The sequence below is a fragment of the Oncorhynchus keta genome, chromosome 9, assembly GCF_023373465.1.
Source record: "Oncorhynchus keta strain PuntledgeMale-10-30-2019 chromosome 9, Oket_V2, whole genome shotgun sequence".
NCBI lineage: Eukaryota > Metazoa > Chordata > Actinopteri > Salmoniformes > Salmonidae > Oncorhynchus > Oncorhynchus keta.
Genome location: NC_068429.1, coordinates 35,650,724 through 35,714,832, shown reverse-complemented (window position 1 = coordinate 35,714,832; position 64,109 = coordinate 35,650,724). Strand labels below are relative to the sequence as shown.

At 42.8% G+C, this 64,109-nt stretch overlaps 2 protein-coding genes and 1 long non-coding RNA gene across 3 annotated transcripts; 2 read left to right on the top strand and 1 right to left on the bottom strand.

Moving 5' to 3' along the window:
* The first annotated feature begins 9,681 nt into the window (after positions 1-9,681).
* Positions 9,682-26,926, top strand: LOC118387648 (TBC1 domain family member 10A-like). Its single transcript, XM_035776226.2, has 9 exons — positions 9,682-10,468; positions 22,473-22,572; positions 22,885-22,992; positions 23,081-23,187; positions 23,270-23,384; positions 23,507-23,572; positions 24,164-24,353; positions 24,684-24,838; positions 25,118-26,926. The coding sequence occupies exons 1-9, from the start codon at positions 10,266-10,268 to the stop codon at positions 25,520-25,522; spliced, it is 1,449 nt and encodes a 482-aa protein (XP_035632119.1). The 5' UTR covers positions 9,682-10,265; the 3' UTR covers positions 25,523-26,926.
* Positions 26,927-46,074: 19,148 nt separating this feature from the next.
* LOC127931844 (uncharacterized) lies at positions 46,075-47,847 on the bottom strand. The gene is made up of 3 exons (XR_008143245.1): positions 46,875-47,847; positions 46,642-46,722; positions 46,075-46,432 (listed from the first exon to the last, which is right to left on the bottom strand). It is a non-coding gene; the product is annotated as an uncharacterized LOC127931844 (long non-coding RNA).
* Positions 47,848-47,959: 112 nt separating this feature from the next.
* Positions 47,960-50,441, top strand: LOC118387647 (apelin receptor B-like). Its single transcript, XM_035776225.2, has one exon. It carries the CDS (start codon positions 48,031-48,033, stop codon positions 49,267-49,269), a length of 1,239 nt encoding a protein of 412 aa, XP_035632118.1. The 5' UTR covers positions 47,960-48,030; the 3' UTR covers positions 49,270-50,441.
* Positions 50,442-64,109: the final 13,668 nt, after the last annotated feature.

The window sequence follows — 64,109 nt, the reverse complement described above, 5'->3', positions numbered from 1 at the left end:
CCCTCACGTGGAAGACGGCTTATCAAACAAAACCCAAAGCCACTGGTCAGGATTATAGTCACCATTTTATTTTTGTTTCATGTTTGTTTTTTTTGCAATTATGCGCCCAACCAATGAACCCACAGTTTGAGTGAGAGGATTAAGGCAGGGAAAAACCCTCAGAATTACTGCAAATAAGGCTGACCTCATTTCCCCGCAGGTCTTAAGAAGCTTTCCCCTTCTTTGCGAATCCACCAGATTTCTAGAGTTCTGAATGAAACGGATTGGACCCTGTTGTTACAAAAGACAATACAATTCCTGTGTATTTCCCATGTACAGTTAACTCTGTGCAAATACATTAATGAGCGTTGGCATTGTGTCTGAGTGTGCGTGAGGCAAAGCTTGTGATTTTTTAGTTGTGTGCTCCTGCAACAGCATGTGACTGAACATGAGGGTGAGAATGAGATGGAAGGATGCTGAAGGGAAGGGACTGAAATCTGCCCCGTGGGTGAATGTATAACACTAAATAATTCTCTAGAGCAGCGGTTCCCAAACTTTTTATAGTCCCGTATGCCTTCAAACATTCAACCTCCAGCTGCGTACCCCCTCTAGCACCAGGGTCAGCGTACTCTAAAATGTTGTTTTTTGCTGTCATTGTAAGCCTGCCACACACACACTATACAATACATTTATTAAACATAATGAGTTTGAGTTTTGAGTGTGAGTTTTTGTCACAACCAGGCTCGTGGGAAGTGACAAAGAGCTCTTATAGGACCAGGGGCACAAATAATAATATAATAATAATCAATCATTTGGTTTTATTTTGCCATCATTACATATAAAACCTTATTTGTTCATCAAAAATTGTAGATAACTCACCACAGGATAACGAGAAGGTTGTGCTTGAAAGGATGCACATGACTGCAATGTTGGGTTGTATTGGAGAGTCTCAGTCTTCAAATCATTTTCCACACACATGTAACCGATGTGAAATGGCTATCTAGTTAGCCGTGTACGCGATAATAGTGTTTCAATCGGTGACGTCACTTGCTCTGAGACCTTGAAGTAGTTGTTCCCCTTGGCTGTCGTCGATGTGTGCAGAGGGTCCCTGGTTCGAGCCCAGGTTGGGGCGAGGAGGGGGGAGGAAGCTATACTGTTACATTGATGCTGTTGACCCGGATCACTTGTTGCTGCAGAAAATGGGGAGATCAAAAGGGGGGTGAGTGTAACTGATTTGAAATGACTAGCTAGTTAGCGGGGTGTGCACTAATAGAATTTCAATTGTTGACGTCACTCGCTCTGAGACCTTGAAGTAGTTGTTCCCCTTGTTCTGTAGGGGCCACGGCTTTTGTGGAGCGATGGGTAAATATGCTTCGAGTGTGGCTGTCGTCGATGTGTTCAGAGGGTCCCTGGTTCAAGCCCAGGTAGGGGCGAGGAGAGGGACGGAAGCTATACTGTTACACACAGTCTATGCTTGAATTTTGTTAAAATGCTAGTGAGGGCCGAGAATCCACTCTCACATCTGTATGTGGTTGCAAAGGGCATCTGTGTCTTAACAGCGTGATTTGCCAAGGCAAGAAACTCTGAGCGCAGCCCTATCCAGAAATCTGGTAGTGGCTTCTGATTACATTTTCACAGAACCGCTTGTTGCAATTTCGATGAGGCTCTCTTGTTCAGATATCGGTAAGTGGACTGGAGGCAGGGCATGAAAGGGATAACGAATCCAATTGTTTGTGTCGTCTATTCCGGGAAAGTACCTGCGTAATTACGCACCCAGCTCACTCAGGTGCTTTGCTGTATCATATTTGACATTGTCTGTAAGCTTGAGTTCATTTGCACACAAAAAGTCATACAATGATGGAAAGACCTGTGTGTTGTCCTTGTTAATGCAGACAGAAAAGAGCTCCAACTTCTTAATCGTAGCCTCAATTTTGTCCCGTGCGTTGAATATAGTTGCGGAAAGTCCCTGTAATCCTAGATTCAGATCATTCAGGCGAGAAAAAACATCACCCATATATAGGCCAGTCGTGTGAGAAACTCTTCGTTATGCAAGCGGTCAGACAAGTGGAAAGTATGGTCATTAAAGAAAACTTAGCTTGTTTCTCAATTGAAAAAAAGTGTCAATACTTTGCCCCTTGATAACCAGCGCACTTCTGTATGTTGTAAAAAGCATTACAAGGTTGCTGCCCATATCATTGCATAATGCAGAAAATACACTAGAGTTCAAGGGTCTTGTTTTAACAAAGTTAACCATTTTCACTGTAGTGTCCAAAACATCTTTCAAGCTGTCAGGCATTCCCTTGGCAGCAAGAGCCTCTCGTGGATGCTGCAGTGTACAGAAATGGCATTGGGAGCAACTACTTGCATACGCATTACCACTCCACTATGTCTCCCTGTCATGGCTTTTGCGCCATCAGTACAGATACCAACACATCTTGACCACCAAAGTCCATTTGATGTCACAAAGCTGTCTAGTACTTTAAAAGTATCCCCTCATGTTGTCCTGGTTCCAGAAAAGGATGTCTTCCTTAATTGACCCCCCATAAACATAACAGACACATACCAGGAGCTGTGCCAACCCGCCACGCCTGTTGACTCATCCAGCTGTAAGGCATATAATTCACTGGCTTGTATGCAAAGCAGTAATTGTTTCAAAACATCTCCTGCCATGTCACTGATACATCGTGAAACAGTGTTGTTTGATGAAGACATTGTCTGTATGTGTTTTTGGGCCTTTTCCCCCAGCATTGTCCCAGCCATATCCATGGCAGCAGAAAGAATTAAGTCCTCCACAATAGAATGGTGCTTGCCTGTCCTAGCCATTTGTTAGCTCACCATATAAGAGCTTCTAGCCCCTTCATATTAATGGTATCTGTTTATTTTATACATGTCTTACTACTCGAAAGTTGTCTTTATTCTCGCTCAAAAACTCCTGTAGCTTATTTTCAAATAGTCATGTTTTGTTTCTAAATGTCTGTGCAAGAGTGAAGGTTTCCCGCGAGAAAGTAACAGTTAATGTGATTGGATGTTAATTATTTGACTAGGCTACCTGTATTTTACATTGTCTTGTTATTTCGCTGAACACTAGATGGTTTAATTTGATTTTAGGCAGTGAAACGAAGCTACTCAGGCGATTTTTTAAAAACTCACCCAAATGTATAGCCCCGTTGGAAAATATAAATGTACTGTTTGAAAATGTAAAAAATAAAAATAAAATAAAAAGTTCATCACATTTTTATTTGGCGTACCCCCGACGGCATTGCACGTACCCCAGTTTTGGAATACCTGCTCTAGAGTCCTCTCTTTCTGTCTACCCCTCTCTCCCAATCATTGTCTTGCACATCTCTTGTTATATTTCATTCAGTCTTTAATATCTTTCTCAGTTCATCGTTCTATCTTCTCTATTTTCCCACACGTTTCAGACAATATGGCATATGAGCCTTTGTGACCTTGAACAAACTCACACGCCATTGTGTCACCACCCTAACAGCTCCCTATCTGCAGGCTATGTATTGAATACAAATGCCAAACCAATTTCCATATCCACCCACATGGTGAACAATGCTAAATGTGATGTGTGTTGTGATCTGAGCTCTTCACAGACCAGTGGAGGCAGAGTGTGAAAGGACTGCCCTGAAACCACGAGACATACATGTGCTAGCCGACCTATTGTATTTGTGCCAGTGCCAGGGTACCACACACTGGGGTCAACTCAGGGGTTTTCAGTCCTCCACACATAGGCCCACTTATACTACCAAATATAGACTGACATCTCAAATTAGAGGCAACTCAAAAGTGAGTTGTGTGTAATCATAACTAGGACAGTGTCCAGGATGATTAGTGGTGTTTCCAGCCAAACAGCCTTGAGCATTAAAAGTGATGTATTTTTAGCTATTATTATTTGGCTATTTATAAGTAGGTTTATTTATGAATAAAATGCATTTTCATTATATTCTTCTATTCCTATCAGGCATTATCCAAGACAATTGTTCAAACATTAACCTTAAAGGTGTCTCCCATATTTGCGCCAGAGGATCTTGATATGAATAAGGTTAGCTATTTGCACTTGCACAGAAGAGGTTTAATATGGTCCTCCCCAAACCCACACATTCTCTGAGGCGGTTGTGGCCCTCATGGTAGGACAACATCAAGAGGGTTAACAGCAAACAAAGTCTGTTGACAGTTTGACGGTATCCCCTACCACCTGCACCTGTCATTTTGGAAGGTTTGAGGCCAGACCCCCATTTTGAGAATCATCCATTGCGTTAAAGTGTTATCATTCCATTTCTGTGGAATCAAAACCTCATTGCCCTCAAAATTCATTAGAGACACTGAAAAAGAGACATTCACTTTCATCTCATGGAGCAGTAATTTAGGACATGTTAGCTAAATGCATCGATAGGTGGCGACAAATATCAACTAACACTATTTGCTGACAACAGCCATAGACATTAAAACCAAACACCCGAGATGTATGGGCACGTTCCAGGTTATCTTTGTTGTAGTTGCGCTGCGCAGATGATCTCACGAGCCCTGGACAAGTGTTTGGCTGGTCTGGAACCACATTCATATGATATGGCTGTCATTGTAAATAAGAATTTGTTCTTAACTGACTTGCCTAGTTAAATAAAGGTTCAATAAAATGAAATAAAAATATGAACACATGCAAAATATGTCTATACCATATTGATGTTGTTTCCGAGAACTAAACGTATCCAATCTTTGCCATGTACATATATATGTATATATTGAAAAAAATATAAGCGCATCATGCAACAATTTGAGTTACAGTTACAATCAGTAAATTGAAATAAATTCCTCTTGCAGTAATCTATGGATTTCACATGACTGGGAATACTGATATGCATCTGTTGGTCACAGATAACTTTAGTAAGTAAGTAAGTTAGGGGTGTGGATCAGAAAACCAGTCAGTATCTGGTGTGATCACCATTTTCCTCATGCAGCGCAACACTCATTTGCATAAAGTTGATCAGGCTGTTGATTGTGGACTGTGGAATGTTGTCTCACTCCTCTTCAATGGCTGTGTGAAGTTGCTGGACATTGTCGGCAACTGGAACATGCTGTCGTACACGTCAATTTAGAGCATTCCAAACATGCTCAATGTGTGACATGTCTGGTGAGTATGCAGGCCATGGAAGAACTGGGACATTTTCAGCTTCCAGGAGTTGTGTACAGATCCTTGCTACATGGGGTCATGCATTGCCATCAATAAAATGCAGTTGTGTTCGTTGTCCGTAACTTATGCCTGCCCATACCATAAGCTCACCTCCCCCATAGGGGCACTCTGTTTACAACGTTGACTTCAGCAAACTGCTCGCCCACACGACACCATACACGTGGTCTGTGGTCAGCTATTGTCGTTCTTTTAACGCAACGTAACGTAATCAACACTGCTAGCTAGCCAGCTAGCCCCCAAATAGCAGCACTGTAGAAACTATTACACTCAACGGAACGACTTGATTAGTGTAGTGTCAACAACGCAGCCACTGCCAGCTAGTCTACAAAGTCAACAACGCAGCCACTGCCAGCTAGCCTACTTCAGCAGTACTGTATCATTTTAATCATTTTAGTCAATAAGATTCTTGCTACGTAAGCTTAACTTTCTGAACATTCGAGACGTGTAGTCCACTTGTCATTCCAATCTCCTTGCATTAGCGTAGCCTCTTCTGTAGCCTGTCAACTATGTGTCTGTCTATCCCTGTTATCTCCTCTCTGCACAGACCATACAAACGCTCCACACCGCGTGGCCGCGGCCACCCTAATCTGGTGGTCCCAGCGCGCACGACCCACGTGGAGTTCCAGGTCTCCGGTAGCCTCTGGAACTGCCGATCTGCGGCCAACAAGGCAGAGTTCATCTCAGCCTATGCCTCCCTCCAGTCCCTCGACTTCTTGGCACTGACGGAAACATGGATTACCACAGATAACACTGCTACTCCTACTGCTCTCTCTTCGTCCGCCCACGTGTTCTCGCACACCCCGAGAGCTTCTGGTCAGCGGGGTGGTGGCACCGGGATCCTCATCTCTCCCAAGTGGTCATTCTCTCTTTCTCCCCTTACCCATCTGTCTATCGCCTCCTTTGAATTTCATGCTGTCACAGTTACCAGCCCTTTCAAGCTTAACATCCTTATCATTTATCGCCCTCCAGGTCCCCTCGAAGAGTTCATCAATGAGCTTGATGTCTTGATAAGCTCCTTTCCTGAGGACGGCTCACCTCTCACAGTTCTGGGCGACTTTAACCTCCCCATGTCTACCTTTGACTCATTCCTCTCTGCCTCCTTCTTTCCCTCCTTTCCTCTTTTGACCTCACCCTCTCACCTTCCCCCTACTCACAAGGCAGGCAATACGCTCGACCTCATCTTTACTAGATGCTGTTCTTCCACTAACCTCATTGCAACTCCCCTCCAAGTCTCCGACCACTACCTTGTATCCTTTTCCCTCTCGCTCTCATCCAACACTTCCCACACTGCCCCTACTCGGATGGTATCGCGCCGTCCCAACCTTCGCTCTCTCTCCCCCGCTACTCTCTCCTCTTCCATCCTATCATCTCTTCCCTCTGCTCAAACCTTCTCCAACCTATCTCCTGATTCTGCCTCCTCAACCCTCCTCTCCTCCCTTTCTGCATCATTTGACTCTCTATGTCCCCTATCTTCCAGGCCGGCTCGGTCCTCCCCTCCCCGCTCCGTGGCTCGACGACTCATTGCGAGCTCACAGAACAGGGCTCCGGGCAGCCGAGCGGAAATGGAGGAAAACTCGCCTCCTGCGGACCTGGCATCCTTTCGCTCCCTCCTCTCTACATTTTCCTCCTCTGTCTCTGCTGCTAAAGCCACTTTCTACCACTCTAAATTCCAAGCATCTGCCTCTAACCCTAGGAAGCTCTTTGCCACCTTCTCCTCCCTCCTGAATCCTCCTCCCCCCTCCTCCCTCTCTGCAGATGACTTCGTCAACCATTTTGAAAAGAAGGTCGACGACATCCGATCCTCGTTTGCTAAGTCAAACGACACCGCTGGTTCTGCTCACACTGCCCTACCCGGTGCTCTGACCTCTTTCTCCCCTCTCTCTCCAGATGAAATCTCGCGTCTTGTGACGGCCGGCCGCCCAACAACCTGCCCGCTCGACCCTATCCCCTCCTCTCTTCTCCAGACTATTTCCGGAGACCTTCTCCCTTACCTCACCTCGCTCATCAACTCATCCCTGACCGCTGGCTACGTCCCTTCCGTCTTCAAGAGAGCGAGAGTTGCACCCCTTCTGAAAAAACATACACTCGATCCCTCCGATGTCAACAACTACAGACCAGTATCCCTTCTTTCTTTTCTCTCCAAAACTCTTGAACGTGCCGTCCTTGGCCAGCTCTCCCGCTATCTCTCTCAGAATGACCTTCTTGATCCAAATCAGTCAGGTTTCAAGACTAGTCATTCAACTGAGACTGCTCTTCTCTGTATCACGGAGGCGCTCCGCACTGCTAAAGCTAACTCTCTCTCCTCTGCTCTCATCCTTCTAGACCTATCGGCTGCCTTCGATACTGTGAACCATCAGATCCTCCTCTCCACCCTCTCCGAGTTGGGCATCTCCCGGCGCGGCCCACGCTTGATTGCGTCCTACCTGACAGGTCGCTCCTACCAGGTGGCGTGGCGAGAATCTGTCTCCTCACCACGCGCTCTCACCACTGGTGTCCCCCAGGGCTCTGTTCTAGGCCCTCTCCTATTCTCGCTATACACCAAGTCACTTGGCTCTGTCATAACCTCACATGGTCTCTCCTATCATTGCTATGCAGACGACACACAATTAATCTTCTCCTTTCCTCCTTCTGATGACCAGGTGGTGAATCGCATCTCTGCATGTCTGGCAGACATATCAGTGTGGATGACGGATCACCACCTCAAGCTGAACCTCGGCAAGACGGAGCTGCTCTTCCTCCCGGGAAGGACTGCCCGTTCCATGATCTCGCCATCACGGTTGACAACTCCATTGTGTCCTCCTCCCAGAGCGCTAAGAACCTTGGCGTGATCCTGGACAACACCCTGTCGTTCTCAACTAACATCAAGGCGGTGGCCCGTTCCTGTAGGTTCATGCTCTACAACATCCGCAGAGTACGACCCTGCCTCACACAGGAAGCGGCGCAGGTCCTAATCCAGGCACTTGTCATCTCCCGTCTGGATTACTGCAACTCGCTGTTGGCTGGGCTCCCTGACTGTGCCATTAAACCCTACAACTCATCCAGAACGCCGCAGCCCGTCTGGTGTTCAACCTTGCCAAGTTCTCTCACGTCACCCCGCTCCTCCGCTCTCTCCACTGGCTTCCAGTTGAAGCTCGCATCCGCTACAAGACCATGGTGCTTGCCTACGGAGCTGTGAGGGGAACGGCACCTCAGTACCTCCAGGCTCTGATTAGGCCCTACACCCAAACAAGGGCACTGCGTTCATCCACCTCTGGCCTGCTCGCCTCCCTACCACTGAGGAAGTACAGTTCCCGCTCAGCCCAGTCAAAACTGTTCGCTGCTCTGGCTCCCCAATGGTGGAACACACTCCCTCACGACGCCAGGACAGCGGAGTCAATCACCACCTTCCGGAGACACCTGAAACCCCACCTCTTTAAGGAATACCTAGGATAGGATAAAGTAATCCTTCTCACCCCCCTTAAAATATTCAGATGCACTATTGTAAAGTGGCTGTTTCACTGGATGTCATAAGGTGAATGCACCAATTTGTAAGTCGCTCTGGATAAGAGCGTCTGCTAAATGACTTAAATGTAAATGTAAATGTAATGGTTGAGACCAGTTGGACATACTGCCAAATACTCTTAAACAACGTTGGTTGGTGGCTTATGGTAGAGAAATTAACATTCAATTCTCTGACAACAGCTCTGGTGGACAGTCCTGCAGTCAGCATTCCAATTTCACGCTCCTTCAAAACTTGAGACATCTATGGCATTGTGTTGTGTGACAAAACGGCACATTTTAGAGTGGCCTTCTATTGTCCTCAGCACAAGGTGCACCTGTGTAATGATAATGTTGTTTCATCAGCTTCTTGATATGCCACACCTGTCAAGTGGAGGAATTATCTTGGCAAGGTGGAGGAATTATCTTGGCAAGGGAGATATGCTCACTATAAGGAATGTAAACCAATTTGTGCACAACATTTTGAGATAAATAAGCTTTTTGTGCACATGGAACATTTCTGTGAACTTTTATTTCATATCATGAAACCAACACAATTCATTTTACCAGGCAAGTCAGTTAAGAACAAAGTCTTATTTTCAATGACGGCCTAGAAACAGTGGGTTAACTTGCCCGTTCAGGGGCAGAACGACAGATTTGTACCTTGTCAATTCTAGGTTTGAACTTGCAACTTTCCAGTTACTAGTCCAACACTCTAACCACTAGGCTACCCTGCCGCCACAATACATGTTGCGTTTATATTTTTGTTCAGTATATATGTATAAGCAATAACACCTGGGTGTGATATGTGGCCAATATACCAAGGCTAAGGGCTCTTCTTATCACAAAGCCCCAATGTGCCTTTTTGCTACTATAAACTGGTTACCAGCGTAATTAGAGCAGTAAAACATTTTTTTGTTGTCATAGTACACGGTCTGATATACCACGGCTGTCAGCCAATCAGCACCCAGGGCTCGAAAACCCAGTTATAAATAAACGACCTCGAACATGGCCTTTGCTGAACTGACTGTCAGCTGACGCTAGTAAGCAGTGTCTCGGTCTAATTAATCCGCGCTAGGCCTGTCAGAGTGAGTTATTGATGAGAGGTTGATGCATATTGGCTTTCAATGGTTTTATCTGGTTGACCAGTCGTTCAACAACACCATCTTGCTTGCTAGTAACGGTAGAATTAGACTGCTTTTTGTGTTGTTCTGATTTGTGTTGGTGTTGTTGACAAATAATGGCATGTTTCTCACTGCTAGCGGTTAGCTACCTTTAATGCTAACCTAGCCAGCTAGCCTCTTTAGCGGTCTATCCTGTTCATTGATTCTGACTTTCCATTTTATTTTTCGTTAACGTTAATTGTTTGGTTTGCTAACTGTAGCTAGTCGAGTGGTTTTTGATTCAGACTAGTTAGCTAACTATTTCGCTCTAATTTACCTCGACGATGCTATGCGGGTTACGATAGCTAAGGACATGTTGACGACCATAAACATTTTTTACTTCAGACAATAGCTAAGCTTTTCACTGAAATGTTTGACTTAGAATTAAATAACTGGAGGTTTACTTGACTAATGATATTAGAAGTTAAGCTAGAGAGAGGGTGGTTTAAATGGCAAGAATTAGAATTGAGCCAGGTAATGGACTTCAGTCAGCAGAGTCCATCACAAGTTTGGGGGGCACCAGAGAAAGCCTGGCACTGACAGATGAAGGCAACTCTTTCGGCTCGGACTCAGAACTAAATGGCTATACCAGCGAGAGACAGACGGATAAATATGGATTTATTGGGGGTGCACAACAATATTCAGAACAATCGTAAGTATGACCCGTCTGTTTATAATTTTCCACCAACAACGAAGTAGTCTAGATCTGTGGCTGACAAAATTGTCAAAGTGCATCTTCCTTCCAGATTAGACACTCTTTTCATCTGACTAAACGCACCACTTTATTGTTTGTAATTTTCTAATATTCACTTCACATTTGAATCAGTAGTAGCCTGTTATTTGCGTTATAACTCCAGTGGATGCTCTCCACCAAAGACAGAGAATAGTAGACGCTCTTATCCAGCGCTACTTACATTAGTGTGTACATATATTTTGGTACTTTTTCATAGTCTTCCACCGTGGGAATCGAACCCACAACCCTGGCGTTGCAAGCGCCATCTACCAACTAAACCCCACAGGAGGACTTGGAGGTCAACAGAAAGTTAGTCATCTCTTGTTCTGTGTTACTCAGAAGATGTAATTTGTCAAATGACCTGCCATATTCTGTCTAGTCCCTTACTAACCTTTAGTAACACCTGCCTTGTCCAGAATGACCCCCTACCCCACCCTTAGCAGGTTTAGTTTGCTGCTCTGTGAACCTCCTTGAGGAAGCTGTGTACAGAGTGTCTGGTCAGACAAGATGGATGAGAAAGCCTCTGTCATGTAAGTCTCTGCATCACTCAGAGTAACTGATAGAATGAGGGTTGATACACCCGGGGACCGTGGAAGAACTGCAGGTCCTTTTTCTATCTTTTCACCCTCTCAGCAGCGACTCTCTCTGGGGTCCAAACAGGCTTGAAACAGTTAATCACCACAACACAAGCACTTAAATCATAAATAAAACAATGTATCATATGATATTACTCTAATATTAAACATTTACAATATAGAATCCAGAATACCAGTGCATCAGGTTTTGTGTCTCCTCAGTCTGCATTGTGCCATGGTGGTGTTTTATCAGTTTCTTAAATTAGTTTTTAGTGCTCGCCTGAATTACTTGACATGGAAGAGTTCCATGTAGTCATGGCTGTATGTAGTACTGTGTGTTTACCAGAGTCTGTTCTGGACTTGGACTGTGAAGAGACCCCTGGTGGCATGTCTTGTTGGGTATGTATGGGTGTTTTGATCTGTGTTAGCTGTTTGGAAAGAGCTTTCAACACCAATACCCCTCAAAGACATAGTGATGCGGTCACTCTCCTCTACGTTGAGCCAGGAGAGATTGCCCACATTTACATGCGCACAGTATTCTGGATAGTAGCTCAAATCCTGCCTAAAGTCTTATTCGGAGTAAGCTGTTTACATGGACCTTTTGATATCACGCTCAGAATATCCCTGTAACCATGAATAAACAGAATACCCGACCTCTCTAATACTCTTGTGGATGAATGGAAGCAAGTCCCTGCATCAATATCAATATACCAACATCTATTGGAAAACCTTCCCAGAAGAGTGGAGGCTGTTTATAGAAGCAAAGGGGGGACCAATTCCATATTAATGCCCATGATTTAGGAATGAGATGTTCAACAAGCAGTTGTCCACCTACTTTTGGTCATGTAGTGTATCTTAAATATATGTGGGTATTTGGCAATGTTTCTTAAACTTAGATCAGACAGAACATTTTCTCAAACTAAATATGTTGATGTTAGTTGGCGGGGATCTTTACTTAAGCAGTATTGTTTTGATGCATTTCTAATACCTTAATACTCTTTCTAGTAGATGTTTTCAAATACCCCTTTTCCATCTGTTGCTTATTCAACATGTTTGGGATGGAAAGGGGTAGGAAATATATGCCTTCATTTCTCATACTTTTAGCTTTAATTTGACACTCAATTTGACATGCTCCTATGAACATTACATGTTGGTGCTCATGGGTCCTTTTACATGGAAATGCCCATTCATAAACACACAGGCTTTACTCAATGCTAGTGGTAGATCATTAGTAAAAATATACAAACGTAAGGGGCCAAGACGGCTACCACGAGGTATGCAAAACTCTTCCTGGTTTATGTTAGAGGCTTTAATTATAGAACACCCTGTTTTCCTTTAGATGGGTAAACGCTCGATCCACGGTGTTAGATGTAAAGTCATACTTTTTTTTTTTTAGCAGCAGCCTATGATCGATAATGTAAATAGCTGTACTGAAGTCTAACAAAACAGCTCCCACAATCTTATCAATTTCTTTCCGCCAATCATTTGTCTTCATGCCGTACATGTTGATTGACCTTCCCTGTAAGCGTGCTGAAAGTCAGTTGTTAATTTGTTTACTGTGAAAAAGCATTGCATCTGGTTAAACCATTTTTTTTCCCCCAAAAGTTTACTACGGGTTGGTAGCAGGCTGATTTGGTCGGCTGTTTGAACCAGTGAAGGGTGCTGCTTTGCTATTTTTGGTTAACGGTATGACTTTTTCTTCCCTCCAGGCCAGAGTGCTCATACTTTTCTGTAGGCTTAGATTGAAGAGATGGCAAATGGGAGTAGCAATATAGTCCACTACCATCCTCAAGCATTTTCCATCCAAGTTGTCATTACCAGTTTGTTTGTCATTATTGATGAACAATATTTTCACCTCTTCCACATTCACGTTAAGAGTTAAAAACGACAATGCTTGTCTTTCATAATCTGATCAGTAATGCATGGCTTTGAAGGTTGAGTTTGTTGGCACGTCATGCCTAAGTTTGCTAATCTTGCCAATGAAAGTCATTAAAGTATTTTGCAATATCAGAGGGTTTCGTGATGAATGAGTCATCTACCTCAATGAAGGATCGAGCGGACTTTGCCTTTTTGGCCAAAATGTCATTTTGACTCATCCATTATATAATTTCTCTTCAGAAGAAGAATTTTCATAAATGTGTGTAGTTTACAAAACACAATGCAGTTGAGGTGACCAGGGCATGTGTTTGCTTAAATGTTGTCGCAGGAAGAGAACCTCCTAGACTAACAAATTCAGGGTTCTATGGTGACATGTTGAAAAATGTAGAAGCGCACAAAAAAATGTAGGAGTGCAATGAAAAATATTTGCGGAAAGATGTGAATTGCCAGCAATTACAAATACAGGGTTTCGGCGCACCAGTTAAGATTGAGATATAAGCCTACATTGGGTGTATATTTATCCTAGCTACTTTTGAAGCTCAGCTCCTGAAGAAGCTCTTTATTTCTTTATCTGTGGCACCACGTTTGCTTGTTTTGTTTGGGGCACTGGTGCTCCCAAATAAAAATTCCAGGTAGCAAAATATTATTTTTGTGCTTACAAAATGGTAGCACTGTAGAGCCCTGAAATGGGAATAGGGACATCATAATCACAGGCAAACTCCTAGTAAGGAGTTAAAAAAAAAAAAAAAAAATTAGGCTACTACCAAACTTCCTTTTAATTGCTAATCGGGAGATTGGATTGTCATTTCCATGTAAAAGAGCCCAAGTGCACCAACGTGGAGTTCATAGGAGCATGTCAAATGAAAGCGAAGAGTATACAGTGGGGCAAAAAAGTATTTAGTCAGCCACCAATTGTGCATGTTCTCCCACTTAAAAAGATGAGAGGCCTGTTATTTTCATCATGGGTACACTTACACTATGACAGACAAAATGAGGGGGAAAAATCCAGAAAATCACATTGTAGGATTTTTAATGAATTTATTAGCAAATTATGGTGGAAAATAAGTATTTGTTCACCTACAAGCAAGATTTCTGGCTCTCACAGACCTGTAACTTCTTCTTTAAGAGGCTCCTCTGTCCTCCACTCATTACCTGTATTAATGTCACCTGTTTGAACTTGTTATCAGTATAAAAGACACCTGTCCACAACCTCAAACAGTCACACTCCAAACTCCACTATGGCCAAGACCAAAGAGCTGTCAAAAGACACCAGAAACAAAATTGTAGATCTGCACCAGGCTGGGAAGACTGAATCTGCAATAGGTAAGCAGCTTGGTTTGAAGAAATCAACTGTGGGGGCAATTATTAGGAAATGGAAGACATACAAGACCACTGATAATCTCCCTCGATCTGGGGCTCCACGCAAGATCTCACCCCGTGGGGTCAAAATTATCACAAGAACAGTGAGCAAAAATCCTAGAACCACACGGGGGGACCTAGTGAATGACCTGCAGAGAGCTGGGACCAAAGTAACAAGGCCCACCATCACTAGAATGTCATATGGTCAGCTGAAACCAAAATATAACTTTTTGGTAAAAACTCAACTCGTCGTGTTTGGAGGACAAAGAATGCTGAGTTTCATCCAAAGAACACCATACCTACTGTGAAGCATGGGGGTGGAAACATCATGCTTTGGGGCTGTTTTTCTGCAAAGGGACCAGGACGACTGATCCATGTGAAGGAAAGAATGAATGGGGCCATGTATCGTGAGATTTTGAGTGAAAACCTCCTTCCATCAGCAAGGGCATTGAAGATGAAACGTGGCTGGGTCTTTCAGCATGACAATGATCCCAAACACACCGCCCGGGCAATGGAGTGGCTTCGTAAGAAGCATTTCAAGGTCCTGGAGTGGCCTAGCCAGTCTCCAGATCTCAACCCCATAAGTCTTTGGAGGGAGTTGAAAGTCCATGTTGCCCAGCAACAGCCCCAAAACATCACTCTAGAGGAGATCTTGCCTGGAGGAATGGGCCAAAATACCAGCAACCGTGTGTGTGAACCTTGTGAAGACTTACAGAAAACGTTTGACCTCTGTCATTGCCAACAAAGGGTATATAAAAAAAGTATTGAGAAACTTTTGTTATAGACCAAATGCTTATTTTCCACCATAATTTGCAAATTCATTAAATCCTACAATGTGATTAATTTAAAAAAAAAATCATTTAAGTGGGATAACTTGCACAATTGGTGGCTGACTAAATACTTTTTTTGCCCCACTGTATTTTTGGGAAATAAAGGTGTAGATTTTTCAACAATTTTTGTATCTTTAAAATTAGGCATCAGTAATGGCTTTGATTTCTGGTCAAACAGATTGTGAAGGAGTCTTGGACAACATATTGCAGAAAAATATAATACAATACATCAAAACACAATGCTGAAGTAAAGACCCCTGCCAACTAATATGAACACATATTTATTTTTGGGAAAATGATTTGCCTTCTGTTTAAGAAGATTGCCTTGGGCCTTGTTATTCTGTTACCAAAACTCCATCTTTAAGATTTTCTAATGTCTCTCCCTCATCAGGAGGGAGGATAATGAAAGTTCACAGAACTAACAAGTAAAGGGATGTGATTTAAAAAATAAAACAATTTAGGCCACATCTTGATTCTTTCCAATTTATGGGCGCTTCACTATCTATATATACAGTACCAGTCAAAGGTTTGGACACCTACTCCAGGCTGTATCATAACCGGTGCCTATTGGTAAGTCCCATAGGGTGTCCTTTAGTGGTTTCTTTGCAGCCATTTGACCTGATTTATGCGGTCTCCTCTGAACAGTTGATGTGTCTGTTACTTGAACTCTGAAGCATTTATTTGGCCTACAATCTGAGGTGCAGTTAATTCTAATGAACTTATCTTCTGCAGCAGAGGTAATTCTGGGTCTTCCTTTCCTGTGTCGGTCCTCATGGGAACCAGTTTCATCATAGTGCTTGATGTTTTTTGCGACTGCACTTAACTTTAGTTCTTGAGATTTTCTGAATTGACTGACCTTCATGTCTTAAAGTAATGGACTGTCATTTCTCGTTTCTTATTTGAGCTGTTCTTGCCATAATATGGACTTGGCCTTTTACCAAATAGGCCTATCTTCTGTGTACCACCCCTACTTTGTTACAACACAACTCTTTTGAACTGCACTGTTTTGTGGCTTGTAAGTAAGCATTTCACGGTAAGGTCTACACTTGTTGTATTTGACGCATGTGACAAAGTTTGATTTGATTGGCTCAAACGCATTAAGAAGGAAAGTTCCACAAATTAACTTTTATGGCACACCTGTTAATTGACATTTATTCCAGGTGACTACCTCATGAAGCTGGTTGAATGCCAAGAGTGTGCAAAGCTGTCATCAATGCGAAGGGTGGCACCTTTGAAGAATCTCAAATATATTTATATAATATAATTAATTTTTTTCAAATATCTTCTCAATAATTGTTTTTAAATTCAAGGTCATACACTGCATTTCAAACGATCAGCAGTAATCTAATGAAATAAGGGCTTGGGAAGTTATAGCTAGGCTTAATCGAAGCCATCCACAACCATGGAACCCACTAATTTATTTTATGAAAATAGTTTTTTTTGTTGCAATAAACACTTTGGTCTTTCAAGTCTATGAAAATGCCCTTTTTTTGTTACACATTTGAACTAGTTCTATTCATAATGCACATTCAATAATATTGACAAACTTCTTGTAGCAGGCATTAGGCCAGGGTCCCCCAACTGGTGGTTTGAGGGTCGAATTTGGCCCACGTGGTTTTACTTAATTTTTTTTATACTGAACTAAAATATAAATGCAATTTCAATTGTTTTACTGATGTACATTTCAAATAAATTCATTATTCCCTAATCTATGAATTTCAAATGACTGGGCAGGGCACAGCCATGGGTGGGCCTGGTAGGGCATAGGCCCAAACACTTGGGAGCCAGGCCATCCAATCAGAATTATTTTAATTTATTTATTTTCCCACAAAAGGGCTTTATTACAGACACAAATTATCCTCAGTTTAATCAGCCGTCTGGGTGGCTGGTCTCAGACGATCCTGCAGATGAAGAAGCCGGATGTGGAGAGCCTGGCGTGGTACACATGGTCTGCGGTTGTGAGACTGGTTGGATGTACTGCCAAATTCTCTAAAACAATGTTTGAGGTGCCTTATGGTAGAGAAATTAACATCAAATTCTTTGGCAACTGCTCCAGTGGATGTTCCTGCTGACAGCATGCCATTTGCACCCTCCCTCAACTTGAGACGTAACATTGTTGTGTGACAACTGTACATGTTACTGTGGCCTTTTATTGTCCCTAGCACAAGGTCCACCTGTGTAATGATCATGCTGTTTAATCAGCTTCTTGATATGCCACACCTTTTAGGTGGATGGATTATTTTGACAAAGGCAAAATGCTCACGAACAGGGATGTAAACAAATTTGTGCACAATTATATTTTTTTTGCGTATGGAAAATATCAGGTCTTTTATTTTATCTTGTGAAACATGGGACTAACACTTTACATGTAGCGTTTATATTTTTGTTCAGTATAGAATTTTAATTGTTGGACATAAGACTGTAAAAATACCAAAATCAGCTCAGATTTTTGTTTTGGAAATCTGTTCCCAAGTATTCCCACGCATAAGAGGTGATCATATACAAATGTAAGCAAGGTTTAAGATTGTTCCGATTTTTGCGGTCAAATTGCAATCTTCAAATTGTTTGTAGTTATGTTCCAACCATCCGCTCAAGAAATCGGCCCGCAGCTGAATCTAGTTGATTATCCCTGCATTAGGCTATGGAAAATTAACATGGGTCTCATCAATAATCTCTCAAGCCCATGTGCTAGTGATTAGCCAGCTATTCTTTTATATGTCAAGTTTGGCCAACTTGGCTCTATTTGCTAGTTACGGTTGAGCAGTTAGAAGGGTGTGTTCATAACAATTTGTCTGTCTCCCAACTGTTTGAAAAGCATGTTGACCTCGCCACTTTGTTCAGATGTTGAAATCAAGTGGCCTACATTATTTCTCAATGAGAAATTCCTTTCTATAATTGTTTTATACTTATTGCACATTTATAAAACAGACTGAACAGCTAGTGTAACAGTCTTTGGCTAAAATGCTGCTAGCATTATGTGGTACCCTGACAAACTGAGCATTTTCCAGAATCAATGTTCATTGATACACTTGTTTTAGGTGTCTGCCCTGCTCGCAACTTGAGTAGTTGAGACATAAAAAGGGTATCGTTAGAACTTAAACTTCTCTATAGTCAATGTTTTGGTGTCCATGTGACCGATTCTGTTGCACCAAACACTGAGTTGAAACATCTTGTCAGAGGGGAAGATGTGACCTCTCAACTTTGTTGGTGTGAGAGGGGCTTGGTGTGTGTAGCGGAAGAGGTGACACGAGAGGTTTCACTCTCGCAAATTTGTTTCTCCAAAATGAAGCGTGTGTTTCTATAGGCTTACTTTGGTCCTAAGCTTGTCGCCTGCCTTCCTGCCTTTGGGGCAACGACTCTCATTGTTAGGACTGAGATATGAGCATCTTGTTATTATACACAAATCTCTGGTATAAATCGGAAGGTACACACTAGAGCGAAGAAGACCAGACCAAAAATACAGCATGAGAACAAGCGAACATAAGAGCTCAAAAAGAACAACCTTGATTCTTGCTATACAGGCATTTGGAATATCACGCAAAAACATTTTGAATTAATCAAATTTATCGCCACGCCCTAATTTATACATTGACTTAACTCATTCTGTTAAATCAGTAACCGAATTACAAAAAAAAATCAGTAAAGTAATTCCTGCAGTTGAATTTTCTACAATGGCATATCATAGTAGTCACAAACCACAGTTTAATCAACTGTTACTGTCCTCCCTTCCACTGGCATTCTGTTATGTTCAGCGCATAACTGTTTTATTTCTGTCCGTCTGGTGGTCTAAGTGTGAGTGTTAAAACAGTCTGGACAACCCCTCGCTCTCTCTGCGTCCCCGCTTAATGTTACCTCTCCCGGCTCTTACTGACACATACCCCTCTCTTACATTAACTGGAACCAGCATCTGAACCGACACTGGTGTCATTAGACCTTAAAGTAGTTGAAATTTGATCAGTCCACCCTAGCCTTGATTTCGACATACACAAACCAGAATTTCTGACCAGGCCAGGTCGGCCTTGATTTGAACGTCTATAGACTGTTTTGGTCTGGAACAAATCTTAACCCATCAGATGTCTGTTTGGACAGTACAGTGTGTAGAATAATACCCATATTTGCAAAGCAGGATATTGCATATTTCTACATTTGTGTACCTATTTATACATTGCCATAAAGAGTGACATTCAAATCCATAATTATGCATTTCTTTGTAGTACAGATCAGGGACCATGATGTAATTCTGTTACTGGGTGTAAATCCACTTGACTTTTTTTCCCAAGGTGTCATGTCATAGCTGACACCCCATTCTTTCTGCGGACCTCGTTGAATCTTAATTTGGAGCAGATATTTAGCGTTGAAGGTGAGATTATACTGAAATTTCGTTACCAAACTTTGTATCTTAGAATGGGGTAGTTTTTTATAGACTATAGTAGACCTGGGTGCTTTGGTTTAATTCATTGGCCTCTTCTGGTGATTGTCAGCCATTTTTACATTTTTTGTGACACTCTCAGCCAAGTCATTGTTGGCTGTACTGTTACAAATGCAGGAGTTTAGGACAGTCCAACAGTTTATTCTCAGTGGGCCCTTTGGCTGCATAAGTGGAGTCCATGAAGACTCTGGAAGTCCTGCAGTATCTTGAATAATCAGTTCCAGACATGTCATACCATGTAGGCTAATCTACAAAAGATGTAAATGTTTTCTCCATTGTAAAAAGCAAGATCACCATACAGACTCGTAGTTTATTGTTTTCTAGTTGTTTACTGCTGCCATGGTGACTTGACAACCTTTTTTGTGTATTATGGCATTGTTCTTCCCTCATTTTGCTTACCAGTGTGGTATGTTAGACTGGGTACTGCTGCCTTGCAAAACAGAATCCTGGCCTGATGGGTCACCTCTTGTTCTGAACAAATACCTTCAAACTCGTCTGCTTACAGCCTATTGTGATGTGCATTTCTCTCCAGTGTTTAGGCTCCCAGTGAGTGGTTGCTGAGCAAGAGTAGGAATGGCGAGGTAACAGAACTTCCCCTTACTTCTGTTAGAATTTCCTGTTTTTGTGTGCTTTGCGGGTCGTGGCAAGTGTCCCACTGTTTTGTCTGAGGATGGATTTCCTGTGAGGAGTAGGAAGAGATCAGCCGCTGCCCCGCCCCTTCCCCCATGAATGCCAGGATGTGATGAAGTATACCACATCCCAGCACAGTGCTTTGTATGGTGTTTTGTATTTGAGTGAGTGATCAGAATAGGGTTGGGCTGATATGATTTGATTGTGATTGACACATCTATCGTGATGTGCAAGACTATGCTCTATTTGAACTTTACACATCAAAACTATGCAGTTTAATCAGTTAGACTTCATTTTCAACATCTTGATAGAGCCTAAATTAACCAAGCCTTCTGTTTTTTTTTGCCACACAGTGAATATTTCATGATAATCTGACTAATATTGTAAATGAGCACAAAATGCAGTCTGGAATGATTTAGTCGTTAACGGCGCAAATTATTTTATCGGATATCGCAACATTTGGAGTAACATATCGCACAACCCTAGCTCAGAATGATCATCTTTGGACTACACCTGTCCCTGTTTACCTAGTCTCCATTTCTGAGATCAACCTTGACCCGGGATACCTGTAATATGATAGTCTTCACTAATCCAGCAAGGTTAATGCTAATCACTCTGCTTAGCCCTGTGCTAGCTGCTATTTCTCCACCTTGTAAAGCAATTGCTTGTGAGGCACTGCTGTGTACACAGCATGAGTGACCACTTCTGCTTTGTGGTTTTAGGTCTAGTATCTCATGTGATCTGATCTGGCCTGCTGGACGGAAAGAGAATGTAGGCCTAAGTGTTCAGCCCATTTGGTTGGATGTAGACTAATGACTGCAAGGCTGTCCCTAAAAGGAAATAAAACAAATGTAAACATAAAGCAGACTTGTCAGAGCCTTTTTAGGCTAAGAGCTTGTTAGTTTTAGCCTGTCCAATCTGTAATGTGTTATTGTTAAGTCTGCTACAGAACCCACAACAAAGAGGCTTATCTGGCTGTTCGGTCCTGCTCCATTGGAAGGGAAGGACATGTTGTCCTTCGCATAATGCTGCTACGGTTACCACAGTTGCCACTACCTTGACCGCAGTTGCTACCACTGACAGAACGTGTGTGTCTCAAATCAATTCCATTTAAGGGGCATTATTGGCATGGAAACGCATGTTTACATTGCCAAAGCAAGTGAAATAGATAAACAATAAATGAACAGTCCACATTACACACACAATGTCCAAAAGAATAAAGACATTTCAAATGTCATTATGTCTATGTACGATGTAATAATGTGCAAATATTTGAAGTACAAAAGGGAAAATAAATAAACCTATATATAGGTTGTATTTAAAATGGTGTTCACTGTTTGCCCTTTTCTTGTGGCAACAGGTCATACATCTTGCTGCTGAGATTGTACACTGTATTTCACCCAATAGGTATGGGAGTTTATCAAAATGTGACTCTTCACAAGGCTATGCTCACTGAGTCTGTACATAGTCAAAGATTTCCTTTAATTTGAGGTCAGTCAGTGGTCAGGTATTCTGCCACTATGTACTCTCTGTTTAGGGCCAAATAGCATTCTAGTTTGCAGTTTTGTCAATTATTTCCAATGTGTCAAGTAATGATCGTTTTGTCATGATTTGGTTGAGTCTAATTGTGTTGCTGTTCTGTCTCTCTCATATTCATGTAGCCCTACAACAGACAACCTAGTTTCATTCATTCCAGAGAAGTCTATGCTTAATTAATGAGTGCAAAAAAATCTCATGGTGGTTTTCACCCCTCTGCATCCACCTTGGTAATTTGACCACAGTTAGTCCAGTGTACTGGGTGTGTCAGTCAGCTGGTTACAATAAAGATGCTCTTCCTCTGAGCGACTCTGAAACACACACAGCCCCTTTGAACTACCCTCTCCTACCAAGGGAAGGAGCCCAAGCCCAGCAGTCCTCCAGAACCATGTCAGATTTCTCTTTTTTTTAATCTGGAGACTCAACAATGGCAGCTATTGTCCTTGTCTCATCTTTTTATATTCTGGTTTCAATGGACACTACGATCATATGGCTCCAGTTTTCTAGTCGAAAGAGAGCACGCTCCTCTGGCGAATGATTTTCGGAAGCTACAGGTAGCAGCTTCCTGTGAGGGATGGGTCTTCCTCCTTCCCTGACTCGCCTCATTTCGTTGGTGTCTGCAATGTGTTTTAGACACTGGTGTGTAGCTGTAGACTAACTCTCTATCGTTCCCCTGACTCCCACAGAGCTGAAGACATCCCTCCTGAAGTGCTGAGACAGAGAGAGGCCAAATGGCTGGACATGCTCAACAACTGGGACAAATGGATGGCCAAGAGACACAAGAAGGTCAGCAAGTCCAACATCTGCTGCTCAACACCGGCTGATAGGCTACCGAAAGCCCAATGCTGACCATAACCGGTTTCTTTATCGAAAGCATGTTAACCTTGCAAGCTGTCATGTGTCACCCCTTCTCTTATTGAGTAACTTATGCAGTAAGCACCAGAAAATATGTAAGGAAAGTAATTGAACACATACTTGAACAATCTACCCCCCTTGCCTGATATTGAATGTATTCCACTGAATGAATTCCTATGATTTTTAATCTCACTGTACATGATTGAGTGCTACTGTCACAGCCACTAAATCCCTGCCCCCCAGATGAAGCTGCGCTGTCAGAAGGGCATCCCCCCCTCGCTGCGAGGCCGGGCGTGGCTCTACCTGTCAGGAGGAAAGGTGAAGAGGGAGCAAAACAAGGGCAAGTTCGAGGTCGGTCACTAACTACCATCGCTACACACAAATTCATACAGTCTTGTACTTTTTCGCATGTGTATTCAGCTAACTGTGGTTTTTAAAGGAGCTGGACAGGCAGGCAGGAGACCCTAAGTGGGTGGATGTGATCGAGAAGGACCTCCACAGACAGTTCCCCTTCCATGAGATGTTTGTGGCGAGAGGAGGCCATGGGTGAGTAGCTCATTTGACGTGGACCAATAGCTATTTCTCAGTACGTTTGTTTTTTGTAACCCAAAATCGTGTGCGTGTGTAGGCAGCAGGACCTGTACCGTGTCCTCAAAGCCTACACACTGCACCGGCCTGAAGAGGGTTACTGCCAAGCTCAAGCTCCCATCGCTGCTGTGCTGCTAATGCACATGCCTGCTGAGGTCAGTCCACGCATATCATCCCTGTATATGCAAAAAACATTTGAATAGTCTGTTACTCACACTACAGTAAGGTGGCATACACCACAGCTGTGCTGAATTCATGTTTGTGCTTTATTTAACAGGATGCATTCTGGGGTCTGGTGCAGATTTGTGAGAAGTACCTTCCTGGATACTACAGTGTAGGGCTGGTAAGACTGACCACAGGTGTACCACACTGATACGCTAACATTTATTTACGCTAACACAAGGAACCAAGGTCACATGTTGATGAGAATCCGCAGTTTGTTGGTTGTGACAGGGAGGGTTTTATATTTGGGTTTAAAGATCAGGCTTACCGCGTGCAGTTCGTTGGGTTTTCCCAAGGGCAGAGCTAGAGAGTAACTCAGAAGAGCTTACCTATCACTAAAATACAGTTAAACATTAATTCAGCATGTTTATCATTGTCTGGAACTTCCGTGTCTTGCAAAAGAAAAGCTGTACAATGTTAGGTGACAGTCATGTTGAATGCAGGTATCATATTACTGGGCAAGCTCTTTAGCTGACATGTGCTGCTGTCATTACATGTCCTGTAGTCTGATGTCTGTGACCAGCTAATAACAAATGGCCCTGAGTGAGCGGGTGACCAGGCAATGTTGGCCGGTTAATGAAACTGTTACATTTTTTAAAAAGGAAGGAGTCTGTTCTCTCTCCCCCTCACCCCCCTTTGCCTCTCAACCCCCCCATTTGTCTTTCTCCCCCCATCTCTCCATTCTGATGGGGGTTCCTGTGTGCTCCTGAAGGAGGCGATCCAGCTGGATGGGGAGATCCTGTTTGCTTTGCTGAAGCGGGTGTCTCCTCTGGCCCACCGCCACCTGAAGAAGCACAAACTGGACCCCATCCTGTACATGACGGAGTGGTTCATGTGTGCCTTCTCCAGAACCCTGCCCTGGGCCTCTGTGCTACGTGTCTGGGACATGTTCCTTTGTGAGGGTGAGACGCAGAATGTCTTAACAGGGTCTTTGTAGTGCAATATGTCTCATATAGCCACATGCATTAGACATGTATGACATTGGTAACGTGCAATGCATGTCATGCTGATTCCACACAGTAAACACACACTTACATTTTGTCCACATGAGAGCATTCTCTGAGAGGCACGCTCTTTAGACAGACTGACATGGACACACACCCCCCAGCATACTCATAATCACCTACATTATAGGCACATTCAAACATACAATAAAACACACAAATATGTCATACAAGACTCAGGACACTGTGCGACTTCATCTGTTTGTCTGGTGTTGTCCGGTCGTCCAGGAGTGAAGATCATCTTCCGGGTGGGCCTGGTGCTGTTAAAGTGCATGCTGGGCTCTCAGGACAAGCTGAAGACTTGTCAGGGACAGTATGAGACCATGGAGCTGCTCAAGACCATAGACACACGCTACATGCTGGAAGGATTCCTAGTGCGGGAGGTAGTGATGCGCAACCAACATCCACAGCCAGATTTCTAGAAACATCCATACTGGAAAATGTGTCATGGGTTTTTAACCACTTTGAAAATTGCTGACATGAATGTCAGGACTCTCAGGGCTGTGTTAAGGGCTATGGTGTAAACTGAAAAGACCCTGCTGCCACCTAGTGGTACTTTAATAAAACTATGATATTAGTCATGATTTCTGCTACCTTATCAAGCAAGCTGACAAGAGTTTAAGACTGCTAGGTTAACCACTGCCGCTTATGCTCTGTCCCAGATTATAGAGCTGCCGTTGTCAGAGCGGGACGTTGAGAAGGAGCACCTGGCCCAGCTGCGGCGCTGGAAGGAGACCCGGGGTGAGTTGCACTGCAAGTCCCCTCCCAGAATGCACGGCGCCAAGGCTATCATGGCCGCCGAACCACCCAGTCGCCAAGACCTGCGCCAGAACCCCACCATCATAGTCGAGTCGTCCCTGGCAACCAATAAGAATGTGGAAGGCCAGGAGGAGGACAAGGCGAGGATAAAGACCAAAGAGCAGAAGAATGGAAAGAACGGCACCCCGGTGGCATCCAACCCTGAACCCTGCGACACTTCTACCAAGCCCACCCCACCCCTCAAAGACTCACCCTTGCAGGGCTCCAATCAGAGCCTGATTAGCACAGAACATGACACCTACCTGTAGCAGATGGAAAGAGCTTGGACCAGCTGGGGATTACAAAACCTGTTTACTGCTCACGGACTCCAGATCTCCAGTATACCCTTAACCTCTGACCCCTTCCCACTCCCACCTTCTTGACTGACACTTTCAATTATAGCCCAATGCATCTATAGCAAAACACTCCATAAGAATGGAAGCCTCTGGTGTATCTTCCATATTGCCCTGGGTGCTACAACAAGTGTAGACTGTTGTTTTTTACACATGTATGGGGGGTGTCAATTTAATCATCAGTTGGAAGAGTGCAGCACTTCGTTCAGTGGACCATATGGATATACAGGCACTTTGGCTGAGGGTAGATTGTATAGCCTGCTGCTGAAATCAATCACGTCAGTTTATCTCAATCTTTTCTTATTTAATTAACTATTTTAGGCTGATTCAAGATCAGGTGACATAACTAACTATGAAGTCTGTTTAGGCAGGAGTCCTGGCCCTGTCCCAGCTGATCTGGGGTCATTACTGGATGCTTGAGCACTACGCCTGTTTGTCACTTAATATGTATGTACTGTAGTATAAGACACTACATTGCCAACACACACCAATCCTGCATTGTTAGATTAACAGGAAATGTCAATAGTTAAATTGTAAGCACAATAGAATATGGTTTGAATACCCTAGGTTGCCAACATATTGTATAAAGAAACGCTATTGTCATTCACTCATTGGTGCGTCCTTTTCTCTCTGGTTGTAGTTGATGTTGATGAACACTAGAGGGCTCTTGTGGGTCCATTGTTCAGCCCTGACCAATGAAGGACTTGAACGACAGGCTCAAGGGGAAACCAATCATCTGTATCATTTATAGTTTCTAATAAGGTTAATTAACATTTGCTGGACAATTCCTGTCACTAGACCAACAATTTGATGTACCATGTTTTTTTGTGTTGTAAGAGCCATGTTGTCTAAATCATTCCTTTGTGTATGATTCTGTGCAGGGCTTCAGGGAACAGAGTCCGTGTGTAGTTATGTAGTGGGAGAATGCCAAACGATGGAACGCTCATGTCATACTCAGCCATGTTGATTCTGCTTTGTTGATAAAATGTGCTTACGTATACTCGTTTTATTAGATCTGTGCATAATTGTTTTATGTAATCGTCAATATTACGCACGGGTGTGTTAGTCAAATATTTGCCTTTAGATTAGAACTGCAGAAGTTATTTTCTGAAGAGACTGTTTTATATCAAGTAAAATATACATAAAAAAAATATTGAACTTATGTATGGTAAAATGATTTCTGTAAATTGCTATGGATTTTCACACTTGCACATAGTTTAGAACTTCACATACTATAGATTTATTTGTCTAAGATGAAGCGCCTTGTCCCTGGTCAAGTCCTTTAAGAATAAAATGTACATTTTGTTTGTCTTCTGTAAAGTTGCCCGTGTTTACATCGTGTGACGTCTGTCCATGTAACCTCTAAATGTGTGGCAACCAACACTGACACCACTAATGTATTAGGTGTCTGCACTTTTCATAATCGAAATCTCAAAGCACTTCGTAAGCAAAAGACACAAGCTATATCATGACAGGTCAACCAATAGAGGCCAAGTCTTTGACAGCTGCATCCTCTGCAGATAGAGGGTCAGTTCATGGCTTGAGTGGAGGAAACTGGTCAGAGGATGGTGATCTTGTAGAGGGCAAGTCTGGGAACCAGCCTGAGTCATATAGCCACTGGGCTTCTCTTCCACTCTGTAACACCCACTTAAGTGATGCCTCAGCAGCTCTGGGTGCCAGAACTCACCACACCAAGTTCAGGATAGTAGTCCTCTCTATGAGCCCTCTGCCTCCACTGTATTCCTCCATCTCCCATTTTATTCCACTCTTCGCATTTTTTCAAAAGAATGAACTGGCAGCCAGGTGAAATTAGAAAGCTATACGTGAGCTGTGGAGAGATGACAGCAGTTTTTCATTTACTTGTGTATACAATAGGGGGTGCCATTGCGCTTTGAACAGGAAACTAGCATGTGTCCAATCCTATTGAAATGTGCTAATCGTTGATCCTGGGACATGTTTTTTTACACCCACGTTAAGTGTGGATGGATCTTTTCCAGCTTAGACCACATTTGGGAATAGTGGATAGGCTACTAATGGTGAAGCAGTTAGAAAATGAAGCACCCTGGGGGCCATTTGGGAGATTCTCTGTTGCTGGAACTTAATCTGTAAACATTTCAAATTGTGGCCACCGTGTTAGGCCTTGTGTTGGTCTCATTGTAAGTAATACTCAGATCAGAATGAGAATAGTCTAGCTATCAACTTTCCACATGGCCATGGGTGATTACATCGTAAAAGCACTCCTTTTCCCCTTTTTGTTTGCTTATGAAACTACATCTCCCTGTATCTACTTGCTGTATCTGTACCAAACCAATCACGTTTACATGAATACAATTCAATACTCTTGGACTAATCTGTGTTGTCTGTCTCGTTTGATATAGTGGGATATTTGGTGCAAACGAGAGTGATGGCAAAACAGAAAGGCCAGAGAGGACTGGACAGAGGGTTATGTGATCTCCATATACTCCCCCAGTCCCCCACCCTCCCACACACACATTAGCCACTTCCTTGGACACCTGTTTCTCTGGGTCTTTCAGCTCTGAGCGGTATTTGCATCTCAAAGACGGCGGAATCCCACAACACGTCTCGCGTTAATGGATGTGCAGAGCCTGTAAAATGTGCAACAGCACAACAATAAGGACAGCCTTCTCCCTCGCTCTGATGCATTTATCTAGACCAGGGTTTCCCAAGCTCGATCCTGAGGCCACCCCTGGGTGAACGTTTAGTTTTTTTGCCTTAGCTCTACACATCTGATTCAAATAACTCCTCAAACATTGATTATTTGAATCACCCAGGGGTGCCCCAGGACCAAGTTTGGGAAACCCTGATCTAGACAGTCCTTATGATCAGAAAAGCCATTTTCTCGCTCTTTCCCTTCAACAAATTTACATCAAAACATCCTGAAATATTCTTTGACTTTTTGATGCGGCTGTCTCACTGCCATAGATACTGTAACTTAAGGTAACAGACCTGAGATGTCTGCTCTTCGTTTTGTGGTGTGTCCTCTCCATACACTTCCGATCCTTTGTAACGGAATACATTTTAGGGCCTCTGTGGATAGCCTCTTCCGTGGAGATGAAGATTTATTTACTACACCCCAAGGAAAAGGAGAGAGGGAATCCTCTCTTTCACAGATGGCCAAAAGATAAGATATGAATTAGAGATCAGACGATGGAGTATTTCTTTCTCTTTCCTCCGAGCCACCATCATTGTGTCCAACTATCAGAGGATGCCTGTCTTTGGAAACTTTTCCATGGCTTCTCTCTTGTCTCCTTTTGGCCTTTCTCCTGTTTACTGGGATAAACAAAGTATCTCTTTCTGCTCTCCGCCTGTCCCCCCCCTGTTCCACAGAGACATTCAGACAGAGGCCCAGACTACAGGGGGCGTAATAGGAGACCAGTGAATAGCCTCTTAGCTCATCTGTGCAGAACAAGACTTGACCCAGACATGCCCCTAGAACCAACCCAACCTATGGGACCCAGACATATTGTAGCATTGTAGCCCACTATAACCACTGAGGTATGACTATAACTAGCTACCCTAACAGACACTCAACATTTCCTTCTCAAAGTAGGTCGCAAAAAATCAAGAAATTGTTCCCGGTACAGTCATGTTTTAAAAGATTAGGATCCTGTGTTATGAATCCCTTGCTCATCATATTTCCATTATGTGATAAATGTTTTATAGGGAGATGTACGGTGGTGTGGAGGGATGATCTCACAGGGCCATATGTGGACAGTGCCCGTCTGGGGGATTACAGTCTGGCTTAATGAGCCCTAAAGCTCCTCAAAAGCTTTTTGGTCACTGAGGGTCTCCCTCTCCAGTTATCCCAGTCATTCGGCCCACTGTCTCGCTGTTCATGAAGGGGTGCAGAGAGAATCTAGAGTTCAAGGGCACAGGTCAATGTTATTACGACACTCTTTTTGTCTTGATTGGTTCATCTGACATGCAACATCTGAAGAAAAAAATCATAATCGTGCCTTTATAGTGAGAATCACTACTATTGTGATGCTGTCTGAAATGTACAAAAGTACAATTATATATACCAGCCATAAAACACTGCAGCATATTACTCTAGTTGTCACATGCAAAAGAGTGCAAGGTTATCTCTTTTTATGTTTACAAATGTAAAATGGAACACTCCCATTGAGGAGGGGCAAGTTAACTGGAACTGTCACTTTGTTATTCATCATCTGATTGTCCTAAACCATGAGATTCAATGTCACCACTGAATGAAATGGATTTCCCCAATCCATTCATATGATGTTTCCATGTCCTTTATGTCTTTGGGAAACAGCTTTGATGAACCCAGATTTCAGTAGTCTCCTCCTGCGCGTGTGGGACAGGAAGTTGGTTCAGAGTAGCAGGGGTCAGGGGTCAAACAGATGCTTTTACAGTAGACCAAGGACAGGAAGTGTATGTGCATTTTTATTGTGCACACTAGATAACACTACCCAGCTAGCATATCATGTTCTGAGAACCATATGTTTATTAAAGCTTGGTAAGAGCGTAGTTGTTATTTTCCATACAGCCTTCCCACAACTTTCTTGGAATGGTGCAGGATAGTTGCTTTAACATTAAGTGGGAATTCCAGTACTTCAGCATAACATTTCCTACAGGTTTCCCCGTGGTTCTATTTAAAGTCATGTTCTTAAATTGTTCCAAGAACCTTAAGAAACAACTTTCTTCGGTGGGAATTTAAGTATGTTGGTTGGTCCTTTGTGCATGTAAGTTTCCTTTAACAATCAGTCTTCCAGATAGATGGCACAGACACAGGAACCGTGGTATAAAACTCTTTAGTAATAAAATGCAATTGCAGATAGAGATTCATATACAGAATACCTCAGTAGTCTATAGTAAAGATCTGTGTGGCGAAACAGGAGACCACACTCTTTATACAATCTACCGTCAATCATATCTTAACATTGTTGCATTGGATTAGATACAAAGTATGTAAAATGAGAAAACATGTCTAGACTGTGGTTTCTCACTCTACTATTTCGGCCTTGAGCCCAGTGTGACTATCAGCAGGTGCAGACAATTCTCAGCCTGAGAACTAAAGCAGTACATCTCCATTTACCCAGTACTTTTCCATCATTGCGCATTGCAAGCATACAAATGTTATAACATATATACAGTAATCATGGCATAGTGGTGTAGCCCCACACCTGACCCCCAGGGTAACCCCCAACAAGTACTTCAGCATAAAATGTTTCATATAGGTTTCCTCATGGTTCCATTTAAAGTAAGGTTCTCAAATTGTTCCGAGAATGTTAAAACTTTCAATACAAAACCACAAGAAAAAGTTTGTAACGTTCAGAGAACATTCTAAGAATGTTATTAAAAAACATATACATTCCGTTCTCAGCATCAACAAAACTCTTTCTAGCCTATATCTTGCTTTTGAACGGTAGTGTATGTATGGAGCATACCCTATTTACAGTTTTATTCACATTTTCAAGTACTTGTAACAAATCATGTATTATTGCATAGATTGTAATGGACACCTATGATGTGTGTAAAATACTTTTTTGAAGGTTGTACTGATCAAAATGAGCTAATGCTAAGCTATTTGCCAGCTATGTGTGGTGCCATGTTTGTTGACATTATACAATACATTCTGGGTGTCACATAAAAGTCTGTCAGACCAAAGATGTTATAACGAGATGAAGGAATGGTTCACTCATCTTTCGAGTAAACTTCCGGAAGTGAATGAAGGGAAGAGAATGATCGTAGACAACACACTCCCTTAAACATGCATACTGCAAACAGACCAAACTCTTCTTGTCTCCTCTTATTATCTTTGGTTAATAGGACAAAAGTGGGGAGAGCAAAGCCCCGATTAACATCAACAGGGCTGTTGTGGAGCGGGTTGAGCGTCCACATCACTAAGGATTTCACATGGTCCACACACACCTGCACAGTCGTGAAGAGGGCACTGCAGTGCCTCTTCCCCCTCAGGAGGCTGAAAAGATTTGTCATGGGCCCTCAGATCCTCAAAAAGTTATGCAGCTGCACCATCGAGAGCATCTTGACTGGCTGCATCACCGCTTGGTATGGCAATTGCACCGCCCTTGACTGCAAAGTGCTACAAAGGGTGGTGCAGACAGCCCAGTACATCACTGGGGCCGAGCTCCCTACCATTCAGAACCTCTATATCAGGCGGTGTCAAAGGAAGGCCCAAAAGACTCCAGCCATAGACTGCTCAGTCTGCTACAATCGAGCATACCGTACTGGAATATCAACTCTCGAGACAGCTTCTACCCCAAAGCCATAAGACTGCCAAATAGCCAGAGAACTATATCGTCAATTAATGGTACCAGGACTATATGCACTGACCCTATACACACACATTCACTAAACTATACATACACATCATATACACACTCACTCACACACACTATGCAGTTACTCTGACACAAAATCCTCACACATTCACAAGCACTACATACATACACACACACACACATACCGACACAACACAAACACACATATAGTTGAAGTCGGAAGTTTACATACATTTAGGTTGCAGTCATTAAAACTCATTTTGCAACCACTCCACAAAATTCTTGTTAACAAACTATAGTTTTGGCAAGTCGGTTAGGACATCTACTTTGTGGATGACACAACTAGTTTTTCCAACAATTGTTTACAGACAGATTATTTCACTTATAATTCACTTTATCACAATTCCAGTGGGTCAGAAGTGTGCATACACTAAGTTGACTGTGCCTTTAAACAGCTTGGAAAATTCCAGAAAATGATGTCATGGCTTTCTGATAGGCTAATTGACATAATTTGAGTCAAATGGAGGTGTACCTGTGAATGTATTTCAAGGCCTACCTTCAAACTCACTGCCTCTTTGCTTGACATCATGGGAAAATCCAAAGAGATCAGCCAAGACCTCAGAAAAAAGATTTTAGAACTCCACAAGTCTGGTTCATCCTTAGGAGCAATTTCCAAACACCTGAAGGTACCACGTTTATCTGTACAAACAATAGTACGCAAGTATAAACACCATGGGACCACGCAGCCTTCATACCGCTCAGGAAGGAGACGCGTTCTGTCTCCCAGAGATGAACATACTTTGGTGAGAAATGTGCAAATCAATCCCAGAACAACAGCAAAAGACCCTGTGAAGATGCTGGAGGAAACAGGTACAAAAGTATCTATATCCACAGTAAAATGAGTCCTATATCGACATAACCTGAAAGGCCGCTTTAGCAAGGAAGAAGCCACTGCTCCAAAACCGCCATAAAATAGCCAGACTAAAGTTTACAACTGCACATGGGTACAAAAAACGTACTTTTTGGAGAAATGTCCTCTGGTCTGATGAAACGAAAATAGAACTGTTTGGCCATAATGACCATTGTTATGTTTGGAGGAAAGAGGGGGAGGCTTGCAAGCCGAAGAACACCATCTCAACCGTGAAGCACAGGAGTGGCAGCATCATGTTGTGGGGGTGCTTTGCTGCAGGAGGGACTGGTACACTTAACAAAATAGATGGCATCATGAGGAAAATTATGTGGATATATTGAAGCAACATCTCAAGACATCAGTTAAGGTTGGTCGCTAATGGATGCTCCAAATGGACAATGACCCCAAGCATACTTCCAAAATTGCAGCAAAATGGCTTAAGGACAACAAAGTCAAGGTATTGGAGTGGCCATCACAAAGCCCTGACCTCAATCCTATAGAAAATTTGTGGGCAGAACTGAAAAAGCTTGTGCGACAAACCTGACTCAGTTAAACCAGTTCTGTCAGGAGGAATGGGCCAAAATTCACCCAACTTATTGTGGGAAGCTTGTGGAAAGATACCCGAAACGTTTGACCCAAATTAAACCATTTAAAGGCAATGCTACCAAATACTAATTGAGTGTATGTAAACTTCTGACCCACTGGGAATGTGATGAAAGAAATAAAAGATGAAATAAATAATTCTCTGTACTATTATTCTGACAATTCACATGATTAAAATAAAGTGGTGATCCTAACTGACCTAAAACAGGGACTTTTTAATTGGATTAAATGTCAGGAATTGTGAAAAACTGAGTTTAAGTGTATTTGGCTATGGTGTATGTAAGCATCTGACTTCAACTGTACATACACACACTCACACACTTTTACACTCATTTGCTGTTGCTAATCCTTTCTTTATTTTATTATTTATCCAGATTCCTAGTCACTTTACCCTGCCTTTACATATGTGCATCAAGTAACCCGTACCTCTGCACATTGATCTGGTACTGATACTCCCTGTATATAGCTCCACATTGATCTGGTACTCCCTGTATATAGCTCCACATTGATCTGGTACTCCGTGTATATAGCTCCACATTGATCTGGTACTGATACTCCCTGTATATAGCTCCACATTGATCTGGTACTGATACTCCCTGTATATAGCTCCACATTGATCTGGTACTGGTACTCCCTGTATATAGCTCCACGTTGATCTGGTACTGGTACTCCCTGTATACAGTTCCACATTGATCTGGTACTCCCTGTATATAGCTCCACATTGATCTGGTACTGGTACTCCCTGTATATAGCTCCACATTGATCTGGTACTGATACTCCCTGTATATAGCTCCACATTGATCTGGTACTGGTACTCCCTGTATACAGTTCCACATTGATCTGGTACTGGTACTCCCTGTATATAGCTCCATTCTTATGTATTTTATTTTATTTAGCTTGTGGTAGTTACTATTTAATTTTATGTATTCCTTTTTAACTCTGCATCGTTAGCAGGGTTTATAAACAAGCATTTCACTGTAAAGTCTATACCAGTTGCATGTGATGAATACAATTTGATGTGATTTGGTGAGAGGAGAGTGTGCTTTTTGTTGATTTGTCGTTCGGGGAAGTTTGTTTTGTGTTTATCTGTCTATGTGTTTGCCGCCAATCTGTGTTTGATCTCGAGTCACTTCCTGCCATTGTTATGTCACATCCCCACTGTCTCCCCTTTTCCCGTCCATCCAGTCCTCTCTCCCCCAGCAAGGAAACCAGGGGCTCAGAGAGCATACGCACAGAGGGGAATAGGGACTGTGTGTGTGTCGTGTGCACCATGGAACACTTGCCCTGATAAAGCTGGGCCCATAGATATACAGTATAATTGCTGGGACACACACAGACAGACATTTGCTGATATGAATTGGGAGCAGCAGCAGCAACAGCAGCAGAGGAGCCAGTGATAAGAATGAGTTAGGGACAGACAGAGTAGAGGGGTTTCCTATTACTGTCTTCCCAGGGATGAGACTACTTGACCAGAGAATATGTAGGTCAATGGTAGAACAGAGACCAAATGTTTGTGGGAGAAATGAATACACATACAGGAAGTGCGTTTAACTCTGTTTACAGTAAACAATAGGCAAAATGGTACATGATGTCATACATGTGTGTGTATGTGTGTAGCAGGGAGCATATAAGGGTTCAATTGGTAGATACAGAACCTGAACCTGAGAGGTAACTGCAGTGACCTCAGAGCTCTATTATAATTGAGACTGATGACAAAACCATATGGGCGGCAGGACCTTTGGTCTCAGGGTACAATAGCTTATTGTGTTCCAACCGGTGTGGTCATGGGTGTTACGTACAAACTCCATAGCACGTGTGTGTGTGTGTGTGTGTGTGTGTGTGTGTGTGTGTGTGTGTGTGTGTGTGTGTGTGTGTGTGTGTGTGTGTGTGTGTGTGTGTGTGTGTGTTCACCTCAGATAAAATGTAGGGTTGGGTTACAAAAATGCCTCGAAACCAAGACCTATCATAAAACGGCTTTGACGATTCTCATGTTACATAGGGAGGATAACACACCAGAGGTCCACTAATCTCACCATACATTTAGAATACTCCTCACAGTTTGTTAAAATGTTGGAATTCCTCCCTTTCTCCTGCACACCAGTTCAGATGGTGGGAACGATACCGGTCCTAATTAGACCCCGGAGAGAAGAGTAGTAAAGCAGGGGGAGGAAGGGCCTCATGGTTCAATACAATGCCAGATATTACCCATAGGAAGAGGAAAACACTGGCACTTTATTGTAGGTCTGTTGTTGTTGTTTTAGACAGCATGGGCCAAGGCCCCGGTCCTTATCTTCATCGCCTCCTGAACAGGTTTATATGAATCAGACGGGATCCTCAAATCAGGGGAAGAGGCCAAAGTGATTGAGACAGAGACCATGTTCTCATCATCCTGAGTATTTCAATGCAATTATCTTTATTTTTATCCTTTCTCCCTTTCCTGCCCCTCCTGCTTTACTACTCTTCTCTCCGGGGTCTAATTAGGACCGGTATCATCAACCGTCACTGCCAATGCTTGGATCAATCACAGTGTATCAATCACACTGTTCTGGGAAACATGATCACATACTGTAGGGTGCTCCCCAGTTCGCAACAACAACATCTTATTTACCCAAACCGAGGTCATGGCCTGAAGCACTGGTCCACATCCTGTGCCAGACAGGAAGTCCCTGTTAGCTCTGAATCTCTATCTCCTCTTCCTTCTTGGGTCTAAACTCTCTCTTCCTTCCAGCTTATAAGACTTGTTGGGGCCCCACCTTCATATGATGGTTGTTGTATTCTCTCTGTTGTATTAGCTATTTATACCCATTATGAAAACAATGGATTGGGATTTTCCCTCTTGTGCACACGTTTACTCTAAATATTCATATTGCACAGTCCCTCTTTATTAAAACAACAACTGAGTGAAAGGAGGATGATTTATCTGAACAAGGTGGCCAGCATAGTGAAGTGTGACCCACAAACAGAGACCGGACACTGGTGCGTCAGCCAAGGTTTAGAGCACGTGTCAAACTCATTCCACGGAGGGCCGAGTACTTGATTGATGATTTAAGGTCACAAATTAGTAGTTAGTAAGGAACTCCCCTCACCTGGTTGTCTATTCCACATGAACGTATTCACTACTTCCAAGTCACTGTAAAAAAAAATATATGATGATATCTAAATGATATCTAGACTACACATTTCAAGAGCAGATTCCTCTGGAGTCAGATGTGTAATATAGCCTATTAAACACAAAACACATCTCTCAAGTGAGAATGAAGACGGTCTGATACTGAAAAAGAAAGGACATTCTTGCATACTTCACCCATATTTATTTATTTTATATTAGCAAATAAAGTAGAGTGTCGTTCCAGTAGTTTGCTACACCACTACATGGCAAAAAAAATACTGAAAACACGACCAAGATCTGAATTTACTTTAACTACCACCAAGCTACTGCTAAATGTAATTTAATTACAAGTTGAACGACATGTAGGGTGAATTCTGAAAGAGTGGAACATCATATAAACTGGGACAGCTTAATCCTGACGTGTTTATTTCTTGGTCTGACAAAGACCAAATTAAAACTATAGTTGATAAGCCCTTGCAGAGAAACCACATGATCAAAATCACATCACTTCATTGTTGTGACATCATAGGCAGAGCAAGTTTTAGATAGGGAGCTCACGGTAAGATCAGTGACATAGTTATTTTTCTTCTGCTTTGAAGTTAAGGCTGTAAAACTGTCATAAATAATGCACTGTGTCCAATGCTGGACTTGAACTGAAATAGATGCCGGTACACATTTTGGGTGCCAATACCATTTATATGTAGGTGCAGGAGCTCTACAATACTTTAGAGCTAGTAGTCTATTAAATGAACAGGAGCTCAAACAGTAGAAAATGTGGGGTCTCGGTATTCAGCTACAGTGAGCTCCTGCCCAAGTCAAGCACTGACTATGCCAAACTGTGATGTTAATGTGCATACTATGTCCTGGTGCATTAAAATACATTTAAAAAATAGCCAATATTTTGTTTCAATGTTTTTATTCAGTTATTTTTTGTTGTTGTCCTGCTTTACCAACCATTGCTAGCTAAAGTGTGACAGCATGGAGCAGCTAAAGTAGGACAGCATGAAGCAGCTAAAGTGTGACAGCATGGAGCAGCTAAAGTAGGACAGCATGGAGCAGCTAAAGTGTGACAGCATGGAGCAGCTAAAGTAGGACAGCATGGAGCAGCAAAAGTGGGACAGCATGGAATAGCTAAAGTAGGGCAGCATGGAGCAGCTAAAGTGGGACAGCATGGAGCAGCTAAAGTAGGACAGCATGGAGCAGCTAAAGTGGGACAGCATGGAGCAGCTAAAGTGGGACAGCATGGAGCAGCTAAAGTGGGACAGCATGGAGCAGCTAAAGTGGGACAGCATGGAGCAGCTAAAGTAGGACAGCATGGAGCAGCTAAAGTGGGACAGCATGGAGCAGCTAAAGTGGGACAGCATGGAGCAGTTAAAGTAGGACAACATGGAGCAGCTAAAGTGGGACAGCATGGAGTACCTAAATTAGGACCGCATGGAGCAGCTAAAGTATGACAGCATGGAGCAGCTAAAGTAGGACAGCATGGAGTAGCTAAAGTGGGGACAACTTGGAGCAACTAAAGCAGGACAGAGATCCAGTTTACATTAGGGACCCCCTGTACTTAGGTTAGGCAGAGCTCTGGGTCTTGTAGCATTATATCCTGTTTATTTGTTCTTGTAGAACTGATATTAGTACTGTTATTTGAATTAATTCAGAAAAAGTGGGACACTTTTAGCATCTCCATCTTCTGTAACCTCTTCAGACATCTATCCAACATCTTAGCCCAACACATTATAAATATCTGAAATCCTCAGATGTTTCGACATCACACAACATTACTTTGTCTGTACAACTGCGCACAAGCATTTGATTCAGTTTAGGGGTGAACTTTATGCTATGATGTTGTGGTGTATTGTCAAATGCAAAAATGGCATATGCTTACAAAGTAACAGGTATGTTTGCGTTAACTTTCATATAATTGTAACATACAAAATACACGTCTATGTACTGTATATCTATATTTATCTGAGTGTCTTACTTATACAGTGGGGCAAAAAAGTATTTAGTCAGCCACCAATTGTGCAAGTTCTCCCACTTAAAAAGATGAGAGAGGCCTGTAATTTTCATCATAGGTACACTTCAACTATGTCAGACAAAATGAGAAAGAAAATCCAGAAAATCACATTGTACGATTTTTTATGAGGCTGGGAAGACTGCATCTGCAATAGGTAAGCAGCTTAGTTTAAAGAAATCAACTGTGGGAGCAATTATTAGGAAATGGAAGACATACAAGACCACTGATAATCTCCCTCGATCTGGGGCTCCACGCAAGATCTCACCCCGTGGGGTCAAAGTGATCACAAGAACAGTGAGCAAAAATCCCAGAACCACATGGGGGGACCTAGTGAATGACCTGCGGAGAGCTGGGACCAAAGTAACAAAGCCTACCATCAGTAACACACAACGCCGCCAGGGACTCAAATCCTGCAATGCCAGACGTGTCCCCCTGCTTAAGCCAGTACATATCCAGGCCCATCTGAAGTTTGCTAGAGAGCATTTGGATGATCCAGAAGAAGATTGGGAGAATGTCATATGGTCAGATGAAACCAAAATATAACTTTTTGGTAAAAACTCAACTCGTCGTGTTTGGAGGACAAAGAATGCTGAGTTGCATCCAAAGAACACCATACCTACTATGAAGCATGGGGGTGGAAACATCATGCTTTGGGGCTGTTTTTCTGCAAAGGGACCAGGACGACTGATCCGTGTAAAGGATAGAATGAATGGGGCCATGTATCGTGAGATTGAGTGAAAACCTCCTTCCATCAGCAAGGGCATTGAAGATGAAACGTGGCTGGGTCTTTCAACATGACAATGATCCCAAACACACCGCCCGGGCAACGAAGGAGTGGCTTCGTAAGAAGCATTTTAAGGTCCTGGTGTGGCCTAGCCAGTCTCCAGATCTCAACCCCATAGAAAATCTTTGGAGGGAGTTGAAAGTCCGTGTTGCCCAGCAACAGCCCCAAAACATCACTGCTCTAGAGGAGATCTGCATGGAGGAATGGGCCAAAATACCAGCGACAGTGTGTGAAAACCTTGTGAAGACTTACAGAAAACATTTGACCTCTGTTATATACCCTTTGTTGGCAATGACAAAGTATTGAGATAAACTTTTGTCATTGACCAAATACTTATTTTCCACCATAATTTGCAAATAAATTCATTAAAAATCCTACAATGGGATTCTCTGGATTTTTTTTCTCATTTTGTCATAGTTGAAGTGTACCTATGATGAAAATTACAGGCCACTCTCATCTTTTTAAGTGGGAGAACTTGCACAATTGGTGGTTGACTAAATACTTTTTTGTCCCACTATACTTATTACATATATTTTCTCTAATTTCACATAGGATCACTGAAAGTTCTTGGTTGAGCTGTCCCTTCCACTATCCACTCTCTGTTCTCAAGCACACCATAAGAAAGCTTCAGTAGGAGACAAAAAAACGATGCATTCCTTGAGAGTGGACTTCCATTTCCACTAGCATGTCACTTTTGCACATGGAATGTAGCAACGCACATACCCCGCCCACTTGAGGATCTGTCTTCTTCAGCCATCTATTTCCTGTGTTTGAGGGGTGCAAAATCCACGCCACTTAAATATCACTGGATTGATTGCTTTAATTTTAGCCCTGCAACTCTAACTTTTGCTTGTCATTTTTTCCCATTAATGTTATGACCGCAGAAATGTCAAACACACCCTGGTAATGGCTGAAATGGGCTCAATGGAATACATTGTCTTTCCATTGAATCTATAAGAACACGAATAGTGGCTTTTAACCAGAAGCGGAGCCTCCTCTTGACAATGGTTCGCTCCAAGGCTTCTCTTCGCTTAACATTTGCATAAAGTAGAGCAGAGCTCAACTTTTTTTACTGCTCCACTAGAAGGGTTCTCGTCGCTCACCTTCCCACCACTGGAGGCTCCTCAGAGGAGGAAGGGGAAGACCAGACACCTCAGTTAATTTCTTAAAAATAAAAACAGTGAAACATACTATACTAAATATATTCCCGTCACAAATAATTGATTGAAACACACAGTTTTGCCATTAAGGTCTACAGTAGCCTCAACAGCACTCTGTAGGGTAGCACCATGGTGTAGCCGGGGGACAGCTAGTTTCCGTCCTCCTCTGGGTACATTGACTTCAATACAAAACCTAGGAGGCTCATGGTTTTCACCCCCTTCCATAGAATTACACAGTAATTATGACAACTTTCAGAGGATGAACATTCAGAGGATGAACTGACATGTTGTCCACCCAATCAATGGATCAGAGAATGAATCTAGTACTGAAAGCATAAGCTACAGCTAGCCAACACTGCAGTGCATAAAATGTGGTGAGTAGTTGACTCAAAGAGAGAGAAAGACAATAGTTGAACAATTTTGACCAAATTCATTTCTTTAAAAATGAAGGAGAAGCAAGAGAGAGAGAGAGAGAAAGGGAGAGCTAGCTATATTTTGTATTTTTTTCTCTCACTTTCACTAGCTAGTTTAGCCTATTCAAACACCTGACTCAGAGAGGGACTCTGTGTTAGCTGGCTAAGGCTATCCAACACTGGAACTTTTGATTTTATTAATTTATTGCCACCTGGGTCCGCATGTGTAACTGCTAAACTACATGTTGACTGTACACTGTACTGCATGATTGTAGTGGGTTTACTAAAGCGTTAGTTCTAGTAGCTATGTTGACTATAACGTTAGCTAATATGGCTACAACGATGTAGGCTGTGTGTAACGGTTAGCGGTTACGATATGAAGGTTTCACATGGTCACAGACAGCTGATGTGTTGTGCACCGAAGTCCACAAGCGAAGGGAAAAGGAGAGAGGAGGAGAGCGTGTAGATGCAAGATGGAATTATACAATGAGCAAAATAATTATGCTGTTTTCATGTGGCTGCTATGAAAGTGAACTGTGTTTGCGTGGGATCAGGGGTGTATTCATTCAGCCGATTCTGTTGAAAATTGTTTCTTAAACGGAAGCAAACGGAACGAAATACGAGAAACTTACCTGAATTTGTCCAATAGAAACTCTCGTTTGCAACTTTTGGACAAATGATTACACCCTAGATCAGCTAGATGCAGGCAACAGTGTGCAAGGTAGTATTGAATGTGTCTGTCACCTTGATTACTCTAGTTTTTCTTTCGACTTGTGCACCGACGTTGTAAACTTTGATTCATAGGCTGGGTTGTAGCAACCTCATGATGGGTATAGGGACAATTTGAGTATCATGTAGTAGCCTAAACCTATCGATGATACATTGAGCTGGGTGAATGGAATATCAATGACAGTCATCCAATATGATGTAATAAAAATAAGGCCATGCTCATAAAATACATAATCGTCCTCCCTCATCTTAAACGTCACCGAACGCCACTGCTTCCCCCAATCCCTTGCCCTCATTGAAAATGAATGTGGGCGGTTCTTCACCTGCCAAATTTGTTGTTGGTGAAAACCTTCTGTAGAGCTTCGTCGGGATTTAACGCACCATCTTGACACTTAAATCACAAGAGACAGAAGAAAGATAACACATTTTTGTGGATTTGAAAAAAAGTTATAATTTAATGCGCAGCGGTCTAAGGCATTGCATCTCAGTGCTTGACGCGTCACTACAGACACCCTGGTTCGAATCCAGTCTGTATCACAACTGGCCGTGATTAGGAGTCCCATAGGGTGACACACAATTGTCCCAGCATCGTCCGGGTTTTGCCAGTGTAGACCGTCAATGTAAATAGGAATTTGTTCTTAACTGACTTGCCTAGTTAAATAAAGGTTCAATAAAAATAAAGATACAGTTGAAATGTTTACAATTTAGATTATCTGAAACCAAAGCAATTTAAGACTTGGGTTAAAGCGATATTACGTCTGATCTTGCAAACAACATAAAGTATGTACAGATAGGTGTAATCTAGAGCCAAGTGTGTTGATTTTGAATCAAACTATTGACACACTTGTTTAATTATGCAACAGAACGGGGAAACAACAGTAATTTATGAGACAGTTTAGACAGAGCAGGTGAGTGCAGGTAGAGTTGACAGAGCAAGTGTTTGGTCATTGCAGCCCCGTTCCACCCCTTTATGTTAATGTAGTCATATATGCAAATCCACCCCGTTTGTTTATGCAAAGTAGGCACATCTGTTTTTTGTTATTTTAACATAAAATACATTTTAAAATACCTGATACAATAAGTAAAGGTATATATGAGTGCATCCCCCAAAAGTGCCATTTGACAATATATTGAATACCTGAATTCCCACCAGAATCCCCAAACTATAATTCAGTCAATATCTGATGAACTATAACAAATATAAAAAGTTTAGAATATCTCCATCCATTATCCAACTGTTCTATTTATCTTAACAATGTTGATGTCCATTGCTAAAGGAATGCCACAAAACGCAAGGGAGGAAATCTTGTAGAAAGGGCACATTTCTGTGAACAAAGGGACACACTCTGGGCCCCTTCTCTTTGTGTCCCAGGTCCTCTGATGGGGGCTGATAAGGGACATTTAAGTAAACAGAGCGCTGGTTGCATGCTGCCTCCACAGCAGGCGTGACCTCCCATATTTCACCTCATCTAATTGGCCAAGGGAAAGGCCCCAATCACGGAGATTTATAATCACCGGTACTCTGTCGTCAGGACGATGAAGACCGGAGGTCTGGATGCGTGTTGTCATCCGGCCACACGTCTGTGTTTGGGGTGTATAATGGATTGCAGTAAATGCACGGAAAGTCTCGCTGGAGAAAGCTGAAATGGAAATGCAGAAGAGATGCAGAGAAAGAAATTAGGAGACAAGCCTCAAAAAGCTCATTCAGGATTCTAAGTGCTTAGGTCACTGTGGGACAAAGCACAATTTAGGACAGAACATGCTTGTAGATGTATGTCTAGCTTTCTGTCTGCACGAAGCAGTTAAGAAAATAAGGAAATGATGCACATTTAATTGTAACTATGCTCTTTGGCATTCATTAAAATGTTTAAAACCCTTCAAAGCTGCCTGGAGGTGAACTCAATAGAGAGGCCTGTTATGAGGTCAGTTATTCACAGCGCTTTGGATCCCCTCTCTCTGACTACTATCTTGTGGGTTCTTTCCGATTAAGTGGCACAAGACGTACAGGTTTTGGATAGTTTGTCCAAGTGTTTCTCACAGGTAATCCATGTTCCTTCTAGACACGAAGGGCATGACATGACATTACACTGCCTGGACTATTCATAAACGATCATCCCTCATCTATCTTTGGAGCATTCCCATGCGTTTGTGTTTTGTTGCGATTTGTGTGGTAGACCACATCCACGGTATTATGACATGTTCTCGCGTGAACATCCGGCGCTCGCCAACGGTATCAGGCAGTCTGAGCTCTCACAGAAGCAGAGACATTGTCCAGTCAACCACTTGCTGTAGGATTTTTTACATGTCCAGACAGACGGTCACACTGCCCATCATGTGGTCTTCCTCTCCCCATTAGTGGTCCATGTGAATGAGTAGGGTTGTTAGGGGTGAGGAGTGGGGGCTGGGCTGTACGAGGTGTAACCTCGTCCATCTTGGTGGCTCCAGTGCTTAGCAGGCTGGTGTCAATCATCTCAACCCCCTGGTTGAAGGGAGGTGGAGAGGACAGTGGGATGGACCATAAAGTTGCCCAAATGTTCGCACTCTCCAACTGGGAAGGGTAGCTTGTTTTGGAGACAGTCCACACACCATATCTATCTTATTTTGACATTGATGGTGCTTCACTAGTGTGACTTTGATATTATTTTCCTCACTGTGTGTAATGTGTTTGTACACTCTCAATATAAAGTTATAAAAAAGATATGTAATGTCACTGGCTGTAGTAGTGACTGACTGGCTCTGTGTTGGTCAGCTCGCAAATCAATCCCTGCAGAGCCAGCTGTCACAGTAAGTTACAGCGGACCAATGCATGTGGTCTCTGACAGCTTAACACACACACATCAAACAACTGTCTCTCCCTCTCTCTCTCTCACACATCACACATCACACCGGCCGGATCACCTCCTGCTCATTTGGTGCAAAAGACACAACAGAACCCTGGCTCATAAACAAACTTCAACACGCAGGTCATGTGACGATGAAAGATCAAAGGGGCTCTCAGCAGCCATGCAGACAGATGTCTATATGTGTAGCGTGTGTGTGTGTGTGTATGTTTTCGTATAATCTTGCATTTGAGCGTGAGTGTGTGCATGTGCTTGTGAGTGGTCTCCATTCGTATCAAATCAAATCCAATTGTATTTGTCACGCGCCGAATACAACAGGTGTAGACCTTACAGTGAAATGTTTACTTACAAGCCCTTAACCAACAATGCAGTTTTAAGAAAAATACCTAAAGAAAAGAAATAAAAGTAACAAACAACTAAAGAGCAGCAGTAAAATAACAATAGCGATGCTATATACAGGGGGTACAGGTACAGAGTCAGTGTGCAGGGGCACCGGTTAGTCTAGGTAATTGGGGGCAATGCAATGCATATAGTCTGGGCTGCCCTTTGATTAGCTGTTCAGGAGTCTTATGGCTTATGGGTAGGAGCTGTTAAGAAGCCTTTTGGACCTAGACATGGTGCTCCGGTACAGCTTGCCGTGCGGTAGCAGAGAGAACAGTCTATGACTAGGGTGGCTGGATTCTTTGACAATTTTTAGGGCCTTCCTCTGACACCGCCTGGTATAGAGGTCCTGGATGGCAGGAAACTTGGCTCCAGTGATGTACTGGGCCGTACGCACTCACCTCTGTAGTGCCTTGCGGTCGGAGGCCGAGAAGTTGCCATAGCAGGCAGTGATGCAACCCGCCAGGATGCTCTCAATGGTGCAGCTGTAAAACCTTTTGAGGATCTGAGGACCCATGCCAAATCTTTTCAGTCTCCTGAGGGGGAATAGGTTTTGTCGTTATGCAATATCTCTCAATATTGTTTATTGTTTATTTTTTACTTGCTCTAAACCAACGGATGATGGATGAAGACCTTGGATGTGAGAACAGGAGATGACAAGAGATGTGATGTGGTCAGCAGCAGGACATACTGTACATGTATAGGAAGATTTATGGTGTCCTACCTGTGTGTGGTTTACAACACAAGGCCACACATGAGAGGATGAGAGCAAAAATAAATAGCGCAATAGCAAAAACACCAATGGAGTGTTGGAGAAACAGAACTATGCTCACACTGACTGACAAAATGACATTGACTGACTTGAAATTCCTTTGGAACATTGGAAGATGTCATTCATGTTAATCACCAGCATTATCCATCTGTTTCTTATCTCTGATCCCTGTCAAATTAGCCTGTCTGCTCATTAAAGGGTTGATAACTTATTTAGTGCTGGATGGTGGGTGGGCGTGAATTGGATTAGGTGTAATATTTAATTTAACTTTAGATTTCACTGCCTTGACCAGCATATCCTTCCAACGCCCTTACAATGCCGCACAAAACACAATCTCACATATAAATAGAATCCCATTAGAACAGGGGAAGATTGCGTTGACTCAACTCACTCTGCTCCTTTCCTGCTCAGAGCTGCCAAATGTCCTGCAAAAGAGCTCAGGAGACAGCTCAGATGAGAGGGCGGGGGGGGCAGAGCAGAGGAGATGGGGGCGGGAGACAGAGCAGAGGGAGAAACACAATTAAATTGGTTTAATCAACACAAACTACCAAAACAAGTAGCAAAAACAAACTGCTTAATATAGGGTAAGTGACGTTTGAAGACTAGTGCTGCCGAGAACCAGAGACTTCCATATAGCCTGGGTCTGGCTCATCATCAGAGGAAGAGAGAGATGGGTGGAGAGGGGTAGGGGGATGGAGAGAGAGAGAGAGCTGTGGGTGAGACAGGAATAGGGGGATGGAGGAGGAGGGGACCGGCTAAGCAGATTGTTGAGTGATGGTTGTGTCTGAGAAGGTCAGTGCCCTGGCGCCACTGCTGCTGCTACACTGCTGAGAGACAGAGGAGGGTGTAGAATGAGCCCTCCCACCTGGGCTCCTTCAGCATGGATACACAGGGACTAGATCAGACTCACTTTACATCAGTCAACTGATGATTCTCACCAACTAAACCATTTGGACAGATTCCTATTTCTGAGTGGATATGAGACAAACTACTGAGCACCTGTATTTAAATGATACAATATTAGGTCTACATATACCTGGTCTCAACTCACTACCTCTGTCTTGTCTCATCCCACGTCACACACGGACCCACAGGATACAGGACATGTCTAACTGTCCTTTAAGCACCAGATTAGTCAGGGAAAAAAAGGTTTTACTTTGTTATGATGACAAAGTCTGCAGTGATACAATTCTAACATCAAATCAAATTGTATTTGTCACATGCGCCGAATACAACAGGTGTAGACCTTACTGTGAAATGCTTACTTACAAGCCCTTAACCAACAATGCAGTTCATGGAATAGAATGAAGACAGTATTTCCTAAAGAAATAACAGGCAGTGATTGTCAACAATAACAGTGTTCTGGATGTGGGAATACTGGAATGAACCCCTGCGGGCCAAGTCGCTTGGCTGTCTATCTTGGGTTGCTTTTTATTGGTCAATTATAATAAATGATATGTTCTTGTTCTTAAATAAGTAACATAGGGCAAACCCCACCCTGGGACATCTAATGGACAGATAAGAAAACAGTAAGCTAAACATGTAAATAATATATATATGTAAAACATAGGCCAATAACGTTTTCTATCCTATTTCATGCAGCACAACAAATTCCCATTAGAAAGAGAATAGGATATTTGTAATATAATATTTCGTGGTCAAATTTTCTCTATCAATGTTCATTTGCTGGACCATGATATTTGATTATTTATCCAAATTAATTATGTTGGACACAACCAAATTATACTCACCCTATAGCACTGCAGTAATAACATAATGTTTTATTTGATACATTGCACACGACACACGCAACATGTTTGAACATGCAGTGCTGTGCAATTGTGCGATCATTGACATGGAAATGTATTATTCTAATTTGGGTGCTCAAGTGTACAATTGCCTACTTTGGCAGTGGTTCCCCCTTAAATGCTGCCACTTTATCATTGTAATTGTCTACTTTTAGACTAGGTGCTTGCCCCGGCTTGCCTAGACAGGCAGGAAAACGAATATTTTCAAATCAATTCCATATCAATTCAATTATACTTTTTAGAACTTCTGAAGGCTGTAAAACACGTAGAGCAGATCCCACAATTCGCCTACAGTCTTTAACATGTATTAACCGTGTGCGTCATAAGAGTTACAATAATGTTCTTTCAATGCCCTATTTGTATTTTCATTACGTTTTCGCTTTTAAATTGAGGTCTGCTTACCGTTTATTGGAGAGTTCTCTTCACACTCGAACGTTATGGAGTCGCGGGGGGCGTGGGTAGGGAAAGGGAAAGGGGGGTGCTGGGATCGGCCTTGGAGGAGGTGACAGAGGGTTGTGTGAGGAACTGCCGGGGTTTAAAAAGGCAGCCTGCCCAGCGCTGTGACACCAGACCTGAAATCACCCTCGACTGGTCAGGACCTATTTTATGCGCTTTTTATGAACTTCTTGCACACGGATTTGGACCAAGTTTCTAATTGCTTCATCAACGTTATTGATCCATTGATCAACATTATTTTACCTGATAAAATAATATACATTTTTAAAGAAGAAAAGGATACTCTAAGAAGAATGGAGAAGTGGACAACCCCTGAATACTATGACTATGATTATGAAGAGCAGGAGAACAGCACCATGTGTGACTACTCTGAGTGGAAGCCTTCCTACTCAGTCATCCCAGTCCTCTACATGCTCATCTTCATCCTGGGTCTCTCTGGCAACGGTGTGGTCATCTTCACTGTGTGGAGGGCTCAGGCCAAGCGCCGGTCAGCAGACATCTACATAGGCAACCTGGCCATGGCTGACCTGACCTTCGTGCTGACTCTGCCACTGTGGGCAGTGTACACTGCATTGGGATACCACTGGCCCTTCGGTGTGGCCCTCTGCAAGATCAGCAGCTACGTGGTGCTGCTCAACATGTACGCCAGCGTCTTCTGCCTCACCGCCATGAGCTTTGACCGCTACCTGGCCATCGTGCACTCTCTGTCCAGCACCCAGCTGCGTACCCGTGGCCACATGCAGGCCTCCCTGACGGCCATCTGGCTCCTCTCCGGCCTACTGGCTGCCCCCACACTCATCTTCCGCACCACCAAGGATGACGAGAGCAGCGACCTCATCTCCTGTGGCATGGACTTCAGCCTGGTGTTGGGTGGGGGTAATCAAACAATCAGTCAATCAAATGAATTGAAGCAGAAGGAGTCCATGTGGATCGCAGGGCTCAGCATCTCCTCCTCTGCCCTGGGCTTCCTCCTACCCTTCCTGGCCATGATGGTGTGCTACTGCTTCATCGGCTGCACCGTGACACGCCACTTCAACAGCCTGCGTAAGGAGGACCAGAGGAAGAGGCGTCTGCTGAAGATCATCACCACCCTGGTGGTTGTGTTTGCTGCCTGCTGGATGCCCTTCCACGTACTGAAGAGCGCTGATGCCCTCTCCTACCTGAACCTGGCTCCAAACACCTGCGCCTTCCTCCGCTTCCTCCTGCTGGCGCACCCTTATGCTACCTGCCTGGCCTACGTCAACAGCTGCCTCAATCCCTTCCTGTATGCCTTCTTCGACCTGCGCTTCCGTTCCCAGTGCCTCTGTCTGCTCAACCTGAAGAAGGCCATGCACACCAGCCCCGGCAGCTCCATGTCCTCCCAGAAGACAGAGGCCCAGTCGCTGGCCACTAAGGTGTGACGTTTATGCCGGGGTCAGGGGGCATGGAAGAGAGATGCCAGCCAGAGGGAATAGGTCTCTAGCTGCCTTTTCCTGTCCTGCCTCCATCGTCACCTGAACACTACAGGTAAATGTAAGATTTCAGAGGTGCATGATATCATTACCTATCCAGCAAAATGATATCATTACCTATTCAGCCACATGCATGTGGACTGCAGACTGAGTGCAAATGTACGTGTCCTCCAGACTGTGTGACTGAGGAAACTGATAGTCAGTCTTCTGGCTGTAATCATGACCACTGACATCCTCCAAGCTCACTCTCAGTGATTAGGAAGTTTGTACAAACCCCTTGAACTGCTTGATACAGGGGGCCAAGCTCCATGCCAGGGTGATGCAAACCAGAACCCAGACATTTTGGACAGAGTTGAATGTATTTCAAAGGGACAAAGCAGCTCATATTGTTCTCCTGGTGTTCCGTGTTGACTTAAGACAAGTTCTTAGGTGGGTTGTCCCATGGCTCTGGCTTTTAACACTGGAGGAGTGTATTATACATGCATTTGTACCATGCTGTTCTTGTTTTTTTTAAGCACTTGCTCATTGGAAGGAGGTGAGACCTCTTCCTCTGCCCCAGTCATGACGTACGTGTGTGTGTGTGTGTGTGTGTGTGTGTGTGTGTGTGTGTGTGTGTGTGTGTGTGTGTGTGTGTGTGTGTGTGTGTGTGTGTGTGTGTGTGTGTGTGTGTGTGTGTGTGTGTGTGTGTGTGTGTGTGTGTGTGTGTGTGTGTGTGTGTGTGTGGGTCCAGGAAAGGTGTTGCAGCTTGATTAAAAAAGTTGTAAAGGGAGATAAGGGCACGGAGGGGGGGGTGGTCCCAGACGGACAGATGGCAGCTGACAAATGTTGTCGAGTGAGGAGAGCCAACTAATAGGTGGCTGCTCTGACAGATTAAACTCTTTGTGTGTGTGTGTGTGTGTGTGTGTGTGTGTGTGTGTGTGTGTGTGTGTGTGTGTGTGTGTGTGTGTGTGTGTGTGTGTGTGTGTGTGTGTGTGTGTGTGTGTGTGTGTGAATGTGTGTATTGAATCAGGATTGGGGAAGGCATGAATTAACTTGTTTTTATTTGACAAAGATGTGAATACATGCTGTACAATGCTTTCATGTGATGATTTGAAATAAAAAAGTTTTCTGATGAACTAAAATCCTCTCTTGTGTCATTGTGTTACTTGTTACGATGTCATGCAAACACTATTCAGTAGACATGCGTTTGTCCTGTTAGCACACTGAGTTGAAGGGTGACAGTCTCCCTCCCAATGTGTGCAGTTAGAACAGAATCAAAGCTGTGTCTACAGGAAATACATATGAGTTTGATTTCCCACTCTAACGTTTGTTTCTTTGCTCCTTTATGACAGTGTTCCCCTTCAGACCATTAACAGAAATTTGTTGACAATGTGTTGATAAAATGACGGAGGACAATGCATTCTTTCTCAGAGAACTGTGTCGATCATGTAAACCAGTGAAACCCTGCTACCACATCTCTCCCTCGCTCCCTTCAGCAACATGTAAGCTTGAGTAGCTTCTTTTAAAGCAAATATCTAAGATTCACTCCCCATGTGTAATGTCAAAATATTGTAGTGTACCGTTATCAACTCACTGTTCCATTGTTGGGATGCTTTGCACTGAGACCAGTTTAAGCCAATAAACATAATTAAACTATTGTTTGCGTCATTTGCAGACAAGCACTGTGCGTACAGCAGTTCACTGACCTGTAAGAGACCATCCCCATGATTAACAGATTTGGTTGTAATGAGCTTTGTTCTGGACATAATCAGTAACAGCGGGGGGTAGGAGGAGTGGGCTAATCATTCTGGGCCACTTACAGACACCACACTCCTTCTGTGACACAATATTTGCCTTTGTTGACATGATGCATTGGGCTTGAAGGAACCTGAATCTGATTCAACAGTGCTCTCCATCATTTCACAACCATGTTGGAATTCCTCATCATGGAATTCTCTGTGTGTTTGAGAAGCCCAATAATGCAAACATGTTTATTCTGCCTCTTCTCAGCTCCAGAGCCTCGTGCATTTAAACTCAAGCACTACTACACTACAAACTAATCTCATGCCTGATAGAGACTTTAGTCGAGAGAAGGAGGATATTGAATGGTTAGTTAATTTATCTGACATGAGATTTCAAGTCCCCATGTCTTCCTCATCAGCAGCTGTCTTGACTAGGTCCACATCAGACACACCTGGCATCGCTCTGTGTAAAAACACAGCCCTATCCCCCCCATCTGCCAACACCACTGTGCAGGGTCAGAGAAAAGTGGGAAAGACAATCTGAATAGATTAAACTCCAAGGTTTTCCAGTTTTATGGAGGTAATTTGATCATATTATACAGATTTCACGGCCTGAACCTTGCATATGCTGGGCAACATAGCTTCTCTTTGAGCTAAAGAGGGCGTTTATCCATAGCAACATGAGAGACATTTGTCCCTCTGGTCCCTGCACTTTTTAAAATAGATTACACAAGAGATTTCCAATCAACATTCCTATATAATAACAGTGTGTGGGTTTCAAGTGGGCCTATATTTATGACAGCAGTCTTACCATAGGGATTTTTCATTCAAAATCCTCTCATTTGATTCCCTTAATGGACTTCGCATGGGATGACAAACAAGTTGACAAAACAGAGTTTGTCTTCTCAAAGGGAAATGAGCTCAAATGTTAGTCTCATAGGTCCTTTACATTTTAGCAGACACTGCAAGCATCATGCTCTACCAACATTGCAAGCATCATGCTCTACCAACATTGCAAGCATCATGCTCTACCAACATTGCAAGCATCATGCTCTACCAACATTGCAAGCATCATGCTCTACCAACATTGCAAGCATCATGCTCTACCAACATTGCAAGCATCATGCTCTACCAACATTGCAAGCATCATGCTCTACCAACATTGCAAGCATCATGCTCTACCAACATTGCAAGCATCATGCTCTACCAACATTGCAAGCATCATGCTCTACCAACATTGCAAGCATCATGCTCTACCAACATTGCAAGCATCATGCTCTACCAACATTGCAGGCATCATGCTCTACCAACATTGCAGGCATCATGCTCTACCAACATTGCAAGCATCATGCTCTACCAACATTGCAGGCATCATGCTCTACCAACATTGCAGGCATCATGCTCTACCAACTGAGCTACACCGAACTTGATCTACATCGCTTTGCTGAGCCAGTATGAATGTAGTTTTTTTTCTAACAGGAGAGAAAAAGAACACTGTATGATGTATGTTGGAACTATTGATCAAGGAATAAAGACACCCCAGTTAGCACATTTGGTGCCTTGGAAATAATGGGAATGTACGTTTTTGGTTTCCCATTGGTTCTAGGATCGAAGCCATATGCTTCCTGACCGTTAAAACGGAACGTTTTTGAAACGTTCTGAGAACGGTTGTGAACATTTTATTATGGTTCCCTGATGGCTTGTACATACTTCATACATTTCACAGACACTGTACATTTTAAAATAGTTGTATTTTTATTTTAAAATAATAACAATTAGTTCTACCCTTCAGCTCCCCTCAACTCCTCCTATCTATCTCTAAAAACATCCAGTTTTGATTTCTACTTGCCATATATCTTTCAACTGTGCTGTGATGTTTCACAAATGTCACGAACCTTTCTATTCTCATAGTTTCTACTGATTTTAAATTAAAGATGAACATGACTACTAAGAGTATTAATATATTATTGATCGAATGACTAAGGCTTTTCTAGTCACCCAGAAGTGCTATTTACAGACTTAATTTTAGGTAAATGTTGTGATTTGTCAGCCATTCCTGAACCTGTGACCAAAAACAAGCTACATATGGGCAGTACCAAAACAAGTGATCTAATGATTCTGTCTCTGCAAAACAAACAGCAGAGCTGGGTTGGTTGTATCCCCCATATACTGTACACAACATTCTATTGGCTGCAATAATTTTGTTTATAATAATTTAAATGAAAAAAACACGTTTTGAATCCGGTGTTGTTTTGTATATCAGTTCATAAACCCTGTGCCATGGAATCGGCACATCTGACATTTCTTCCCAACTATTTTGTCCTTAACTGGTATGCTTTTTTTATTCATCAATTTTCTTTTAACTAATTTTGGTCTTGCAGGGCCAACAGACAAGTTCCTTAGCTTCTCCCCCTTCCACTTTCCTCCTCCAGTTTTGCGGTAATGCTACAATCAGTTGGTTGTAATTTTGGATAGAGCAGATATTTCCACATATTTGTGTTAACTGCATGTGTGACATAACTCCATCAGTCCTATTTATGATATCGGGTGTGTTCATTAATTCACTCTGGAGTGCCAGAGTGCGCTCAGACTCAGAGTGTGGTCAGACTCAGAGTGCGCTCGGAGAACGGTCAGAGTGCGCTCAGACTCAGAGTGTGGTCAGAGTGCGAGTCAGAGTTCACTCAACTGGTGTTGCATGTTTGCAAATTCCTCAGGTATTCTGCGCACTGGCACACTCAGAGGAGAATGTTCTGAAATCAGAGTAGATAGCCAGAGTGAATTTACGAACTCTCTCATTAATCATGCAAACACATCCCTTTCTAATTGTGGCATGGCCTCAGTGAGATTCAAACCCAGTATCTACTGTTCTTAATCCATGGAATTAGTCCACTGCGCCACCAGGATAGCACTAGCATGTCCTGTTTGTTAATTTTAGTTTATTCAAACAGACCCCATTTCAAAGGTAATTGAAATCAAGTGTAGTCAATTAGCGGGCGCGGCCAACAGACCTGAACACACATAACAAGATAGAGGATAAAGAGAGTTTTGTTGATACTGAGAACGGAATGTATATGTTTTCAAATAACATTCTTACAACGTTCTCAGAACGTTACTAAAGTTTTCTTGTGGTTTTTATGGACAATTTTCTTAACGTTCTCAGAACTATTTGAAAACATGAGTTAAAATAGAACCATAAGGAAACCTGAATAAAACTTTATGCTAAAGTATTGAAATTCCCACAGAAGAATGTTGTGTCTTAACATTCTTGGAACAATTTGAGAACATACCTTTAAATAGAACCATGAGGAAACCTGTAGGAAACATTATGCTGAATTACTGAAATTCCCACAGAAGAACGTTGTTTCTTGATGTTCTCTGAACTATGTAAGACTATTGCTAATATCAAACGTTCCAAAATGTAAATGAAATGTAACCATGTTTGAACTTTTAGGTAATGTTCTGTTAAAGTAATGAAATACCAAGAAAATAATGTTTTTTTTGTCAAGTTCCTTAAAGGAAAATTCCACCCCAAAGCCATATTTTTGTATTTAGTTCATTACAGTTTTTCTCAGTCGCTTTGGTGCATTTCTTTGATCAAAAGTGCAATTCTTGATACTACTTGTACAAATTCCAAATCAGCTAGTCACTTGTGCACATCATTAAAGCAATTTCTTATTCCTTTGAACAAATTGCAATTGATAATGTACCAGTGTCAGCTTTTTTCCACATGATCAATTGCTCATGTCATGTTGAGCAAAATATAGTAGATGGTTCTCTGTTGAATAGTCTTACCCCTCAAAACATCTAGGCATTAGTTCCTTGCATACGCCATTACATGCAAAAATTTTGAACTATTTGTCATAAACTGTCAAGCATAGTTTTACACGTTTCTATTAGACCTTTTGTACAAAAACGTGAATTGATGAATCGTGCAGGTGAAATTGACCCTCATTCATGAAGGAATGTAAAGTGTTAGTTCAACCAACAATCAACCAGTTGTCTAAATTGCTTAAAGTTGCATCTCATGAAGAATCAATTGGCAAGCATATATATAGACAGACCACATCACAGAGTTGCAATTTTTCGATAATGGATGGACCAGGAAACGAACAGGGTCAACAGCCAAGAGGAGGAAGAAGAGGAGCAAGGATGCGTGGTGGAAGGCAAAACAGAGGAAGTGGCAGAAGAGGACATAGGCGCATATCTGATGACATAAGGGCCACTATTGTAGACCATGTTGTCAATCATGGCCTTACAATGGCTGAGGCGGGTCGAAGGGTGCAGCCGAATATTGGGAGATCAACCGTGTCCTCAATAGTTCAAACGTTTCGAAGAGATAACAGGTATGTCCACCAATGTACAGTGTTCACTGTTACTGTATATAAGCAGCATACTGTATACTTCCTACAATGCTTCATATTACAGTAGTCCACTTGTATTTCACAGCATACAGAAATATACTCTATACAGATACATACTGCACCTTACATACGCCCACCTGTATGTTTTACAGTAAAATGTGTGTTCGCATTGTTTTTGTCTATGTGAAAGTGTATGATGCATCACTGCATTTTTCCCCACATAGGATTGCAAGATTACCTCAAACCGGTGGCAGAGGACACCTTTTCACACCTCAACAGGAGGAGGCTATTTGCACCATGGTCCTAGCAAACAATGCCATGAGACTCAGGGAAATACAAAGGACCATTTTAGAAGACAACGATGTCTTTGAAAACATCCATACGGTTAGCATCTCAACCATCGACAGGGTGCTGCATAGAAACCAGATGAGTATGAAACAGCTGTACTGTGTACCATTCCAAAGGAATGAGGACAGAGTTAAGGCGCTACGGTACCAGTATGTACAGGTAAAACATATATCTATGTAACTACTTTACAGCAACATTTTATAGTGATACATAGTACAGTAAGCATAAACTGCACACATTTCCATTGCTGTGGAAGGAACATGCAATATATGTCCATTTTATGTCACTCTTCCTTACCAAAACAAATTCAACTGTGTGTTCTGGGATATAGCGTATAATGGAGTTGGAATCAAGTGAACCCTCTCATAACTTTGTATACGTGGATGAGGCTGGCTTCAACCTGACCAAATGCAGAAGGTGGGGTCGGAATATCATCGGTCACAGAGCTACTGTGGATTTGCCAGGCTAACGGGGAGGAAATATCACCATGTGTGCTGCTATTTCGGAGCATGGTGTCCTAACCCATATCCCCCTTATAGGGCCATACAACACCCAGCATCTACTCAACTTTTTAGAGACTCTCTACAGGGCTCTCATCCCTGATGATGAGAGGCGTCTGTTTAGAGAGGATTTGCCAAAGTATGTGGTCATTTGTGATAATGTGAGTTTCCATCGATCAAACATCATAAGGCAATGGTTTGTGACCCACCCGAGGATGCTCATAGAATTCTTCCCACCTTATTCACCATTCCTTAACCCAATTGAGGAGTTATTTTCAGCATGGAGGTGGAAGGTGTACGATCGTCAGCCACACACACAGATGACCCTGCTGGCTGCAATGGATGCAGCATGTGAGGACATCACAGTAGACGCCTGCAGAGGATGAATTAGGCATGCCAAAAGATTCTTTCCACGTTGCATTGGAAGGGAAAATATCCGGTGAGATGTGGATGAGAATATGTGGGCCGACAGACAGGAACGTCTGGATGTGTAGAGACAGTGCTGCGGGCAAAGTTGTGCCTTAGGGGTGGTTTCCTGTGTTTCTTTCTAATTTAGTTTTTGTTTCCTATGTGCCCCTTGGGTTGTCCAGTCTCTTTCAATCAATAACCCACATACAGTAATATTTAAATAGTACTGTTGAAATTGATATATGCCATAGAAGTGCAGCCTTGTGCATTTTCAATACAGTAACTGTCATCCAAAGTTTACATCTGGTAATACTGTCAAAGTACACAGTTACATTGACAACATGCCTAAACATTTTGACGACCTTGTTCGTGAACAATGACTGAATGACTTATCATTCTGATGACACTGACATGATCATTGGCATGAATATTTACTTTTGAGAGATGTACTAAGGATTTTTAGTGACTGACGAGCTTTAGAAACATATCTATTGTATATTGCAGTTTGTACAAATTGTTCTGAGAAATGCACTTATTATTTTGCACATGTTAGTGATGATGTGATTAAATGCCCCAAAGCGACTGAGAAAAACTGTAACCTATTGTTGATGTACTCCCAAAATGTTTTCTATGTCAGCAATCAAGTTTTGGAAGTTTTTAAATAACATTCTTAAAACATTCTCTGAAACAAAACGCAGCATCATATAATGCAAAACGCATACCGGCTTTATTTCTGTATTTTGTAAGTTATATATCTTGAAAACTTGAATCTTTTAAATGTGCTGAGAATGTTCCAAAGCCAAGCAACTATCCTGCATCATTTCCAAAAAGTTGTGGGAAAGTTGTTTGCAAAATAACCATTGGACAACCACGCTCTCACAAAGCTCTCAGAAACATATGGTTCTCAGAACATTATGTGCTAGCTGGGACAGCTCTGCAGTGGCACTAGTGTCTCTGCTCTTTTATCTTCTCCCTGTTAGCCACTTCTCCTGTTTCAAGACAAACACATCAACACCCCACTGAGCCATCTAGATGACCAATGTAGCCCCTACCTAGTTAAAGGCAAGCATCAATGGTACTTATAATACTTGAAAACATATATAATAGTCATTTCAGAGGTAAAATCAACATCAGCAATAGAATATATGACAATCTTTTTTATCAATATCAAGTCCTTACAGGTATTTCCAGTGCAATACACATTATGCAATGACAACCTCACACTTAATAAACAACATAGACACATATCAAACAGCATAGAAATAATTTCACCTTTATAAAATAAGTGATTATACCACAGAATGTCATTAGACTAGAGGAGAGAAGTCGAGATGCAGTGTGCTAGTTATTATATCCTTTGCCCTAATGGCTATCACCAGTGGACATGTCAAAACGCCCATGACACTGTATGGGAGGTGTTACCACATCCAGGCAAACCACTATGAATATTTACCAACCCCAGAACATTGTGGGTCAAATAAGAGTTCCTTCTTTTGCTTACATTGATGTGTTGTTTGTTAGCAGGATTGTGTTTCAAAATCATTGTAGATAACGCTCTAACCCTAGATTAGGACCCGAGGTTAGGAGATGAGCCATTTCAGCCAAACACCTCACCCTCCCAACAGACCTCCACAACTCCTCTACCTGTATTGAGTCACCCGAGTCAAAATCACAATGGGGTAATGCTATTAAAAAAGTCAGGCCTCTTGTCATACACACATCTCCAGCTGTCATAAATCAGAGCAGAAGAAACCAGGCCAGGCAAAAGCAAAAATAGATCCAGAGGAAGTGTGTGCACATTTCTCCTCTATCTGAACAATGGGGAGAAGGTAGCCCAGGCCACAAACCGGACCTTGGACCAAGCCTGGTTGTGCTGTGGCGGGATGGGGAGATGACCCCTGGAGCGTCTTGGAGGACCCCTGCCTTCCTGCTGCCTGCCTTACCCTCCTCCCTCTCTGGAGGGTGATGGACCTCAGTGGACAGGATAGAGTCAGCAGGCCAGGCAGGAAAGACAAGCGGCAAGGTAGGGGTTCCTGTCCAGGGATATCCTGTCTTTCAGCAGCATCGCTCCTCTTCATCCCCCTGGCGCGAGAGACACACGCCTCACCTGACCCTATAGGAGTTCAGGGTGTTAGCAGGAGCAGTTACGTAACGCTGTGATAGGATCTGATCAAACTTTGCACACGACCCCACTCTGAGGCAATTGAGTAGTGGGATAGGAGGGATGGGTGTGGGGGTTGATCCACCTCACCCTGCTGAAATAGACTTTCTGTGAGAAACCAAAGAATGCACCCTCACCCTGCCTATCTATCGCTTTTCAGCCCAGTCTCCACACAGACGTGAGCATGTGACCCAAACACCTGAGGTGACATAGTGGAGCCCTTTCACACAAGAAGAGTATCGTTAAGGGAGTCACGTAGTTTCCGACAGCCACAGGGGAAGAAGGGGTTCTGACTGGGGGACCACTCCGGAATTACGGGTGTGAGGAACTGAATTATCCTGAACGGATCATCCTCTCTAGGGCACAAAGCACCCCTTCATCTCCTTCTCTATCCCCATTGTGAGGGAGCCCTCTGCACAGAGCTCTCTGCACAGAAGCCATCTCCCTCTCTCAGGCCCACCCGAGGACTAAATGAAGCCTCTGTCATCAGCCCCAGCATAGAGCCAGTTCAGCTGGACCCATTCAAGCCCTCTGAGCATAACATTACTCCATCTCAGGGACTGACAGCTACACTGACTGACTGACTGACTGACTGACTGACTGACTGACACAGACAGACAGACAGACAGACAGACAGACAGACAGACAGACAGACAGACAGACCTGGAGACAGGTACAAATGTGTTAAGGTCAAGAGTTGCATTAGCTAATTCCATCTTCATTTGATCAAAGGGTAAGTTTGTAATGCAAAGATGCGTTATTTTCTATGTATAGACATTTTCAGTATGATTAATACAAACTGAATAAACATTTGTTACAGAATCATTGTATATAAAAATTCTCTCACACACATGCGGACACACACACGCACACACACACACACACACACACACACACACACACACACACACACACACACACACACACACACACACACACACACACACACACACACACACGGACAAGCTCTTGTAAAAAACTATTAATTTTGCTGTTCCACATTTCAGCATTTGGGTTCTATTATTGCAAGCGCCATTGGTTTTGGTGCCTGCAACAACAACTAGCTGCCACCCACCCACCAACCGACCAACCTAACCAACCAAACCCCGCACACACACCACACAAAAAACACACATACAACGCACGCACGCACACACACACAGATGCTCTCTTAGAGCCTACACTGTCTCCTCTTCCTGACAGGTGGCAAGCTGAATAAGGACTCCCAGAACAGATTCATGGCAGAGAATCAACCCCAAAGGAGAGGAAAGGAGGAACTAGAGACGAGAAGCGATGATCAGACAAAAAAAAAAGGAATATAAAGGAGGGGGGGCAACCCTTACAAAGAACTCCTACAGGAATCCTACAGGAATTTGCCCATTTGTGCATGAATTGTGCAGGTGTCCTGCAGAAATTCTGTAGTATTGACAAAATACTGAAGGTTAAAGCCCTGATGTTCCTGCAGGATTTTGGTCCTGCAGGGGTGGTGGGTAGCCTAGTGGTTAGAGTGTTGGGCCAGTAACTGAAAGGTTGTTGGATTAAATCCCCGAGCTGACAAGGTAAAAGAATGTTGTTCTGCCCCTGAACATGTCACACCCTGATCTGTTTCACCTGTCTTTGTTATTGTCTCAACCCCCCTTCAGGTGTCACCCCCCTTCAGGTGGCATTTAACCAACTGTTCCCCCGGTAGGCCGTCATTTTAACTGACGTTCCTAGTTAAATAACGGTTCAATTAAAAAACTTTAAAAATATATATATTCCTGCAGGATTTGGTAATTCCTGGAGGACCAAGTACATTCCTGCAGGAATCCTGCAGGTCCAAAATCAACAGGATTTTGATATTCCTGGCTGCAGGGTGTGGCAATTTCAAGTTAACTACAGGATTTGAGATATGTTGTGACAACAGAGAAAATATACTTTTGAAATATAGTGCAATATCAGACACCATTTCAACTCAGCAGATGTGAGAACATGTATAAATGACAATGTCCACATGCAATAAATATAGTGTATGCTACTTTTATTTGATAGATACCAACACAATTAATAATGGTTTCAGTAGGTCCACAGTTCAGTCTATGTAATAATGTCAATGTAATAATGCATTTATATATCATGTTGCCAGTTATTTATATAGCCCTTCGAACATCAGCTGATATCTCAAAGTGCTGTACAGAAACCTAGCCTAAAACCCTAGAAAGGCCAAAACCTAGGAAGAAACCTAGAGAGGAACCAGGCTATAAGGGGTGGCCAGTCCTCTTCTGGCTGTGCCGGGTGGAGATTATAACAGAACATAGCCAAGATGTTCAAATGTACATAAATGACCAGCATGGTCAGATAATAGGTATGGGGCAGGTAGCACGTCCGGTGAACAGGTCAGGATTCCATAACCGCAGGCAGAACAGCTGAAACTGGAGCAGCAGCATGGCCAGGTGGACTGGGGACAGCAAGGATTCATCATGCCAGGTAGTCCTGAGGCATGGTCCTAGGGCTCAGGTCCTCCGAGAGAGAGAAAGAAAGAGAGAAAGAGAGAATTATAGAGAGCATACTTAAATTCACACAGGACACCGGATAAGACAGGAGAGGTACTCCAGATATAACAAACTGACCCTAGCCCCCCGACACATAAACTACTGCAGCATAAATACTGGAGGCTGAGACAGGAGGGGTCAGGAGACACTGTGGCCCCATCCGATGATACACCCGGACAGGGCCAGCCAGGAAGGATATAACCCCACCCACTTTGCCAAAGCACAGCCCCCACACCACTAAAGGGATATCTTCAACCACCAACTTACCATCCTGAGACAAGGCCGAGTATAGCCCACAACAATCTCCGCCACAGCACAACCCAAGGGGGGCGCCAACCCAGACAGGAAGATCACATCAGTGACTCAACCCACTCAAGTGACTCAACCCCCTCCTAGGAATGGCATGAAAGAGCACCAGTAAGCCAGAAACACCTTTATTCATACATACTCTGAATGTATAAATACAATGTAAAAAGTTGTATACATTTTTATAACACATAAATAAATAGTTAAGTTTAACGCTTCCAACCTTTCTCAGTCTAACTCCCACTTGTTGGGTTGTAAAACAGATGTAGTTCCCTTGTACACCTTGAATGTCTTTCAGGTAAACACAGGTGGTACATATGTCTGTGCATTTGATTAATTGAACCTAATTTGAATTGCCAATCTCTTTAAGTATCCAAGAGGACTGTGCCTCCTTTCTCTTAGTCTCTTATTGTGCATTTTGTTGTCATCACTGCGTAGCCCACTTCACTGCCTACGTCAACAAAATACCTGACCATCCGTGACCACTACATGGTTTACTAGTTTCGATAAGGTACTTGCTGTTTTGGAATAAATGTGATTCCCATTAACGATTGCTCTATGATGAATTGAATTTTTTTTTGTAAGTAACGTCTGATTCTTCAAGGAGAAAAGCCTCCCTTGATGTAGGGTTCTGTGCAACAGGATACCCTAGTAAAAATACAATTATTTTTTTCACATTTGTTGGCGAGTTTGTAGCCCCTTAATATTTCTTCAATAAACCTTTTGCTAGCTTGGTTTGATTCTGTGGTGAATGTAATAGTGAGTAGTCTTGGGATGTGTTGGTAGAGACTGAACATTTCCACTATTTGTCCGGGTACCAAGTCTCACATTACTACTTTCAAAGATGAATGCACTTTGAGCCCACAAAGGTCCGCAGTTTCGGACAGATGTAGGTGCATGCAAAAGTATGGTGACATTGTAGCTGACTTGACATTTCCCATACAATTGTTCAAACCTAATAACATATTTTCAAAGGAACATCTCAGCCATATCAATGTCATGAGAGGTAACCGTGTCTTTCAGTAGACAATAGATACTGTATTGTACCCTGCACCAGTAGCAGCAAATGTTGTAAGCACTGCCTGGGTAAAATCCCATTTCAACAGGGGAGGCTATAGAGAAGCAAGAAGTGTCGAAACTCTGTGGCTTTCCAATATTTGAGTAAATTAATTCAGCGTGGTGGTCTTGTCTCATTTACAGGTGATTTTATGGCAAGCAATATTTTGATCATGCGCTCTTCCTCTCTTCCAATGTACCAGGACTCAGGGTGATATTTGGACTCAAACCACAGTGTTGTCATTTGATGACATATGTCTAGGAAGATGCCGTGCATGCAATCAAAAGCAAACCCTGCAATCCCGCTGTAAATGGTAAGGAACACTAAAGGAGATGGGCCCTTAACACCATGTATGATGTTCCCTGACTCCACCACCAAGGCAACCTCTCTGCGGTGTTTGGTGTCTGTGCGTGGCTCTGGCTCATTCTAAACAGTAGGATACACTCTAGTGAACCCATTGACCTTTTCTACCCCTTCTCCTTTATGATAGCACCAGTTGCACCCATGTTCACCATTAAATTGTTTGATATTCTTTGTCATGTTTTAACGTTGAACAGTGCTAAGATGTTAGTGTATGATTATGTTAACATTTATACAGCCAAGACCATCAGCAGAGGGGGTGACCCCTTTGGGCATAAGTAATGCCACACTGCAGGCCTGCAGTAGAGGTGGCACCTCCAGCACAGCCATGTGAAAGACCTGGCTGTGGCTGGGATTGGGAGGGAGGCGATTGCTTCTCATGGATAATCTGGAAAATTGGAAAATTGGAAATACCAATAAAGGGACTTCAGGAAAGCCGGTCCTTGATGAGGGAAAAGTCAAACTGATAATTGGTGAGGGAAATTTCCACTAAAACCCCTTTAGTAACTCATAATCTTTTTTACTTTGATCAGATTTGGATTTGTAGAAACTGCACAAAACAAGTTTCCAAAAATAGTGTTGAAGTCGGATGTTTACATACACCTTGGCCAAATACATTTAAACTCAGTTTTTCACAATTCCTGACATTTAATGGCAGTAAAAATGATCTTAACTTCTTGGTGACAGGGGGCAGTATTTTCACGTTCGGATGAAATGCATGCCCAAATTCAATTGCCTGCTACTCATCCCCACAAGATAAGATATGCATAGTATTAGATTTGGATAGAAAACACTCTGAAGTTTCTAAAACTGTTTGAATCATGTCTGTGAGTATAACAGAACTTATTTAACCCCGAGGACAAACCATTCAGATTTTTTTGTTGTTGAGGTCACTCTCTTTTCAATGGTTTTTCATTGGGAATCCAGATTTCTAAGGGACATTCTTGCAGTTCCTACCGCTTCCACTGGATGTCACCAGTCTTTTGAAATTGTTTTTTCCTTTGTGTAATGAAGAAGTACGGCCATCTTGAACGAG

Excerpts from the sequence above, each read along its gene's own strand:
- LOC118387647 (XM_035776225.2), top strand. The coding sequence starts at position 48,031 with ATGAACTTCTTGCACACGGATTTGGACCAAGTTTCTAATTGCTTCATC.
- LOC118387648 (XM_035776226.2), top strand. The coding sequence starts at position 10,266 with ATGGCAAGAATTAGAATTGAGCCAGGTAATGGACTTCAGTCAGCAGAG. Across the intron at positions 10,469-22,472 it reads CAACAATATTCAGAACAATC|AGCTGAAGACATCCCTCCTG; the intron begins GTAAGTATGACC and ends TGACTCCCACAG. Across the intron at positions 24,839-25,117 it reads AAGGATTCCTAGTGCGGGAG|ATTATAGAGCTGCCGTTGTC; the intron begins GTAGTGATGCGC and ends GCTCTGTCCCAG.